This window comes from Halichoerus grypus, chromosome 6 (assembly GCF_964656455.1).
Source record: "Halichoerus grypus chromosome 6, mHalGry1.hap1.1, whole genome shotgun sequence".
NCBI classification, from domain to species: Eukaryota; Metazoa; Chordata; class Mammalia; order Carnivora; family Phocidae; genus Halichoerus; species Halichoerus grypus.
Window position 1 is genome coordinate 120,946,538 of NC_135717.1, and position 57,649 is coordinate 121,004,186.

Sequence of the window (57,649 nt, forward strand, 5' to 3'; positions counted from 1 at the left end):
AATGGTTGAAAGACCTCAATGTGAGACAGGAGTCTATCAAAATCCTAGAGGAGAACACAGGCACAACCTCTTCGCCCTCAGCCACTGCAACGTCTTCCTAGAAACATTGCCAAAGGCATGGGAAGCAAGGGCAAAAATGAACTATTGGGACTTCATCAAGATAAAAAGCTTTTGCACAGCAAAGGAAACAGGCAACAAAACCAAAAGACAACTGAAAGAATGGGAGAAGATATTTGCAAATGACATATGAGATAAAGGGCTAGTATCCAAAATCTATAGAGAATTTATCAAACTCAACACCCAAAGAACAAATAATTCAATCAAGAAATGGGCAGGTAACATGAACAGACAATTTTCCAAAGAAGACATCCAAATGGCTAACAGACACATGAAAAAGTGCTCAACATCACTCGGCATCAGGGAAATCCAAATCAAAACCTCAATGAGAGACCACCTCACACCAGTCAGAATGGCTAAAATTAACCAATCAGGAAACGACAGATGTTGGCGAGGTTGCGGAGAAAGGGGAACCCTCCTACACTGTTGGTAGGAATGCCAGCTGGTGCAGCCACTCTGGAAACAGTATGGAATTTCCTCAAAAAGTTGAAAATAGGGCCACTGTACAACCCAGGAATTGCACTATTGGGTATTACCCCAAAGATACAAATGTAGTGTTCTGAAGGAGTACATGCACCCCGATGTTTATAGCAGCAATGTCCACAATAGCCAAACTATGGAAAGAGCCAAGATGTCCATCGACAGATGAATGGATAAAGAATATGTGGTATATATATACCATGGAATATTATGCAACCAACAAAACAAACCTGAAATCTTGCCATTTGCAATGACGTGGATGGAACTAGAGGGTATTATGCTAAGCGTATAAGTCAATCAGAGAAGGACATGTATCATATGATCTCACTGATACGAGGAATTCTTAATCTCAGGAACCAAACTGAGGGTTCCTGGAGTGGTGGGGGCGGGGAGGGATGGGTACTTGGGTGATGGACATTGGGGAAAATATGTGCTACAGTGAGCGCTGTGAATTGTGTAAGACTGATGATTCACAGACCTGTACCTCTGAAACAAATAATACATTATATGTTAAAAAAAAAAAAGAAAAAAAAGATTGTAGGAAGGGAAAAATGAAGAGGGGGAAATCGGAGGGGGAGATGAACCATGAGAGACTATGGACTCTGAGAAACAAACTGAGGGTTCTAGAGGGGAGGGATTTGGGGGAATGGGTTAGCCTGGTGATGGGTATTAAAGGGGGCACATACATCATAGAGCACTGGGTGTTATATGCAAACAATGAATCAGGGAACACTACATCAAAAACTAATGATGTAATGTATGGTGATTAACATAACATAATAAAAAAAATAAAGAGGGCGCGTATTGAATGCATCACTGGGTGTTATATGGAAACAATGAATCATGGAACACTACCTCAAAAACTAATGATGTAATGTATGGTAATTAATATAACAATAAAATAAAATTTAATAAAAAGAAATAAAGTAGGCATTCATCTGGGCTTTTTCGTGTAAACTGTAACAAGGAATAAGCAAATGGTAAATGATAGATTAAGAACATAACCATTTTGCAGCACATAGTGAATTAAAGGACCCAGCCATTGATCAATAATGGTTGCTAAGAATAAAAATAGAAGACAACTAAACATGTATCGCCTGTTGAAAATTGCAAAATAATTCCCAAACTTAAATTTTTGCAAAAAAAAGTTCCCAAACATAAACGTGGATTAAGCCTCTAAATCTAAACAACAATTACAGGAAATCATGGGAATGAGCATGCAGTCAAGTGAGCATTACTGCACACGTGCCCTTCATGAATATAAGAGTTTCTTGTTGCCTATTAATTGGGTTTTTAGGGTAAAAACATGACACCATTTCATTCTTGCAACGAAACTGATCTACAAGATTACCATATTATATACTTAAAGTTGCTGAGAGGGTAAATCTTAAATGTTCTCACCACAAAAAAGAAAAGGTAAATATATAAGTGATAGATGTGTTAACTAACCCTATCATGGTAATCATTTCACAATACACAAGTATATAAAATCAACACATTGTACCCTTCAAACTTACACAATGTTATATGTCAATTATATCTCAAAAAGCTGTAAAAAATATAAATGAAGTGGACAAGAGTATCACTCCCTCTGAGATAAAGCCACATCTGCCAACATGCACCTTTACTGACTGCTCCTTTAACTGGGTTAAATAAATACAGCATGCATAGTCATAAATTTGAGTTATGCCTACCTTTTCCTTCCATTTTTCACCACACTCTGTTCTAATTCCCCTCTTCTAGTAAGTAATTTCCAAATTGCATCCTAGCTGTGATTTAGTTCTGAATTGGTGACTGAATTATTATTTGATTATATAAATTCATCATTGTGTATTTTATGTTAAATGCATGTTTTGTTATTTTATTTAACACTTATTTAATATTAAGTAGTTATTATATCATATCTATGTATAGCAGTGATGATAATCCTGACTCCATCTTTGGTCTGCCTTCTTGTTCATGCCAGAGCAATGAACTCCCTTAGGCTATGTGATCCAAGCCCCCTGAAGGTTAATGGATGCCCCGACCAGAATGCAGGAAGGCTCCTTCTGAGCCTCCCTAAATTAGCACACAAGAAGGCACCATTTGAGATAAAGATCAAGATGAAAAATAAGATGCGCAAATTGACACTCCAATTAAATATTGCTACTTGTAAAGAGGATTAAATTGGTTAACCAATGTAATAATATTTTTTAAAAATGTGAGTATTATATGTGCATTGTAATAGTTATTATTTAACTTAGAATTATGAAATGGCCTTGCTTTCTGATGCCTCAGCATTAATAAAGCCTAAGGATAAACAACAGCAAAAAGGGTGTATGTTGAAAACTTCATATTTTGAGAAGATTAAATATAAATTAGATTATGATTTTTATTTTTGTAAGAAATACTTCTCAAATGTTTTTGTTACTCAAGAAATATTAAGTAATTGTGATTAATGGAAGTAATTATTTTGGAGAAGTCAACATTATAGGTCTTCTGTGGGATACAAAGATGAACACAACCATTCTCAAGGGAGATTCACTATAGAGAAGAGTTAAAAAAGCTACTGAGAAATGCAAGGATGGCTTCCAGAAATCCCTCATGGTCTTTAAATATACAGTCTGGCCTTGACTTGGCCTTTTTCCCAGGAGATCAATGAACAACTTTCTTTTGAGGTCAAAACAAGTAGACTTGGAAAATTTGAGCTATAAGTCCAAGCGAAGGGAAGCCAATCTAGTTTAAGAATCTGTACTCTTACCCCAATGATGTTATATCCCTCTCAGTCCTCTCTTTAAATAGTGCTTTCCTAAGTTTTTAGATTAACATTACTGAAGAGGACTATTGTATTATTTCCACATTTTTTAAGGTTTCTGGCATTTCATTTATATTTCCTGAACTATTTTCTTTGAGCCATCATAAAATAGAGACAAAGTAAATCAAATTTGATTAGGGTGAACTTTCCTGGAGCTGGCAGAGAAGCAATGATTTGCAATCTATTCTTCACACACAAATTTGACAATCTAAAACAAAAGAGAGGACCGTCATAAATTTAACAATCAAAATCTACAGCACAGGATATCCAGCACAGCTGGGAATTAGCTGAGTAGGTTAGTAGAAATGGCAGACGTTTTCCTATGTTTCTGGAATATCTTTATGGATCAGTGTTCTCATGTAAAAGATAAGGCTAAGGCAGAATTACAAGAGACTCAAACATTTTTCATAAAGCTAATAACTAAGAAAGAATTTTCAAATAGAAAATCTGAGTGACAGCACTGCTAAGATCTGAGGCAAGTACTTTCTCAATTTGTGCTTCAGTGTCAAATAAAAAATAAATACTGTATGTCCCTTTACACTCAAATATAAAAATGTTTCTATATATACATTTTTAGCAAGTCACAAAGATGTCAGACATTAATGATTTCAATGGACTTACAAGACAAACTAGGAAGTAAGTGAATATGTTTTCTGTTAAATAAAATATTTAGGTTATTTATTCAATCATATGGTAAATACATATATATTACTACATAATATGTATAGAACGTTCTCATATAATATGGATAACTACACTTAAAACTATTAATATAAAAATAAAATTACTAATTAATTTAAATAATTTATAATTAATACCTAGCTTTATTTGTTAAGAATATTATTAATTGATTTCTCATATCATAAAACCTATAACTATAATGGTGTTACTTTAGTCTTCTAAATTTCACTTTTACCTTATGATGAAATTAAGATCATCCATTTCTGTTTTTTTAGGTCGGGTATCCTTTAATAAATACATGACAGAAAAGAAAGAAAAATGCATTATTTGTCTTAATTTTTCAACAAAAATGCAATGATATGTATAAATTGGACAAAGCAAGTACTGACTTTATTTACCATCTTTCGATGATGTGGGTTATTTATAAAGATTTCCAAACTTCTCCTGCTACATTTCAAATAAGAAAACTAATAAAGCAGAACTCAAAAATATGTATTACAACCAAATGCAAACAAGAGGATCAAAAGAAAATAAGATCAGCATGGACTATAGAATATATTTTAGAATCATATCAATGATGGTGATATTGATCATCATGAATTACACCTTTCATGTCCTCCCTTTAATTCTCTTGCCACCTAAATACCTTTAAAAGAAGAAAAGGAGAGAGAGAAATGAACCACACAGCGATCACAGAGTTTGTCCTGCTAGGCCTTTCTGATGATCCCGATCTTCAGATTGTGATTTTCCTCTTCTTATTTATCACATACTTATTAAGTGTCACTGGAAACATGACGATCATCATCCTAACCTTGGTGGACCCTCATCTACAGACACCAATGTATTTCTTCCTCCGAAACTTCTCTTTCTTAGAAATCTCATTTACAACTGTGTGTATTCCTAGATTTCTGGGGGCAATTATCACCAGGGATAAGACTATTGCCTATAACAACTGTGCAGCCCAACTCTTTTCCTTATTTTCCTGGGGGTGACAGAATTTTACATTCTAACTGCCATGTCTTATGACCGCTACGTTGCCATCTGCAAGCCCCTTCATTACACCACCATCATGAACAGGAAGCTCTGCACCCTGCTTGTGCTCTGCGCGTGGCTGGGTGGGTTCCTGACCATTTTCCCACCCCTTACGCTTCTGCTCCAGCTGGATTACTGTGCTTCCAATGTCATCGATCACTTTGCATGTGACTATTTTCCCCTTCTACAACTGTCGTGTTCAGATACATGGCTCCTAGAAGTAATTGGCTTTTACTTTGCTTTGGTTGCTTTGCTATTCACTTTGGCATTGGTGATTTTATCTTATATGTATATTATCAGAACGATTTTGAGAATCCCATCTGCCTGTCAGAGAAAAAAGGCTTTCTCCACATGTTCCTCTCATATGATTGTCATTTCCATTTCTTATGGAAGCTGTATATTTATGTATGCTAATCCCTCTGCAAAAGAAAGGGCATCATTGACAAAAGGAGTAGCTATTCTCAATACCTCTGTTGCCCCCATGCTCAACCCCTTCATTTACAGTCTGAGAAACCAGCAAGTAAAACAAGCCTTCAAAGATGTGGTCCATAAAGTAGTATTTTCTTCAAATAAATGAAATATTTCTTCTGGGGTGGGGGGGGGGATGAAGGACACTGTAAAGAGTAACTAGGTAAAATCCTGAAATTCCTAAATATCTATATCAGTATGCTTCTTCCTATAGTCTCTTATATGCCACATTATAGTTAATTAAATATTTTCCCAGCTCATTTCTTCCACTTCTATACCCAAGTTTCCCCAATGCATTGTTAATTGACTTATTTTAAAATATGGTAAACTTTATTTCTCCTACAAAATTTTGCGGCAATGAAATGTATTTCTATAAGACATACTTTATAGCACAATGTGGAAAATAGTTTTAATTTTGTTAATAAATTTCTTAAAAGGTACATATAATACCACATCATACTTCAAATGTAGTTTGAAAATTAGTGTGTGATTTCTTGTGATTTTCAAGGTGTTCACTGGTGATCTCTTAACATTTAAAAAATCTACACTTCCTATATTAATATAGGAATTATATTAAATTCAGTTCTTAGAAATAATAAGTAGTTGCAATTTGCACTCTAAATGTAGAGCTTTATATTTTGTGAAATTTAGTGCATATTACAAGGTAAATAGTGGTCATGATATTGAGCAGTACTATTTATAGAAGTTCCACATTCTCTATCATTTTTTTAAAAATATTTATACTTATTAAAGATTTGAAACAAAAACAATAAAACTAAAACACATGCCACTTTCCTAACTCATTGAGCATCTTATGACAGTTATTTTGAATAATTTGTCAGATGTGCCTATATTTCTCTAGAGTCTGCTAATGACAACTTTGTATTTTTGATTGGACCATTTTTCTCTGTTTCTTCATGTTCCTTGTACCTTTGTGTTGATACGTATGCATTTGAAAAAACAACCATCTCTCACAGTCTTGTAAACCTGGGTTTGTGCAGAGGAAGACCATCACCAATCAGTCCAACTTCAGTCCACAAAATTCTGGGGGTCTCTCAAACCTTTTCCAAGGATGTGTCTTCTCAGACTTCCATGGGGATATTCCCAATTAGAAGATTTTGCCCATTTTCTTATTTTGATGGAGTTTGTAATCTCTTGCTCACTCTGTTTCTTTCTGTGTTAACTCAGGTCTTGAAGTAACATCTTGCCATCCAGATCCTTTTTGTTCTCAGCAGCCTACAATCACCTAGAATATGTCAAGTGCCCTAAGTTAACAATTTTTTTTTTATTTTACCTGCACTATTCTTGATGCAATGCTCTTCCTTACTTTATGTAGATCTGACTTTGTGAACTACAATATTTTCCTTCTTTTTAAAGCATTTCTTTTAACAATTCCTTCAAGCCTTGACACTGACAACACATACATTTAATTTCTGTTTGTCCAAAGAATTCTTTATTTCCTCCAGGATTGTTTTTGTTGTTGGCGATGGTGGTGTTTGATTTTTTGTTTGTTTGCTTGGGGTTTTTTGGATTGTAACTGTGCTTATCTTTCCCTTCTGTTCTTGTATTCCATCTACTTAATCCACGAGAGCCCTTATCATATTAATCACAGTTGTTTCAAATTTCCGGTCTTATCATTCTAACACCTCTGCCATGTCTGGTTCTAAATCATTCTCTGCCTCTTCAAAAAAAATGTTTTGCCTTTGTTTTGCTTGTACTGTTTTCTTGACACCCAGACAGGATGCACTGGGTAAGAAGAACAGAGCAAGTAGACCTTTAGAAATGTGATGGTCAGGCATAGGGAGAGGGAAGCTTTCTATAGTCCTATGGTCAGGGCTCAGTCTCTTAGTGAGCCGAGGCCTCTGGGCTGTGAACTTCATATATGTTTCTCAGCTTTTTATCCCCACGTAAGTAGAACAGGAGGGTTAGAGTGGGCTGGAGTTGGGTATTTCCCTTCTCCCACATGGAAGGCTGGAGGACAGTCTAGCTGGGTATTGCCTTGTCCGGGGTCAGTTAAGCTCTATAGTGTCCCAGCAGATTAGGCTCTGGTCAGCTATATTTCTGTGAGGGCTGGCTCTCTTAAGAACACAGCACTCCCATGGATTTCAAAATGGTCCCTTTCCTCTTCCCCTGAAGCACGAGGTGATTTTTCTGACATTGCCCGTCTGAATCTGGTTGAGCTCTTGGAAGTAAATCTCACAATACGGTGGAGGTCTCATATATCTTGGTCCCCCCAGAGCTTTTAATTCTATGAGTTTCCTCACTGAGCCTCCACAAATAGTCAGTTATACTTCAGGTTTTCCTACTCTAGCACTGGACCCTATGGCAGTTTCTGCTCATGAGCCTCTGCTCCCTGAAACCTTCACTTCTTGGGTTTATCTGTCTGATTTTCAATCTTGAGGGCAGTGATTTGCCTGCTCTAAGGATCTAAAACAGTTGATTTTTCAGGCTGTTCATCTTTTTTCTTATTGTTAGACCCAAGTGGTGACTTGCGACCTCTTATATGAAGAACTGCAAACTGAAGGTGTCATATGTCTTAGAACACATTATTTTTCTGTTTAATCTCACATTTCTATATGTTCTTTGCATGAATTTTGATCTGTATCAAGCAAATTAAAGATATCTGTTAAAATAGCTCTTTTTATAGATATGCTGGTTATACTGATTAGCTGTGATATGAACAAGTAGATCATAACCCTCAAATTACTTTGATCACATAATTTATTAAATACTGTGGTTGAATCAGAATAATTTAGAGTATTTAAAAGATAAAAGTCACTATTTTTGGACTTTTTGTGAACATTTCACTCAACAGAATAATTATAAAATGTTGAAAGTAAACTTTTGTATTAATTCATATTCAAAAAACGACTAAAATAATGAGATCAGTATATATATTACTTAGTATAATGGAGTAAGTTTCCTCGTTAAAAATAGCTTGGTGTAGTATCAAAGTTCTGAACTGAGAGACAGGTTTCTTTATTTATAGATTTCAGAACAACGTCTGTTATTTGTTTTAAAGATTTTATTGATTTATTTAGAGAGGGAGAGAGAGAGAAAGCATGAGCACGGGGAAGGTCAAAGAAGAGGGAGAAAGAATCCCAAGCCAACTCTGCGCTGAGCTCAGACCCTGAGGTAGGAATCAATCTTAGGACCCTGAGATCATGACCTGAGCTGAAATTAAGAGTCAGACACTAACAACTGAGCCACTCAAGTGTCTCACAACTTTGCCCATTATTATGTGACATTGTTCAAGTCCTTTTCTCTCATTGGCTTGCCCTTGATCTTTGGTAACTGCATTACAGTGGGAATCATATCTATTTTGATTCCATTTTATCCAGTCTTTGCATACTATTTAAAGATAGCAGGTCCTCGAAAGATATTTGTTGAAGGAAAAAAAATTAGTGAATGAGTCAACAGACTTCTTTTTTTGTCATTTCTAAAATGAGACAGAAAGAAATCGGAACTGTAAAATCCTACCAAGTTCCTAGATTTTATGCTTCCACTAATTATGGGGTTAAACCCAGCACATCTTTCAAATGGAAAGGGACCTTCTGGGTAGTACATGTTTCTCAAGAATTAGCACCATTACTATGATGGGAGAATGATTTCAAGTGATTCTTGGAAAAGATTGAATAGTTCAATGAATATTTAATCCATAGTTTTTCGTGCCTTTCAATGGGAAATCACTGAGCACTGAACTCTATCCCATTCTTTTTATTGTTCTATATTCAGTGTTTTTGAATAATGTATTTGATACCTACCAGCTTGGAGAGCCACTTTTATGGAGACATTTTAGTACATAATAATAATGTAATGTTTTCATATAAGATTAAATTGTCCTAGTATTTTACTCAGCAAGAAAAGAAGTCGGGGCATCTATTCTTGAGAGAAATCCTGACTTAGGAAATTCAGGAAACCTGTCCCAAAAGCTTTGCACATTAGTTATTTTCTCATTTAGATCATATGCAAAATATTCCATATGCTTCTGGCTTACTTCTTATGCCCTTTCTATCTCTTTGAGCATTATTCCAAAAGTTTCTTGTTCCAATATTGGTGCAAATGTTAATAACATTTTTATAATCCTTAGTGTACTTTCCTCAAGGCCTTTCTTGGCACATTTGATTCACTGGAGTATTTGCTGTGAGACATGGGCATATATGGTAAATAAAATATGTGCCTTATGCAGGGGAAAATCCATATAGAATCTTTGTCCAGAAAGGCCCAAAGTAACTCCAAATCTAACTTCTCTTCACTATTTTTGCTCCCATAGCTGCAATGGAAAATGTGTAATAGAATATTAACTGTAGAAATAAAGTAATTCCAAATGTATTGAGAATGATTTTTAGGAATACTGAATCTCTTAACCTAAAAATGAAATAGTTGTCAATGTGCTTTTTGTATCATTTCAACCAGCTGATGCAGTACATTTGTATGACAAATAGAGGTAAGATTATAAAACTGAAACCAATGATAAATTTCCTTTTCTTAGCACTAATTCATTAATGCTTAACTCAACTTTTCATTAGGTCATGTAGAATAATTTGAGGTTTCTATTTCTTTCTATATGTATCTAGTGTTATGAAAAATGAACATGTTACATTTCCTGTTTGTCACAATAATTTATTCCTTTATTAATTTTCAAAAAATATTTTCTCTGAGTTTTAATTGAAGATTGTAAGTTTTAAGATTGGAACCACTGAGTATAGGTTAACTAAGTAGCCCATGCTCCATTTCCTGGCAGAAAGAGACTAGTATTTCAGGTCTAACATTTAGTAGCTGTCTGATCTTGTTTATGTCATTTAACCTCTCTCTTTGTCAGTTTCTTCAAATTAACATAGGGTTATCAAAAAGAGTAAATGAGATAAGATCATCAGCATTATTACTGTCTCTTAAATGAGTGAGGACGAAAATGGTTTTTGTGATTTTTGCAATGGGGCTGTATTCCTCAAATGTGATTGTTGATTTTATTTTTAGTAATAAGATAATAATAACTGATATCTAGGAATACATGCTATAATATTTTTGTACAACTTAATTTTACTTGTAATTAAATTAGCCCTAATTCTATGATATATTATTCTCATTTCAAAAAAAAAAAAAATACAAAAAAATAAAACCTAAAAGTCAGTGAGATTAAGAAACTTGTCCAAACTCACAATACTATAATGCAGCTAAATTGCAGTTTTTTAAAAAAGATTTACTTACATATTTTAGAGGGAGAGGGAGAGGGAGAGAATCTCAGACAGACTCCATGCTGAGTGCAGAGTCCAAGGCAGGGTTCAATCTCACATCCCTGAGATCACTCCCTGAGCCAAAACCAAGAGTCAGATTCAACAGACTGCGCCACCCAGCTGCCCCTAAATTGCATTTTTATTTATTTTTTATTTTTTTTAAAGATTTTTAATTTATTTATTTGACACAGAGAGAGAGAGACAGCGAGATAGGGAACAGAAGCGGGGGGAGTGGAAGAAGGAGAAGCAGGCTTCCCGCTGAGCAGGGAGCCCGACGCAGGACTGGAATCCAGGACCCTGAGATCATGACCTGAGCCGAAAGCAGACGCCTAACGACTGAGCCACCCAGGCTCCCCACTAAATTGCATTTTTAATCTATTTCTCTTTGAATGCAAAGCCCACAAGTTACCCCAATAATACCACACCTTATAAATTAAGTTCTGATGCCATACATTTTATAAGAATTCCTTTCCTTTTTTTTAAGTTGAAAATTATTTGCAAATGTAGATACTTAGTTAACAAACTGAGATAATCAGGATATAAGTAGAACATCTCTATGAAAACCGACAGTTTGCAAAGTGATTTAGGTGATTACTGTTTTTCCTTCATTATTCCTATTCATAATGGTTGGTGCCCTGATCTGACTTGGGATTCAAACTTCCCCTTTCCGTTAGATCAAAAAGCAAAGTCATTTCTTTTTTTCAGAAGATTCAGGTAAACTGCATTCCAAATTAATTTGGGTAATACTCTAAGGCATTGCTAAAGTAATAATCTGAAAAAAAAATCTACATTGGTTCTTAGGAGATTTTTTGCATTCAGTCACCATGAAGTTCTTACATGAGATTAACTGTCACTAAACATTTTTTCATCAAAAATGGAATGAATCATTCCACAAAAAAATTACTACTTGATATAAACCAAATAATTAATCAAGATATCAAATTAAACCACAATTTTGCTCTCTTCTCTGACAAATTAGCCTGGCATATAGACCTAACACCAAGAAAAAGAGTGTCAATAAGAGAAAAAGATAGATTAGAAGACTGTGTACTAATGGTATGGGTGCAAATCGCCTTGAGGATATATGTGTTCACAACTTTTTTAGGACTTTTAACTTAAGAAGAGAGATTTCAGCACACACAGAGAATGCAGAATAATAAAGTTAGTTTCCAATTATATTGTGAAATTTAGGGAGCTTCTTACCACTACTGCAATTATTGAATAAATAAGGAAAAGCAATTTCTTAATCCTTAATAGGTCTTTTTAAATTGTTGCATTTTTAAATTGGACAATTTAGGGGATAATACTGTTCTTTTCTCAGCAAGGCCATCCTTAAAATTGGCAGAACTGTCCTAAAAGTCATTTATTTAAATAAATAATTGGTTGGTGCTTATTATTTCATTCACATATTGGTTATTCCATTTAACACACTAGCAAGTATTTGTTCATTAAATAGGTTAAATTTCACTTTCAATGAGCCACACAGGTAATTCAACAATAAAATAAAACTAATGATGTAATGTATGGTGATTAACATAACATAATAAAATTTAATAAATAAATAAATAAATAAATAAATAAATAAATAAATAAAAATAAACTATCCAGGACGGGTTAGAATTCACTGAAACAAGAAGGAGCAGAGGGCATACTAAACTTGTGACCATAACTTGTATGTGACTGGGAAAAAGAAACATGGATGAGCAGTTAGGAAGGAAAGCCTAAAATTACATCTTCAAGTCTCAGGTATGTTTCATTTCTCTAGCAAAAACATCACAGAAATGGTTGAGAGACCAGAGTCTATACACAGCTGTTAATTACAGAGGATTGTTCATTGAGAACAATGACTTTTATGATTGAAATATCCATCATACACTTGAATTGCCATAAGTTTGTTTACAAAATATGTCATTGTGATGTCTGTTTCTCTTGTCAGTGCTCTTCAGCCTGTTTCCTCCAGTCTCTGAGAAATAGCAAAAGAAATGTATTTTTCTTGTGACTCTCACATGCTTTCCCAGTAGCATTGGCACTATCCATCTCAATTGGAATTTGCCTTAAATAATCAACAGCAATATTTTTTGCTAAACAGTGAAGTGACTGACAAGAGAACTCAGGCATATAAGGGAAAAAAAGACCAAGAAATTTCACAGGATTATGTCATTATATACCAATAATCAACAATTCTACATCTTGAAACTAAATATCCTATTGCAAAACTTCTCCCATGACTCTGAATTGAAAACTTCACTATTTAATGAGAATGCGCAGAATAAGGGATTAGATAATGGACTGGTTCAATTTATTGAGGAAACTTTTAGCTTCACTCTAAAATGCATTACTGTTATTGTTGTTGTTATTATTATTTTATTATTATTAATCAGGAAGAGAAAATAAAGGGATTTCATGCACTGATTCATTGATTACTCCAGGGTGTTGACAAAATAGAGCTTCTATAAATGAATGCTGATGTAAATAAAAGGAAAAATATAAAAATATAATATGGGCTAGAAAGTAGAATACATATATAGAGAGAATACACTAACATTTAGATGGAAAAAAAATTTTTTTAAGATTTTATTTATTTATTTGACCGACAGAGAGAGAGTACAAGCAGGGGGAGCGGCAGACAGAGGGAGAGGGAGAAGCAGGCTCACCAAGCAAGGAGCCCGATACGGGGCTCGATCCCAGAACCCTGGGATCATGACCTGAGCCAAAGGCAGCGCCTAAGGACTGAGCCACCCAAGCGCCCCTAGATGGAAAAAACTTTGAAGGAAAAACTGTTCTGTAGAAGACAATGTTTATTTTAGATATTCATACAATTTTGCTTCTTTATCCCATGAAATATGTAGATCCAACCTACTAAATTTCTGCTCTGGCTTTTCATATTCTATATTCTGTAGTATCTGAGGACATTGTCAATGAATTCATTGTCTGTGGCTTGAAATCAGGAATAGGTGGTTGAAAGGAGAATGTGAGCCAGAGTGAAAACACAGAAATCTGTCTTATTGTTAAAGATTTAACTTCAGTGAATTTCAAATTTTGCAGACATCTCCATTTGAGTGACCTTTTTCCTGACTTATCTCCCTTTTCTATATTACACTAGTACAGTAAGTAATAATACAGGAAATTAGGTGACGAAATGAGGAAATGAAACACTTTTATTGTGGTTGGAAAAAGGACAAATAATTTCCCATTAAGAAGGGGACCCTTGAAAGAAGTACATTTGTATCAACAGGCAGCATTTCTATTCCAGTTATCAAACATGCAAAAAAAAAAAAACTAATTAAAACCCCTGTTCTTCTCATTTGGGGTATATGATTTGGATAAGATTTTTAAAACTCTTTTTAGATTCAGTTTCCAATCTGTGAAATAGGGATTTTATGGAGAAACATTCTCTGTAAACCATAGAGTGCAGTATATGGTAAAAACTTACTTTAAAACATGTTCCCTACTTTTATTCAGTTGTCTTAAAGATCTACTAAATTAAATCAGTAGGGCATAATATGTTTATTTCCAGAGACAAATTCCAGAACGATCCATGGATAATCCTCTGTTCTACAATCTGCTTGTTTTTTTCTCCCCCTCTAGATTATACGAGAAGAAAAAAATGAAAAACCACACAGAAATAACAGAGTTTATCCTCCTGGGATTGTCAGATGATCCACAGCTTCAGGGGGTCATCTTTGTCTTTCTGCTCATCACTTACATGCTCAGCATCACTGGAAACCTGACCATTATCACCCTTACCCTGCTGGATTCCCACCTCCAGACCCCCATATATTTCTTCCTCAGAAACTTCTCCTTGCTAGAGGTTTCATTCACAACTGTCAGCATACCCAAGTTCCTGGGCACCTTGATTACAGGAGATAAAATCATTTCCTTTAATGACTGCATGGCTCAGTTCTTTTTTCTCATCCTCTTGGGAGTCACTGAATTTTGCCTCCTCGCTGCCATGTCCTATGACCGTTACATTGCCATCTGCAAACCTCTGCATTACATGACCATCATGAATCCCAGAGTCTGCACACTCCTTGTCTTTGCTTCTTGGTTGGCTTCATTCTTAATCATATTCCCATTACTCATGCTGTTCATACAGCTTGATTACTGTAAGTCCAATGTTATAGACCATTTCACGTGTGATTATTTTCCCCTGCTGCAACTTTCTTGCTCAGACACAAAATTCCTAGAGATAGTGGGCTTTTCCTGTGCTGTGTTTACTTTAATGTTCACTTTGGCATTAATAATCCTGTCCTACATATATATCATCAGAACAATTTTGAGGATTCCTTCTGCTAGTCGGAGGACAAAGGCCTTTTCCACCTGTTCATCCCACATGATTGTCATCTCCATCTCCTACGGCAGCTGCATTTTCATGTACATTAATCCAGCAGCAAAAGACAGAGTGTCTCTGAGCAAGGGAGTTGCTGTGCTAAACACCTCAGTAGCCCCCATGCTGAACCCCTTTATTTACAGCCTAAGGAACCAGCAAGTCAAGCGAGCCTTCATGGACAGGGCAAGGAAGATTGTATTTTTCTCAAGCAAATGAAAAAATAAAAGTGTTGTCATAAATTAGAGGCATAATGAAGAACAAGTAAACAAAAACCAGGGCCCCTCGAAAGTCTATGAATATCCACATAGTCTCACTAGAGTTTTATTTCATTGCTTATATTTCTATTGCCAGCAGTATACTGAGGATATTTGAATATATATATATTTCTTCCATTTAAATTCCAATCCCTTTCTCATGCATTTCCCTTCCTTTAGCTAGTCTTTCCACTCTGTAACTATGAGACTGACCTCATTTCCTTCTTTTAAATATTTTTAAATTCCAATTTTTCCACAATGATTCTTATAAAATTAAGAGACAGAAAAAGAACAAAAGCATAAGAGAGAAACTGTTTTATGACTTCATCAGGAAACACACTTTCTAGAAATTCAGAAAATATTAAGTCATGTTTAACATTTTTAATTTACTATACAAAGACCATAAATATAATCATGGCTAAGAGTGATAACATTCTCTTACTTTTTCCGGCAATTTTGATATAATAGCTTACACATACAATTCACTTCAGTGCAAATGATGCAAAACCTTATTTGTTTCATAATATACTTTGTTCATTGAAAAATCATTTTAACAAAAATCAGTTACAAGCTCGCCATCATTGCGTTTATTCACTACTATACTGGAGGTTCTATCCAGGGCACTAGCAGAACAAACACAAATACATTTAGGAGCATTGGAAAGGAAGAAACAAGTAAGTCTTTCTTTACAAATAACGTGATTTTCCTGCTAAGGCCTTAGTGCATTTACACTAGGTGGTTCTTAAACCAGATACACTCCTCTCCCAGATATCCACATGTCACCTCAATAAGGCCTCCCCCGATGACACTACATAAAATTATGGTAGCTCCACACTTCCAAGGTTTTTCAGTTTTCTCTTCCTTTACAAAATAGTTATTAATTTATAAAAGACCTTATAGTTTACAAATCAATCATGCTTATTGCTCATTGTCTGTATTCTCTAGCATCCCTCACCCCAGGAGAGCAGGGATCTCTGTCTCCTCTGCCCACAAATGCTGTGGTCCCAGCAGCAGGGTGCAGGGCCTGCCTATACACTTCCCAAGAGCCAGCTGTGCTTGTGTCTTCTCAATTCTGCATTCAGAAAGCCCACATCTGTAGCTTGCAACCTGCCATGGGAGGGACTTCCCATCTTAGAACAGGATCAACTCTACAGAGCAGCCCTCACCTCCACCCCGAGAGGCAGTTGTTAGACATTGACCAGAAGTCACTATCCTCCTCATTTAGAACCTGCATCTGCCATGTAGTGGGTATTCGATAAATATTTTTTGAATAAATAAATACGCTTGAATAATTTAGAATGGTTCCAGTGTCCTAGCAATCAGAGCACTGACTAAATATTTTACCCAACTTAAACACATATAATAAGGTACATAACACTGAGTTAGCTTTTAAAACAGTGTTCAGATAAAATGTGCATTTTATCATAACTAGACATTTTGTATGAAAAAGAAATAACTAATTGAATATTTTCTAAGGCATTTGGTGTTCATTTTCCTCTTTTATTTTACATTAGGCCTTTTGACAACTATGTAAAACTCAATTTATTTGATGTGTATTGATTTTCGTGAAGTTAATGAGAACACTTCTTGCTAAGGTTTGCATATGGAGCTTTCTAATGGTAGGAATTCCCATGATGCAAACCCTTATTTTTTTTTCACACAAAAAAATTCTTATAACTATTTGGGTTACACCTAGTAATATATGAAGTCCAACATCATTTGTCAGTCAATACACTTCTGAGATTAAAAATTCAACTAAGAGAAAAATAGCTCAATTGAATGATGGTAGTCAGTTAATGGGAAGCCAACTAGACATCTTGTGGAGGGGCTTACTTATAAAGGATGATAATATATCACTGAAAATAATTAGTAATACATACTGGAATTATTCGGTAATCTGATGCCAGTTCAGGTCTTAGAGAAAGTCTTAAAACATTTGGATCCCTTAACCATTTGATTTAACAACTTTTATTTTTTGATTTTGAACATGTTACAGCAAACCATTATTTGTAATTAAAATCCATCCTCCACTCTTTGAGGAGAGGGAAACCTGGTAGCTTGAACGATGTTTCATTGACCTAAAACATAGTCACTCATCAACCTCAGAATACATGGAGGTAATGGACACATTATTAAAAAGCAGATGTCCTACTAGCTTGTGGATAGGAAGGTAACAAGTGTAATCAGTGTTCATTAAAAGTAAATTATTAGGAGGCCTAAAGAAAAGCTAGAGAGCAATTTGGAACTAGGAATAAAACAGTAAAGGTAGAAAGTTAGAGAGTGAGAAAGTGCTCAAGGAGGAAAGAGAGAGACAATCCAGCATCTAGGAATTTGAGAAAAGATATGAAGAAGAAACATGTCTAATAGGATATTTCATGAAGTGCAGTGCTTTGTGAGATAGAAATGTGGAAATAAACAAATTCAAAATATCCAATGCCAGGTTTCCAGATATTTATTTTATTGATTCATAAATATTCTCAATATGAGAAGATGTCATATGCACAAATATAAACAACTGTTTAATGCAAGTAAATAACATGGTGAAGAAAATAGTCAAAAGGCAATAAAAGCCACATTAGGGAGGGGCTATCAGAAGGGTTTCCCTAAATTCAAAGGGCCAATGTAGGTATAAACCTTCTCATCAGTCTTTAATAGATTGCCCATTTCAGAAGACAGTCAAGTCATACTAGAAATCCATAGCAGTGTTTTCCACCATTTCATTCTGGTAAAGAATTCTTCTCTAAGTTGCCAAAATTCAAAGGATATAAGCATACTAATTCTACTGAAGGCAAGTCCAGTTTCTGGGAGAAAAATGTGAATGCCTTGTACAATCATAGAAGAGTGAAATTCTTTTTTTTTCTCTTTTATCTCTCTTTTTTATATTTTGGATTATCTTGGCTTTGATGGTGTATCTGTGGTAGTTTTCAACCACTTTGGATTTTTTCGTAGATGCATTTTGCTTGGGTCGTGGTGAAATTTTGGGTAATGGGTATTAAGGAGAAGAGTTAAATTCTAAATCAAGCATTCACACACTCAGTATCACGTTGTTTCTATATTTGCCTATTTACTTCAATCATTTTGCTTTACATATACTTTTTAATCAATATTTATAAAAATGATTCACCTGTATCTTAAATGATTCTTCTCCTTGGCACTCTATTTACTTAATGAATTCCCCTGGGCCACAAAAAGACACAGATAAAATAAGTCCAGTTCCATTTCTACAGTGTAGGTAGAGAAGAACATTCCGTATTTTCTATTTTTCAAAGCAGCGTTTGCAGGAAAATATAGCAGTCCCTGAACCTAAGGAAAATACTACTTACATTTTATAGATGTATAATCAAAGAATTACAAAATACTGATTTTAAATGATTGCATGAATGGAAAGAAAAATGATTTAATAAATAAGTGTTTTGTATTATATGAAAAGAGGCTAATGGAAGAGTACTAGTCAACCCAGGTGTAGCTGAATTTGTACATGGAGTTTGAGTGAGAGATGAAAAGCAAGAATGAGTTGTATTATAATAAAATGTTGTCAGCATTTTGTAGTATCAGGAATGAAGGGCATTGAGAGTCAAAGAGAATTATACTTCCTAAGAACCATGAAAAAGTTAAATCAACACACTTGTTTTGAAAGCACAGTAGAAACCAAATATTTTGCTAACTCGATTTACCAGCTCTGAAATTGTGTAAATGTTTAAGCAAATCAGATGATGAAATTTGAGACTAAATCATCAAGAAGAATCAGGAAGTAAGTAAATTTTTTATTCTTCAATATACGTATCTTCATTTTACTCAAATGTTTTAAGAAATCGTGTTTGTATATATGTTTAAGGATTTACAACTCTTTCAATACTAAAAATTAAATAATTGCTTACTACCAAGAGACTATTAATGAAATCCTAAAGCAGGAACACAGAAAACAATCTTGGATTGTTCATTTTTTTTCTAATTTGAAATTGTGTTCTGTTATAAAACAGAGTTATTTTGAAAATTCCCTATTGGAAAGAATATCTGCTTCCCAGTTAATATTATTTTGACCATCTACTTTTTCATTTTCCATAGCTGTATTGTAAAAAAAAAAAAAAAGGAAAAGAAAAGAAAAGGATTACGCATTATATGAATTAAACTATTTCTAGACAATTATTTAATTTAGTAATAGGTTACCTTCTTGTCCTTCTGCCTTTTTATTAGTAAAGCAAAAAATATATATATATATATGATAAGAGGGTGATAGCATCAACCAAACCTTGAAACAGTAATTTATGAGAGAATGCCAACAAAACATTCCCGTGGATAAACATGCATGTTCTACACCAAGATGATTACTGTGCTGACTAATTGTTTAATCTTGTGAAAGTTTCCTAAACTATGTGGGCCTCAAAATATAAAATGTGGAGGTAGGCCTAAATAACCCCTGTGAGATTTCAAACGCTCTATTTAGATTATCCATAATCCAGACTACTTTTTATAATACTAAGGAAAAGAAAAATATCAACTAGAATATTTTCATGTTTTTTATAAAAGGAGCTAAATATTTTAAAGAATAATTAGAATCTTATTTTAAAAAATCAGAATAAATAGCTTCTGCTTAAAGTCAGCGCAAGATTTTTTTTATCCATGGCCCGCGACAGTGTATTTTCAACAAAAAGAAATCAGGATTTAATTTCAAATAATATGTATTACTTGAATGTGAGGCCTAGTAGAAATTGGACAGAGTTGCTGAAAGAAAACATTTGTTTTTGGATTTCATAGATTATTCATCACCATGGATATTTTTAAGATTCTATACCCTAACCTCAATCCTGTTTTAACTTTTTTATGTCCTATAGGGGAACATACATTTTCCATTCTAAAGGGGGGAAGAAACGATCGGCAATGAAAAACCACACAGTACCCACAGAATTCATTCTTCTAGGGCTATCAGATGACCCAGAGCTTCAGATTCTGATTTTTCTCTTTTTAATCATCACATATATATTAAGTGTCACTGGTAATTTGACCATCATCACTCTCACCTTGGTTGACTCCCATCTACAGACCCCTATGTATTTCTTCCTCAGGAACTTCTCTGTATTAGAAATATCTTTTACAACTGTCGGTATTCCTAGATTTCTGGTCACAATTATCACCAGAGACAAAACGATTTCATACAATAATTGTACAGCTCAGTTGTTTTTCTTCATCTTCATGGGTATAACTGAATTTTATCTTCTAACTGCCATGTCCTATGACCGCTACGTGGCCATCTGTAAACCCTTGCATTATACAACCATCATGAACAAAAGAGTCTGCATTTTACTTGTCTTTTGTGCTTGGCTGGCAGGATTCTTAAATATCTTCCCACCAGTTATTCTTTTTCTCCAGTTAGATTACTGTGGCTCCAATGTCATTGATCACTTTACTTGTGACTATTTTCCCCTCTTGCAATTATCTTGCTCAGACACACGGCTCCTAGAAGTGATTGGTTTTTACTCTGCAATAGTGATTCTGCTTTTCACTTTGGCATTAATAATTCTGTCCTACATGTTCATCATTAGAACAATTCTGAAACTGCCCTCTGCCAGTCAGAGAAAAAAGGCATTTTCTACATGTTCCTCACACATGATTGTCATTTCCATCTCTTACGGAAGCTGCATATTCATGTATGCCAACCCGTCTGCAAAAGAAAAGGCATCATTGACCAAAGGAGTGGCTATTTTAAATACTTCTGTTGCTCCTATGATGAATCCATTTATATATACCCTGAGGAACCAGCAAGTAAAGCAAGCCTTTAAGAATACCATCCAAAAGCTTATATTTTTCTCCAGTAAATGAAAGTATGAGTAGCATTAAGAGAATGAAGTTCTTGTAAATACTATTATTCACACTTTCTTAAACCTCCCTTTCCTTTACTAGAGTTATATTTTCCCCTTTCTTTCCATTCCCGTATTAAAGTTTCCCAATCATTGAACTCAATAAATTTGATCAACTGAATATTGTTTCAGAATTTTCTGTAAATTCAAGTGTTTTATTCAAATGTATTTGGATGAAGTAATACAATTGGGTTAATGATTATGATTTTGAATGGTAGTGGTTTGCCTTTGAAGAGACACTGGGCATTTAGTTTGATGGAAAGAGTGTCAGGATAGGTGCGGATTTCTGAACTTTTCATTCTTACCCAGTAATAGAAATGAATGTTATTAGAAAATTTTGATTCTATTTGTCATTTCCATGAAATTAAATAATCACAATCACCAGAGGACTGGGAATAAAATACAAATATCTACTTAAATATATTAAAAGATTAGAAACTCATACATATTAAAAATATTTAACTATTCATAATAATTATGATGCTAATGAGGAGGAAGAGAAAGAAGGTAGAAGGGGGTAGAAGATAACATAAACTTTTTCAGCAATTCCTACATTCTAGATCTATTGTTTTCTTTGTATTGACTCATTTAATCCTGCCAGCAACTTTATGGGGTGCTATTTTTTTATGGGGTGATATTAATTACTAATCTCTCTTCGTCAGAGGTATTTTTCTTTAGGTAGATAAAATACCTCCAAAAATTAAAAAATAGAGAACAGACAATGTAAAATATATCAAATGTATAAAATGGATAAAACTATGATAAACCAGTGGAAGTTCACCTTTCTGGAGAACTGAGCTTTAAATTTGTGGCATCTGGAACTGACTTTAGGGTTTTAGGAAATATGAAAGAGAAATAACATCTATTGATAATATTCCGCACACTCTACTTTGTATTAAGCAAATCACATGCAGTATTTATTTTACAAAACCTCTTAGAAAGTGAACATTATTACTTCTAATTTATAGGTGAATGAACACAATGAAACTGAGGTTGAAAGTTCAATGTACAGAGATTGCAGCTTTCAGAACTGGGATTTTAATCACTTTCCTTTAACCTCAAAACCCAGACTAGTTGGGTTACTTTCATCTTCACACTGACTTTCATTTGTAACAATTTATGAATAAAAGCTCATGTTCAATATTAGAACTGTTACATTAAAGGACTTTCTAATGTGTAATGAACTCATTTAGGCTTTTCTTACTTATGGCAGGCTTTGGGGTTGTACTGATGAAAAAGGAGGATTCTTGCTCTAAGTTATCTCAGATTCTAGTGGGGAGAAAAACAACATGTAATTAAAATTTAATTTGATAAATGCAATGAATTAGGCATGAGTAGCCTATTGGCCCAGTATAATGTTATCATTGTCAAAGAAAATGTCAGTTTTCCTGCCTTTTCTCTTAGCACAATTATGGTCAGTCTCACAATAATTGCTAAAATTGGTTCTTTTAAACCCTAAAGTCACATGCATAAGACAAACCTTGTCTGCTTTGGCTGTCATCTTAGTTTTCACTTTTATTTTATTTCTTGGTCATTATCATATATGTTTTTTAAAAAGTTACATTATTTCCTCAGTAAAAAGGGTTTTTGGGAATAGGATTATGATATTCTCCAAGACTCTCCGGCAAGACTCCCTTTACCCTCAAACTGCCTTGTGAATCATGCATTCATCTTACACTCAGTTTAACCTGTTCCCACTCCATATCTATTACTCTCTCAGATCTATTTGAAAGAATTTATATCAATGACCACAGTCTAGATTTCTCAGGCATTTATCACTTTACATTAGGAAACTCTGAGATATATTTGTCAAATTAAATCCATGCACTAACAAGGCAAACTAAAAGAAAAGCCGATAACAATACTTAATACCTATATGTGGATATTAACTGCTTACTAGAAGCAGAATAGGAAACTCACAAATATAATTTCTTCCTAATTTTTATAGTGAAAATCATTCAAATGTTATTTCTAAAAAAACTTTCAAAGCATCTACATTGCAGGCATGTGCTAGCCATTTGAATAATAGAATAGACCATCTCCACCTTATAAGATTTCGAGCAACAGATTAAAAAGGTAGTCATTTAGATATGGAATTAATCTTTTATAAAAACATATACCCAGGGCCATATGAATATAAAATCTGGGATTGCTCACAACATTTGCAGTAATGCAGTAAGAATCCCACGTAAAAAGAAGAAATATAATCAAATGGATATTCTGGGCAAAGAGAATAATGATTGCAAATAACACAGTTGTAAAAGTGAGAGAAGTGGGCGCCTGGGTGGCTCAGTCGTTAAGCGTCTGCCTTCAGCTCAGGTCATGATCCCAGGGTCCTGGGATCGAGTCCCACATCAGGCTCCCTATTCGGCAGGAAGCCTGCTTCTCCCTCTCCCACTCCCCCTGCTTGTGTTCCTGCTCTCGCTATTTCTCTCTCTGTCAAATAAATAAATAAAATCTTTAAAAAATAAAAATAAAAAATAAAAGTGAGAGAAGTGAATGGTGAAACCTGTGGCTAGAAACGGAAAACAAGTAGCCATTACTTCTCTTTCATGCTTTCCATGAAAAGCTAATTTTATTGATTCTAGTTATTATGCACAGAAAAATTATGCTATAAAACCAATACCCATGTTCCTCAAGTGAATATTATATATATTTTTTAATGGTAGCCCTAGGGTTTATTAAGGTGTGCCTTAATACAGGTGCTGGGGCTTGCCCTCGAGGCTTTTGATGTATAAAGCCCAGACCTCCTGCCAATTCTCCTTGAACAACACCACCTGGAAATTGACAGCTAAGAGGATGTTGTACACAAGCTCATCATCTGCCACCTTCATCTGGCCAACGGCCACTGCCAGACATAGCACTTTCTTCATTTGCAATTGGATCGTGGACTTCACTTCATCCACTTTGGCCCCCATGTCCTCATTGTGGGTCAGCACGGAAAGGAATTTGCCAGCCTTATTCAGGCCTGGACCCAAAACTTGTGGGATCTGCTTGATCAGAGATTCTGAAGCCAAAAAGGCACCACACTTCTTGGCCAGCTTCTTTTTTTTTTTTTTTTTAATTTTTTTATTGTTATGTTAATCCCCATACATTACATCATTAGTTTTAGATATAGTGTTCCATGATTCATTGTTTGTGCATAACACCCAGTGCTCCATGCAGAACGTGCCCTCCTCAATACCCATCACCAGGCTAACCCATCCTCCCACCCCCCTCCCCTCTAGAACCCTCAGTTTGTTTTTCAGAGTCCATCGTCTCTCATGGTTCTTCTCCCCCTCCGATTTCCCCCCCTTCATTCTTCCCCTCCTGCTACATTCTTCTTCTTCTTTTTTTCTTTCTTAACATATATTGCATTATTTGTTTCAGAGGTACAGATCTGAGATTCAACAGTCTTGCACAATTCACAGCGCTTACCAGAACACATACCCTCCCCAGTGTCCATCACCCAGTCACCCCATCCCTCCCACCCCACCCCCCACTCCAGCAACCCTCAGTTTGTTTCCTGAGATTAAGAATTCCTCATATCAGTGAGGTCATATGATACATGTCTTTCTCTGTTTGACTTATTTCGCTCAGCATAATACCCTCCAGTTCCATCCACGTCGTTGCAAATGTTCTTGGCCAGCTTCTTGACTAATTTTTTATTCTTGTTGAGTTTCTTCAGTGTGTCAGTGTCCATGTGGGGAATATCCACAATCTTGGCCTCATCACAGTGCTGCTGGTCCCCCAAAACTTGGAGCAGGGAGTGGACTTAAGCCTGATGGTGCCTGAGAAGCATTTGTCCTTCTAAGGGTCATAGTTCTTCAAGCTGATCTGCAGCTGCACCGTCTCCAAAAACTTCTGACACTGGCGCTGGTTCCCGACCAGGACCTCCCACGCTACCAGGACAGGGTGTCACTTGAAGATTTTGCTGCTCATGGTGCCTCATGCTCAATAACCAGATAAAAGAGCAATGCCTCAATAACCAGATAAAAGAGCAATATTATATGATTTAAACTGTGTTAAACATTATTTTGGTGTGATTTTGTGTGTGTGTGTGTTTTTTGTGTGTGTGTTAAACATTTTAATTATGCCCCTAAGATATTAACAATCCGTTTAAGTGGGTATGCTTTTCTCCTCCTTTCAAAGAATGAGACAAATATTCATAGGAAACAAATAATGTATATATGGCCAATATACATTGGAACAGTGATTCAGATCAAAACTATGCCCCCCAAAGAAGCCACTGTACCAATTACTGGGGGAGGTGAGAAATGTTGCAATATAAGCATATATAAGGAAATCTTAGCATTTCAGAATAGGATGTTATTTCTTTCAAAAAAGTACTTTTTTCACAAGAGTATGAAATAAGCCCATCTAAAATGCCAGGCTTGGCTTATGGGGATTTCTCTCCAAAATAACATATCTCAGAAAATTAAAAATTCAGAAGACAACTATTCCTTTGGAATTAAACTTAAATCCCTAAACTTAAATGCAGAAAATTACTTTCACTAAAGAAACTCAGAATCCCAAACTCTTCCACTGGTTATCTCAGATATAACATATAGCTGTATGATAATATCATCTCTCATTGGCAAGAGTCTCTGTCATTTCTGGATTGAGCACTGAGTTATCCACAGCAACAATAACCACAGCCATAACCATAGAATATGGGATTGACAATTGATTCTCTCACTGATAGATAATATTTAGTCATTTCTGATTTGAGTCACAGTAAGCCTTTGTATTCTTAAACGGAGCTCTTTGGTGTTCATCAGGCCCTACCTCTGTCTCTGATAGTAGATCTCCAATGCTAAAGTCCTCAAACTCACATTGCCCTTTTTTGCTCCATCTATGTAATTGGATGTGTATTGCTATAATTTACAGTCATATAGGATCACATGAGCCTCATGGTACAGTATGCTTATCAATGTGATTAGAAGTTATCACAATATACTGGAATGTCATCTTTCTTGACTATATTAACAGATTATGAGCATTTTGCTAGCAAAGGGAATGCTTTGTTCATTATTGTCTACCAAAGGGCTTATTATAGTGCAGTCATTTACAAAAATATTTGTTAAATTAATCAACAAAAGGATGGAGGTCTCAAAAAGCCTATTCCTATCTAAACTATTAATATCTCCTGCCTTGAAATTATCATTGCTCTGCTCTGATATCTTGTTTGAATAATTTTCTATGACTGGGTTTTCTAGGACGCTTTGTTTTTCAGAACCATGGACAGAAATCGCTATACCCACCCCCACCCCCCCACCCCCCGCCTTCAACAATAGCAGCACCTCTCAAACTCCTTACTCAACAGACAGAAACTCTCTTTTCTTTTTAGGTCTACCTCCCAGGATCTCCACTGTGGACACATATAGGGCAAAATTCTATCTTTTAATCAGTAAGGTACCAGATGGAACCCTACGATTAGACTCCCATGGGTATCACACTTTTAATGTTTTCTTAACTAGAGATGTTTTCATATAGACAATAGTAAAAAATCACAATGGTGCTCAACAGTATTATTTGCTTAACACATATTAATGGCTTTCTTGGCACGGATCCCTTCAGGTCTCTGTAGCAGCTCATATACTCCATCGTTCACTCTACTAAATCCCCATTTGTGCAACCTTGGAAAAATTAGCTAAACTCTCAATGAGTCATTTCCTGACATAAAAATTAAGGACAATAATAGGAATTTCCTCAGAGGGTATTTGTAAATATTATTTAGACAAGGCTAACAAACATGCCTGGTACCTTCCAGGGCTTAATAAATTAAAACTATTACTATTATCTTAAATAATGTCATTTTTAATTAAATATCATACAGCCAGCCACATGCAATTTACTCAAAAATAATTTGGCTTTATGCACCACAACAGTGTCTATAGGACAACTGTCTTTGTAGAGTACATTATGTGGTACTCCCTCATCTGTAAATTGGGGATGACAATAATGTTCATTTGATTTATTGATGTGAGTAATTTAGACTTCTTTTGCATATCATTACTGGTGTTTTATTATGAACTTACACATTTTGCATCTTCCAAGTTCCATCAAATATGTCTATCTATATGCAAGGGCTTCACAGGCTACATTTTCAGTTGTCCTTGAAGCTAGGATTCTAAACGTAATTTCAGTTCTGCCAATCAGATACATTCAATTAAAAGATACAAACTTTAAACACTGTTATAGTTAAGCATCTTTATTGCTGGTGTAAATCATAGCAGATTCAAATGACCCTAAATTTTGTAGCAATAGCACTAGATTCCTGAGGAGGAGTTCTATGGGGATTTAATTTTGTGAAGCAGCTTTGAGATCATTCCAGGAAGCTCATCCTAAAATCTGCCTTCAGGGATGCCTGGGTGGCTCAGTCAGTTAAAAATCTGCTTTTGGCTCAGGTCATTATCCCATGGTCCTGGGATCAAGTCCTCCATCATGCTCCTTGCTCAGTGGGGAACCTGCTTCCCCCTCTGCCTGCTGCTTCCCCTGCTTGAGCACTCTCTCTTTCTCTCTCAGACAAATAAATAAATAAAATCTTTAAAAAAAATCTCCCTTCAGCTCTCTTGATAATTCCTTAAACCAACAATTACTTAATACTAAATAGATTTTTTTTTATTAGCTACCCTAAATCCTGCTCTCTGCAACTGCAGTTGATATGTAGAGCATATCCTGGTAACAAACTCTCAAAGGAGTAAGAATCTGGAACCAATTCATTAACCTGGTTTGGTCTGAAATCAGCAACGATTCCATTAGACAATGAAACACTGGTAGTCTACATGGACACATTTATAAGGCAGAGTTCATCTAGAATTAAATGCCTACTAAAAGCAAGGCTGAATAAAACTGAACAATGAATACAAGGCTTATGTAGGAGCTGGCTGCTTCCAAATGCATTAGACAGCTTAAAAAAAGAAAATGTAACTTTAAAGTTTCAATTATGTCATAACTGAAGAGATGAAATAGCCAATATTAGATCCTTATCCTACAGGTTCCTTAATTATCAAGCTGATTTAATTCACAACCTCTTCACATGTCTTATGTGAATGCTAAGACACTGATTGGGAAAAAATGGAAACTGATCATAAGAATGGAGGCATCCCTGTAGATTCAGAAGACTCAGAGTACCTGAATGTGAAAGCACCACCTAGACTCCCTTGTCAACAGAAGGAACCATCTTTATCTTGCTCTGATTCATGAAACTGACCATGTATCATTTAGAACCTCTATAGTTACCATGCATGAAGGAATTAGCTTTAAATTTTTCCTTATTTGTACGGTCACCATTCCTAGACTATTTCCTGACCTGTATTCTGTATCAGAATCTAGCCTTACCAGGAGATGGTAAGCAAGTACAAACTCAGGAAAAGGCATGATTACATTGAAAAATTTTACCTGTTTTTGATAATTTATCTTAACATAAATATGGGAACCTATGTTTGGATGGATTCTTATGGCACACGTCCAAGAGAGAAGAAACAATTTTACATTATGCTGAATTTATTGAATTGAGTGCATCTCTCAGAAATTCCGGGTTTGAAATAATACATTATATGTTAAAAAAAAAAAAAAAGAAGAAGATAGCAGGAAGGGGAAAATGAAGAGGGAGAAATCAGAGGGGGAGACGAACCATGAGAGACTATGGACTCTGAGAAACAAACTGAGGGTTCTAGAGAGGAGGAGCGTGGGGGGATGCGTTAGCTTGGTGGTGGGTATTAAAGAGGGCACATACTGCATGGAGCACTGGGTGTTATATGCAAACAATGAATCAGGGAACACTACATCAAAAACTAATGATGTAATGTATGCTGATTAACTTAACATAACATAATAAAAAATAAATAAATAAAAATAATAAAAAACAAATAAATAAAATAAAAATTAAAAAAAAAATTCTGGGTTTGCTAAGCCACCTTGAATAGATAGAAGTTCCAATGGATTCTCAGGTGATTACTGAACTGATGATTCCAAGTTAACTTATAACAAAGAAGTTGAAATACCATAAATTCCTTAATATAAAGTTTACAAACAATAGACTGATGATATAGATAGTTTGGAAAACATTCAGCATGTTTAAGCTATTCATTGGCCTCCAAACTCTATTCCCTAAGACACCAAGAGTTGAAACAAATACAATGACTTTTTCTTTTTTAAAAAACTGAGGAAAGGAACACCTGGGTGGCTCAGTCAGTTGAGCATTTGAATCTTGATTTCAGCTCTGGTCATGATCTCAGGGTTGTGAGATCAAGCCCCCTGTCGGGCTCCACACTCAGCGGGGAATCTGCTTGAGAATTCTTTTCCTCTCCCTCTACCCCTCCCCTGCTCGTGCTCTCTCTTTCTTCCTCTCTAAAATAAATAAGATCTTTTAAAAAAACAAAGAAAAATGGAAGAGGGGATAATGACTAAAGTGGGAGGTACTGTTAATGAAAGATCCATTGAGCATCCCCACTAATGTCTCCTTTAAGTCTTCAAATGATGAAAGCAAGTTATTATACAACATCCAAGCATGTCTAGATTGGTAATAAAAATGATAATTGACAAAAATTGATCTTGCTATAGGAGATTCATCATGAAAGTCTAGGACAGAAATAAATGGCCAGCCCACTGAGGTAATTCTTATTCAATAACAACAAGAGCAGCAACCACAATAATCATAATGTCTTATTATGAAAGCCTGACTTGAATTATCATGATTAATCATGAACTTTCATCCAATGCAGATTTGAATGAATTTCCAGAAAGCATCTTCTGTGAAGTAGAAAGTGTTCTGTTACAATTTAAGAAAGACCCTGCAGGTTCACAACATACATGCAATGAAATTCATGGTCAATTTACAATGGCTAGTTATCAGAGGAAGAAAAAAACTGAACTTGGTTGACAGATAATTCTGCATCATATAATATAATTGCAATAAATAATCTACTGAGTCCCATTCAGGAATGGCCCTAAATCATAGTTAGGATAGAATGTTTTTTCCAGTAGAATCGTTTCCAAGAAGCTTACAGCTAGTCAGATGTAAGATTTTATACTGTTTCATGAACATTAGTTACTGATATGTTGGGTAGCAAGAGGTTTAGAAAGAAATATTGGAGTATCAATAACAAAGAGAGTTAAGAAATTGGTACTTGAATGAGACTCTCATAATGGAACCAGAATATTTAGGTGTTTGTGTGCCATGTGACAGTTCAACAAATATTCATCTGAAAAGGAAATTTATAATAATCAAGAGGATAAGATGATCCATTTTATGAAAGCCATTCACTTTTCCTGAACCATTTACTTCAATATTTGATTACTAAGTTAATGAAAAATATGGCCATGAAGGCAATGATTAAATTTATATATAAGTTACCTGGATGTCAAACCTGCTAGTACCCAAGATCATGTTGCGCTTTTGATATTGCTCATATGCTAGAGGAAACAACCAGCTACCTGACAGAAAATTGATAAGTTTACATCCCTTTCTTCATTGAGGGGGCTACAATTTGTACGCACTGGAAGAAAAACTTTTTCTGAATACGTATTTGCCTTTGCTTCCCACAAGGCTTCTTCCCACAATACCATCTGCAGGGTACTAATTATTTTACCCTGAGTCACAATGACCTAAATAAAATTGGTTCTGAAATGGAACTCATTCGAAAGTTAAAGAAGTGAGGCGGCAACACTGATATATCTTACTAGGTCCTGTCTCATCCAGAAATGAGAAACACAAAATAGCTATGATGATAAATTTTGATCACTCATGAGAAATATAAGTATTAACCCAGTAACTGGGGTTTGTGGAAAATGTCTAGGTGCCAAGTATCCCCAGGGATCTGACTAGCATCACCATTTAAGTGGTAAATTAAAATGGAACATATGTGAGAGATACAGCAAGCATTCATGTAGGCAAACATTTTGATTTCTCAGGAATGAGGTTTAGGTCACCATACCGATAGCCAATAGTGCTGACTGAAGAAAAATATATATATATATGTATGCAGAATATGTAATAGATAAAGGATATGTATTGAGAGTATATAAAGAAGTCCCAAAATACAATAAGAAAACAAAATTTAAACGTTGGATAAATACCTGAACACAAATGTTATCAAAGTTAATATACAAATGTCAAGTAAGCATAGTCAAGGATGCTTAATATCACTGGTCATCAGAAAAATTAATTAAAAACCCAATGGACACCTGCCTGGCTCAGTTTGTACAGCATCAGACTTTTGATCACAGGGTCTAAGTTTGATCCCCACATTGGGTGTAGAGATGACTAAAATAAATAAATGAATGAGTGAATGAATGAATGAATGAATAAATAAAACCCCAATGGGATACTGTTGTATATCTATCAGAATGAATAAAATAATTTTTTTAAAAGACAATATCAAGTACTTGAGGCAAAACTACAGAAACTTTCACAAATTCCTAATGTGATACAAAATGCTGCAGCCACTTTAGAAAGCAGTTTAGTAGTCACTTATGTAAAACATACCATTTTTTGAAAATCTATCCCTCTTCTAATTATTTTACTCAAGTGAAATGAAATCTCTCCACACAAAACATCTTTATTCATGATCATCATAAATTGGAGACCACCCACATGTTCTTCAGTATGTGAATGAATACATTAACTGTGGTGTAGGCACCTAAAGGAACACTACTTGGACTAGACAGGAACCACATACTCATTTACCAATCAACATGGGTGAAACATAACTTCATTTTACTAAGTGAAAGAATCCCAATCCAAAAGTTGCACATTATATGGTTCTATTTGTGTGATGTTCTGGAATGGCAAATATATCAGGACAGAAAATACATCAGTCATTGCCAGGGTTGAGAGAGACAAAGGGTTGACAAGCAAGGGGCAACATGAGGGGTTTTGTGAGATGATGTACCCTTACTATGTATTTCTATGGGGTGGACACAAGACTCCATGCAATATAAACACCCATATAACAGTAAACAACCCATAGTATGTGAGTTTTCTAAATGCAAATTACAAATAATCATCCAGGATGTTGGTGGAACTCAAAAGGAACACATTCTGTGACAAATCAATCTCACCATTTTACAAAAATGAACTCTGGACTGGAGGACTGAAATTGAAAGTGTGAACTAATGTTCATTTTATATAAAGTTATTCTTCATTATTCATGGAGTCCTTATTTGCACATTTGCCTACTCTCTAGCATGTATTTTTAACCCCGAAATCAATCCAGGGGGCACTTTTGCAGCCAGTCTACGACATGGGCAGAGCAGCAAAGAGTTTGAGTTGAACAAGGTGATGCTCTGCCTGCTTGTTTCAGCTCTCATACCTTAATCAAAGTCCTTTTCATGGCCTATATAATGCCGCATTTTTTTGTTTTAATTAGTAATTTCACTGCTTCTAATGGCCCCCCAAGCACAGTACTAAAGCACTAAGTGTCCTGAGAGCAAGAATGCTGTGATGTGACTTATAGAGAAAATACCTGTTGGGTGAGTTTGGGCCACGCATGAGTTATAGGCTGTTGGCTTGATATTAACAAATCAACAACATAGTACATTAAGAAAAAGGAAGAAAAAGTCTGTTGCTCTGTTTGTGAGGCCTCTCCTGAAAGTGCTAAAGTAGCATCTTTACTGCATGATGGAGCTATGGAAAAGATGGAAAGCAGATACATTTGTAGATTCATGAGATGAAATAGATTAAAAAAAAAAAAGGCATAATGACAGTATTGTTGGAAGGCTGACAGCCAAAGAAATTTATGGTCATGTTACCCATTGTTAGGAAATGTTAAACTCTACAGAGCTAATGCTGTTGGCTCATGTTTTTCATGATTTTCAAAGATTGACCTGATGCATATTCTTGAGTTATCTTTGCAGGATTTAAACCCCTTTGAGCACTCAGATACCAGACCAACTAAAGCCAGAGAAGCAACGATGCTGACCATTGCCAGCCCTTGGGATTTCAATCAACAAAGTCACTTTAAGATGACTTTTGCCCCAATTCCATGCTGAATTTCCCATTGTGCAAGCCCCTGGATAAATACGTATACACCCTTAGTTTAAAACTTCCCCAGTTTGTTGTTGAAGGAGTCACTGCTTTAGGAAATACCCCAGGTGTTCCCTTTACTGATTTCAAGTAAAGCCCTTTCTTTCATATTCTTTAACTTGCTTGTGTTTTTTTGGCTCAACATCCACCAAGAAGTAAACCCAGTTTCGAGTAACAAAACCACAATAATAATTCTGTAGCAAGATCACTATATAATGTAAAATTAGGAAAATATCATTTAAGATATCCTTTTTTTTCTGATTTATGGAGAAACCCTTAGGATGTGCTAAGAAGCATTGCTTTGTTTACAACAGAAGATAAAATGAACTAGGTGAGCCACACAAGCAGAAAGGAGTTTATTAATATGCCATCTATAAATTTGACTCACCTTTTTTCATCTGTCTTTTGCTTATTTATAATTTTATATATATTCATTTTATTCATTTTCATTTATTCATTTTTTTATTTCATTTTCTCAACTTTATAAAATGAAAGCAAATACTAGATAGTCATATTTTTTTAACTGTGCATACCAGATAACTAACTGATGAATAGTACCACTAAAAGCACTGGGGGGAAAATATGGTCTCAGGTGTGAATTTAAAAGTAAACTAAAGCTAAAATACAAACAAGTCTTAACATGAGTAAACTGATATGGCGTACCATAGGTTTAACACAATGTTCAATATTTGATGGATTTTTCTTTAATGCATAAAAGATTATTTCTTTATTTATATGGTTATTCTTAATTTAACAGATTTATTACTTATATTCTGTCAATCTTTACACATGTTCCTATAATCTATTATTGAAACTATTGATATAAAAGCAGATTCTGCTAAAAAGTTTGAAAGTAAATAAGTCGCTATGCTCACTGGAGATATGTTATTGTTTAAAATTGTTATTAGAAGTATCTGTTTGGGGGCACCTGGGTGGCTCAGTTGGCTAAGCCTCTGCCTTCAGCTCAGGTCGTGATCTCAGGGTCATGGGATTGAGCCCTGCACTGGGATCCTTGCTCAGCGGGGAGCCTACTTCCCTCTCTCCCTCTGCCCCTACCCCCAGCTTGTACTCTCCCTTTCTCTGAAATAAAAAAATAAAATCTTAAAAAAAAAAAAAGAAGTATCTGGGTACTGTACTGCTTTGCGCTATGCAAAGTGCATAGTGCCCTTCAAAATGCATGTCTACCTGGAACCTATAGATATGACCTTATTTGGAAATAGGGTCTTTGCAGAGGTAACTGAAGAGGAGCAGAATAACACCCCAAAATATGCCTTTTGGGCACAGGGTTATTTTGAGCTGGTTATTCTTTAAAAATAACAAAGGAAAAGCTCTGAAAACTGAGAAGTTCCTTTTTTTAGACAATTTATATAAGGAAGCTCCATTTGTAAGGGTGTCTCACTCTCTGCACTGGGAAGTGGAGGATGATCAAATTTCAGAAACTCTTGGGGCGCCTGGGTGGCTCAGTTGGTTAAGCGACTGCCTTCGGCTCAGGTCATGATCCTGGAGTCCCTGGATCGAGTCCCACATCGGGCTCCCTGCTCAGCAAGGAGCCTGCTTCTCCCTCTGACCCTCTCCCCTCTCATGTGCTCTCTCTCTCTCATTCTCTCTGTCTCAAATAAATAAATAAATAAATCTTTAAAAAAAAAAAAAAAAATTTCAGAAACTCTTAAAGGAGAAGGTGGGGACTCAAATCTGCATAACAACCATACCCTCATTCACTGTGCTTCCTCTGATAACTTCCTATAACTAGCCATCTCACCCTACAACATCTTCCTTTGGCTTTAGCTGAAGATATCATTTAAGGTGGTGGCCTTGGGCCATTTTGGGGGGTTACTCAGTTTTCCTGGAGCTCTCCCATGTGTGCAGGAGGTATACAGCTATTAAACTTCTGTTCATTTTTCTCCTGTCAATCTGTCTTTTATTACCGCGTGGTCTCAGCCAAGAATCTAAAAGAGTAGGGGGAAAATTATCTTTCCACCCCTACATAATCAAATGAAGATGAGGTCATATACATTAAAGCAATTTTCCAGGTCTCTGGATGTAACAACAGTTTCCCCATAATGTATAATTTTAAATAATATTTTGGCCCACACATAAACATCATATAAATGTTATTGCAACAATGTTTGTTATGAAACATGAGCATATTTATGACACATTATTCAAGTTCTTGACTTTTATCATGAATAGGTTAATATACTTTGAGTTTAAAATAGCTGCCCTGCTTAAACAGTCACCTTCTTCAGTGTGCACTCAGTATTCCTTAGTCATATATCTTGAATAACTTCATATCTCAAAAAAAACAACAATATCTTAAAATCTTTCTTCAGAAAGTGCCTCGCATTTTAAGATCATCAAACAATCCCAATTTCCACTGAATTTAAACTATTTATATGACTTATGGAACTCTGGGATTAAATAGCAACTAAATATAGGTCTCAAATGATGAATGTAAAGGGTATATTATAGATGTATTTCCAGATCAATACAGGGAGGAATAAAATGATGCATGGGATGAGGGAAATATTGCTTGCATTGGACATGAGAAAAGGAATCTGAGATATCTAAAATAACGTAGAATTGTCACCCTTTGCTGTAAGAAGTGAAAATTAGGCACACAGCTGTCTTTAGCATCTGTGTGCTCAGAACCTAAGCTTGAGCCCAACACATAATAAGCATCTAAAAAATAATTATTGAATGAATAAATGGTAATGATTCTAATCGTGGTCAAGTTTTCTATGTCATCATTCAGTGGAAAGATATAAAACCTTAAAGACAAGCCTGACATTTCTTATGGTATAGAATGACAGAGACCTCAGTCCCAATCTAAATCATCACAGTGAATTCTTAATATTTTCCCTAAGATTGGAGAAAAACCCACTGTTCACAACTTAAATCTATTGCCATTGAGAAATTGCTAATCTCTTACTCCATTAAGTTTCTTCTCCTTGTAAAGTTATGGATTATTATAAAAATTTAAACCCTCACATGTATTTTTCTGCTCTGATTTCAGGTCACTATCACCAAAACATTCTATTCTAAATGGTATACTAATTTGGACTATAGTTTAATGCTGGTGTCTTGAGAACACCAATCTCCATGGTACATTTTGTTTATTCATTCAACTAATCCCCCTGAGTCCATTGTGAATGGAGCAGATAATATTATGGCTAGGCTGAATAACATTACTAAGATCATATCATCTTGCCCACCAAACTTGGGAAGATATTACATTTGCCTTCATTTCAACTATAACATTTCATTTCAAATATCAAGTAGGAATAGGTAGGATATCTTGGGACTTCAGATCCTTAGAGAAATTTGGGTTGATGTATGCCCTTTATGACAAATTGTAGAGGAGTTCCTGGAATTATTCTTTATTATCAATATTTTGAGTATTTGGTTACAAATATAAGATGGCAGAGAAGAAAGATTGCAAAGACTTTTGAAAAATCTCAAAGCACTTGTGTTTAAACAAATTAAAGAAGCCATTAGAAATGACATTGTCTAAACCAGTCATATATACCATAAAAGTAAGTATGTCTTTAATAGTCTCAGGAATATAATTTTGCTTTAATAGAGTAAATTTATGCTTCATGCAAGTAATCTCAATTATGCACAATACTATATGTGAATAAAATTAAGCCACACAATTTATATGAAATATATAAATGAAGACATTTTTTAAACTGCTACAATTTAGTAAGAGTTTCATGCAACATTTTTGTTCATTATAACATAAATATTTGGTGATTGTTAGGACCGCATGATGGTTTTGTATTCTTATCTAAATATCTTTTAATAATTATTTTTAATATAGTCAATATTAGGACACATGTAATCATTTTTGCGTAAGACTTAAAATAATTTATTTCATGTGTCTTAACACTGAGCAGATCTACTTTATGCTTCAATTTTGCCCAATGTGAATTTCAGAGAGTGAAGGTTAGTATCCATCATGTAAAGGCAGAAGCCAAAAAGAATGCATATCTTATGACCACAAAGAGAACAGATGATGGAAAGAAGGAATAATTCCCTTCCAGCAATTTTGTAGGTAAAGAATTTAATAAGTTCATTAATATATTAAGTTAATTAGCTAATTGTGAGTAAATATTATTCCTTTTGAAAGCTCTGAAACCTCTGAAAGATGTAGAAAACAAGTGAGACATTACAGGCTTAGCCAGGCTGTCTGGACAGTTAAGCATTTCTTAAAATGATCTTAGATGACAGCACTTCTAAAGCTTTTATGGAAAGTAAGAACTTCAAACAGGAAAAAAATTAAACAAATCCTATAAAGCATCAAGAGTTGCATTAAAGCCAAAAATTAAAAAGAAGAGTAATAAGAAATACTCTTTGCCTCCCAAAAGCTTACCTTGAATGTTGAACTATTCCTTTTGTCTCCCTCAAGAAAAGAATAGGCAATATTAAGGAAAAGTGCTAAATCATTTTAGAACTAAGTAAGAACACTTACAGTTTACAAAAATAAAATTAGGACTCAAGAAAAAGTATTGCTTTATGTATCAGAGAGCAGACTCATGATAGGTAGATAGTAAATATAAATATATTTAAGAAGAATACATATATATATAAAGATTTGTTCATTTATTTTAGAGAGAGAGAGAGCATGGGGGAGGGGAAGGTCAGAGGGAGAGGAAGAGAGTCTTAAACAGACACCTCACTGAGCGTTCTTCACAACCCTGAGACCACGACCTGAGCCAAAACCAAGAGTCAGACACTCAACTACTGGGCCACTCAGGTGCCCCAAGAAGAATGTATTCACAATCTTAGAAAAGACCATTATGACAGATTCATAATTAAAATTAAAATTATGGAAGAGACATTGGAATTAAGTAAATAAATAAATATGTCTGCATACTATTATCAGGTACACATTACTCTACCAGATAGGCAAATGGTCTCTGTAGATTGTAAAAGGTTGAATGGGAGAAGGAAACAGAAATGTTTATTCAAAATAGAAATGTTAAAAAATATATGAAGAAGAAAGCAACAAAAAAATACCTTCAAAATTTTGCAATATGCTGGGAGTAAGCTCGGAGTTTTAGATTTTCATCTCAGAGGTTTTAATCTCTTTTTTTTCTTGTTTTCAGGAACATATCAAAACATTCAGAAGACAGAGATTTATACTGAGATATGTGAGAATACAATGAAAGAAATATAGGAATAATTAATTAATATATTACATAATAAATGTCAGCTTTAATAAGTATTTTGTTTCTACATACCACAAAATCATTTTTCTCTAAAAACATAAGGCAGCAATGATATTTTTTTAAAAGTGTATCTATGTGTGTGTGTGTGTTTTTCTTTCTGGTGTCATAACTTTCTTATTTTTTCATCTATTTTTCAGCTAAAACAAAGAATACCATCATAAAGAAGGAAAATAATGAGAAATCACACAGCAGTAAGAGAGTTTATTCTTCTTGGATTGACAAATGACCCACAGTGGCAGGTTGTACTTTTCATATTTCTTCTTGTTACCTACACGCTCAGTGTGACTGGGAACCTGATCATTATCACCCTCACCCTTTCAGATCCCCACCTGCAGACTCCAATGTATTTCTTCCTTCGAAACTTCTCATTCCTAGAAATATCATTCACGTCTGTCTGCATTCCCAGATTCCTTGTCACTATCATGACGAGGGACAGAACCATTACCTACAACGGTTGTGTGACTCAGCTATTTTTCTTCATCTTCTTGGGGGTGACAGAATTTTACCTTCTGGCTGCCATGTCCTATGACCGCTACGTGGCCATCTGCAAACCTTTGCATTACATGACCATCATGAGCAGCAGAGTCTGCATCCTTCTTGTCTTTAGCTCATGGCTTGCAGGATTCCTGGTCATCTTTCCACCAATAATCCTGCTGCTGCAGTTGGATTTCTGTGCCTCCAATATAATCGATCATTTTATCTGTGACTCTTCTCCAATTCTACAGCTTTCTTGCACAAACACTCGCTTCCTAGAACTCATGGCATTTTTCTTAGCAGTGGTAACACTTATGGTCACCTTAACACTAGTTATTCTCTCTTACACATACATCATCCAGACAATTCTGAGAATTTCTTCCATGAGTCAAAGGAAAAAAGCCTTTTCCACTTGTTCCTCCCACATGATAGTGGTCTCCCTCTCTTATGGCAGCTGCATTTTCATGTACATTAAGCCTTCTGCAAGGGAAAGGGTGACTTTAAACAAAGGAGTAGCTGTGCTCAATACCTCAGTGGCTCCTCTCTTGAATCCTTTCATATATACACTAAGAAACCAGCAGGTGAAGCAAGCCTTCAGAAACATGGTCCAGAGAATGGCCTTTTCTTCAAATAAATGAATGTGATTATGAAAAAAGTAAACCCCTAAAAGCAAAGTTGAATGAAGAACTCTTTATGTAAATTCTTCAAATACCTCAATTCATTCTTTCAGATAGACATATATATATCATCAATGCCTCTTTTCTGTATTAGCCTAAAAACCAGGTCCTAACTGGTTTTCTATATAGGAAACAGTCAATCTTATCCTGTGTAACTAAATCTCAGATGTCAATAATCTCCACTGTTTCTCACATCAAAGCAAAGCAGCTTATACATTCATAGAAAAGATGCAGGTTGTTATACTGTAAGAAGCTACTAAAAACCACATGCAAATATGGAATGTATTTTATGTGAAATAAAAATAAGTATCAATTAATATTTCTCAAATTTCTTCTTCTGTGTCACCAAGAAAATATGTTTACAGATTTTATTTATTTATTTGTCAGAGAGAGAGAACACAAGCAGGGGGAGTGGCAGGCAGAGGGAGAAGCAGGCTCCCCGCTGAGCAAGGAGCCCAATGCGGGACTCTATCCCAGGACCCTGGAATCATGACCTGAGCTGAAGGCAGACCCTTAACCGACTGAGCCACACAGGCGTTCCAAGAAAACATGTTTAAAATTAAAAGCATTATTAAAATGTCTCCATGAATTTATCAATAAAATGTAATTAAAACGTTGAAAAATTAAATAGAAATTTAAGACAAAATCTGATGTCAGACTTATCTTTGCCATTTGAATGAGGTTGTATCCATTTTGTATTAGGTTTTTTAGAAAAAATAGTTTCAGTGCAAGAGAAAAGATGAAATTTACCTTTTTCTTCCATTGATAATATGTTCTAAAAAAATTAGGTTAACTGAAGATTTCCCTATTTCTGATAAGCATATTTGAGAGGGATGAGAATGGTCTATAAAAGTAAATTAAACTATCTTGATAGATTTCATATTTATATTCAGACTCTTTCAACTAATTCTAAGATGGTCTTTCCTACTGACATGAAAACAACAAATTCGGAATCTAGAATGGTGTAAGAGGCAGACTCCAGAGAGTATCTTGGAAATGATGATACATGAGTATCTTATGCCTCAGTTTTCCTTTATTAGCAAATCTACATACAGTCTTTATCTTTCCAGTGCCTCTTTCACAGCAGGTTCTACCTCCCTCACCCAAATCCAAGAAAACGACTCTTGCAGGTATCTGAGAATGTAAAAAATGTGCCCAAGCCTGGTTCCTATAGTTAATGAGCCCCTTGACGCCAACGTATCACTAAGAAAATTGGTGGTCTTGCGACAGTAGTTATGAATCTAACTCAATACCAGGTAAGTGGATTTGACTTTGGTTTCTTGATTTCCAGCTTGGCCTGACACATAGGTTAATGTAAAGAGTTCTACATAGTTTGTAAGTCCAAAATAGAAAACCTTTTCTTATTTCTCATAGACAGACAAGAGTGTCCATGAGCACTCCTTCTTACCTTTGTCCTTTCGTGGAATGAGTTACATTTTTTTAAACAGATTTAACATAATACTACCACAAAATGAAAATTAAATGATAATTTATTCAATTTAAATTCTTTTTTTTAAAGATTTTATTTATTTATTTGAGAGAGAGAATGAGACAGAGAGAGCATGAGAGGGGGGAGGGTCAGAGGGAGAAACAGACTCCCCGCTGAGCAGGGAGCCCAATGCAGGACTTGATCCCAGGACTCCAGGATCATGACCTGAGCCAAAGGCAGTTGCTTAACCAACTGAGCCACCCAGGCACCCAGCAATTTAAATTCTTAATTGGGCAATTTGTAAAGAAATGAAATTACATAAGTTTGCTTTTGTAAGAATGTAACAAGTAAGCAGAAACACAAAAGTAAAAATTAGGAGGGTATACCAAAAAAATGTTAAGTAAATGAATATATACTATATATATGGCATATATAATAGATAGGTATATAGGTAGACAGAGAGAGAGGTAAAGAGAGAAAGGAAGGAAAATAAGAGCGTAAGGGAAGGTTGATTTTCTTGATTGACAGAAACTTCTCTGAAGATGTGGTTTCTAATATTCACCTTGTTAGTAAGTATAAGTTGAAATACTATTGTAAAGTATTGTGATATAATGAAATTTTTATTGCAAATGTGATGGTTGGTGAGAAATGTATCAGATATATGTTGGAGGTCATGTTTTTAGAGGCTTTCAAAAGTATTTAAATTCATATTATTGTTCATACTAATATTTCTAAAATGCTTTTCCTTTAACAATAGGGAAAATTACATGTATGTAATGACCACACAGAGCACACCTGTGCCATAATCCTTTTAAAAATCAAATGGTGGGGGAGGAGCAAAATGGCGGAGGAGTAGGAGACCTGGATTTCGTCTGATCCCAGGAATTCAGCTAGATAGGGATCAAACCATTTTGAACACCTACGAACTCAACAGGAGATCAAAGAAAAGAATAGCAGCAACTCTCTGAACAGAAAAGAGACCACTTTCTGGAAGGTAAGACATGCGGAGAAGTGAATCCGAGGTGATATTCGGGAAGATAGACGGCGGGGGAGGAGGCCTCCGTCAGCCGCTACTGGTAAGTAATAGAGCAGCGGAACACAAAATCGGAACTTTTAGAAGTCCGCTCCGCTGACGGACGTCGCTCCAGTGGTTAAGCAGGGGGTGGAACCCTCGCTGGGACAGTGTGGTCTCAGGACCTTTGGGGTGACAGAAAGACTGGGGGCGCCTGAGTGCAGCTGAGCTCCCAGGTATCAGAGCAGGGAAGCCAGCTGCAGAGACAGAGCTGAGGAGCGGGCTCTCAGCTCGGGGTTGCCATAAACCATGATCCGCGGCACAGTCAGGCCACTGCTCAACCAGCAGGGACCCAACAAGCGGCAGATCCGGGGAGACACCCCTTCCTCCCCCGGGAGGAGCAGCGCAGGAGCATACCGCAGGGATCTGCTGGGTTTGGAGACTCCACACGGGGTCGTGTACCAGAGATAGAAATGCTCAGTCACAGGCCGGGTGAGCACAGAGTGCAGCCGGGAGACGAGAGTGATTGACTGCTTTTCTCTGGGGGCTCACTGAGGAGCAGGGCCCTGAGTTCTCAGCTCCTCCGGGGTTGGAGATTGGGAGGCCGCCATTTTCACTCTCATCCTCCAAAGGTGTAGGGAAAGCTTGCAGGAAACAAAAGCTCCCGAGAGCAAACCCGAGCAGATTACTTGGCCCGGACCAGCAAGGGTGGGGCAATTCCACCTCTGGCAAAGACATTTGGGAACCACGGCAAAGGGCCCCTCCCCCAGAAGATCAGCAAGAACAGCCATCCAAGACCAAGTTTACCGATCAATGAGAACAGCAGAACTCCATCGCTAGGGGAATACTGCACATAGAATTCATGGCTTTTTTCCCATGATTCTTTAGTCTTTCAAAGTTAATTATTTTTTAACTTTCTTTTTCATTTTTTTCCCTTTTTAAATCAACATCTTATCAATCCCTTTTCTAAAAAATCTTTTTTATTTTTCATTTTAGAGTCATATTCTATCCCTTCATAGTAGTTAACCTTATTTTTGGTATAGATATATATAAGTTGTTCTGTCTTTAAAATTTTGGGATACACTTTCTTCTAACAGACCAAAATATACCCTAAATCTCTAGTGTATGGTTTTGTTCTAGTATCCTGCTATCACATTCTCTCCCTTTTTTTTTTTAAATCCTCTTTCTTTTTCCAACCAACTTCTTATCAATTCCTTTTGTAAAATCTTTTATAATTTTCATCTTTACACTCATATTCCATCCCTTCATTGTATTTACCCTTACTTCTGAACATATATAAGTTTTTCTTTCTTTAAAATTTTGGGAGGCACTTTCTTCTAACAGACCAGAATACACCCAAAATCTAGTGTGTGGCACTGATCTATGCACCAGCCTGATCATATTTGATCATACTCTGTTTTTTTTGTTTTGTTCTGTTTTTGTTTTTATCTTTTTCTTTTCTTTTTTTTTTTCTTTTTCTTTTTTCTTTCTTTCCCTTTCCTTTCCCCTGGTTTCAGGTCTCTTCTGATTTGTTTAGTGTATATCTTTCTGGGGACGTTGTTACCCTGTTAGCATTTTGTTCTTTCATTCATCTATTCTCCTCTGGACAAAATGACAAGAAGGAAAAAATCACCTCAAAAAAAAGAACAAGAGGCAGTACCGACTGCCAGGGACCTAATCAATATGGACATTAGTAAGAGGTCAGACCTAGAGTTCAGAGTGACGATTTTAAAGATACTACCTGGGCTTTAAAAAACCATGGAATATATTAGAGAAACCCTTTCTGGAGAAATAAAAGAACTAAAATCTAACCAAGTTGAAATCAAAAAGGCTATTAATGAGGTGCAATAAAAAATGGAGGCGCTAACTGCTAGGATAAATGAGGCAGAAGAGAGAATGAGTGATATAGAAGACCAAATGATGGAAAATAAACAAGTTGAGAAAAAGAGAGATAAGCAACTACTGGATCACGAGGGCAGAATTCAAAAGATAAGTGATACCATAAGATGAAACAATATTAGAATAATTGGGACACCAGAAGAAGGAGAAAGAGAGAGAGGGGCAGAAGGTATATTGGAGCAAATTATAGCAGAGAACTTCCCTAATTTGGGGAAGGAAACAGGCATCAAACTCCAGGAGGCACAGAGAACCCCCCTCAAAATCAATAAAAATAGGTCAACAGCCCGACATCTAATAATAAAACTTATGAGTCTCAGAGACAAAGAGAAAATCCTGAAAGGAGCTCAGGACAAGAGATCTCTAACCTACAATGGTAGAAACATTAGATTGACAACAGACCTATCCACAGAGACCTGGCAGGCCAGAAAGGACTGGCATGATATATTCAGAGCACTAAATGACAAAAATTTGCAGCCAAGGATACTATATCAAGCTAGGTTGTCACTGAAAATAGAAGGAGAGATAAAAAGCTTCCAGGACAAACAAAAACTAAAAGAATTTGCAAACACAAAACCAGCCCTACAAGGAATATTGAAAGGGGTCCTCTAAGCAAGGAGAGAGCCTAAAAGTAACATAGACCAGAAAGGAACACAGACAATATACAGTAACAGTCACCTTACAGGCAATACAAAGGCACTAAAGTCATATCTTTCAATAGTTACCCTGAATGTAAATGGACTAAATGCCCCAATCAAAAGACACAGGCTATCGGATTGGATAAAAAAACAAGACCCATCGATATGCTGTCTGCAAGAGACTCATTTTAGACCCAAAGACACCCCAGATTGAAAGTGAGGGGGTGGAAAACCATTTACCATGCTAATGGACACCAAAAGAAAGCTGGGGTGGCAATCCTTATATCAGACAAATTAGATTTTAAACCAAAGACTATAATTAGACATGAGGAAGGACACTATATCCTACTTAAAGGGTCTATCCACCAAGAAGATCTAACAATTGTAAATATCTATGCCCCTCACATAGGAACAGCCAATTAGATAAGGCAATTAATAACAAAAGCAAAGAAACATATCAACAACAATACCAATAATAGTGCGGGACTTTAACACCCCACTCACTGCAATGGACAGGTCATCTAAGCAAAAGATCAACAAGGAAATAAAGACTTGAAGTGACACAGTGGACCAAATGGACTTCACAGATACATTCAGAACATTCCGTCCCAAAGCAACAGAATACACATTCTTCTCTAGCGCCCATGGAACATTCTCCAGAATAGATCACATCCTAGGTCACAAATCAGGTCTCAACCAGTACCAAAAGATTGGGATCATTCCCTGCATATTTTCAGACCACAGTGCTTTGAAACTAGAACTCAATCACAAGAGGAAAGTCAGAAAGAACTCAAATACATGGAGGCCAGAGTGCATCCTACTAAAGAATGAATGGGTTAACCAGGAAATTAAAGAAGAATTTAAAAAATTCATGGAAACCAATGAAAATGAAAACACAACTGTTCAAAATCTTTGGGATGCAGCAAAGACAGTCCTAAGAGGAAAGTATATAGCAATACAAGCCTTTCTCAAGAAACAAGAAAGGTCTCAAATACACAACCTAACCCTACACCTAAAGGAGCTGGAGAAAGAACAGCAAAGAAAGCCTAAATCTAGCAGGGGAAGAGAAATAATAAAGATCAGAGCAAAATCAATGAAATAGAAACCAAAAGAATAGTAGAACAGATCAACGAAACTAGGAGCTGGTTCTTTGAAAGAATTAATAAGATTGATAACCCCTGGCCAGACTTATCAAAAAGAAAAGAGAAAAGACCCAAATAAATAAAATCATGAATGGAAGAGGAGAGATCACAACCAACACCAAAGAAATACAAACAATTATAAGAACATATTATGAGCAACTATATGCCAGCAAATTAGATAACCTGGAAGAAATGGATGCATTCCTAGAGATGTATAAACTACCAAAACTGAACCAGGAAGAAATAGAAAACCTGAACAGACCTATAACCACCAAAATCTATAAAGAACTAATCAAACTCAATACCCAAAAAACAAATGATCCAATCAAGAAATGGGCAGAAGACATGAACAGACATTTTTCCAAAGAAGACATCTAAATGGCCAACAGACACATGAAAATGTGCTCAACATCACTCGGCATCAGGAAAATCCAAATCAAAACCTCAAAGAGATATCACCTCACACCAGTCAGAATGGCTAAAATTAACAAGTCAGGAAACGGCAGATGTTGGTGAGGATGCAGAGAAAGGGGGAACCCTCCTACACTGTTGGTGGGAATGCAAGCTGGTGCAGCCACTCTGGAAAACAGTATGGAAGTTCCTCAAAAAGTTGAAAATAGAGCTACCCTACGACCCAGCAATTGCACTACTGGGTATTTACCACAAAGATACAAATGTAGTGATCTGAAGGGGCACATGCACCCCAGTGTTTATAGCAGTAATGTCCACAAGAGCCAAACTATGGAAAGAGCCATGATGTCCATCAACAGATGAATGGATAAAGAAGATGTGGTATATATAAACAATGGAATATTATGCAGCCATCAAAAAAATGAAATTTTGCCATTTGCAACGACATGGATGGAACTAGAGGGTATTATGCTAAGCGAAATAAGTCAATCAGAGAAAGACAAGTATCATATGATCTCACTAATATGAGGAATTCTTAATCTCAGTAAACAAACTGAGGGTTGCTGGAGTGGTGGGGAGTGGGAGGGTTGGGGTGGCTGGGTGATAGACATTGGGGAGGGTATGTGCTATGGTGAGTGCTGTGAATTGTGTAAGACTGATGAATCACAGACCTGTACCTCTGAAACAAATAATACATTATATGTTAAAAAAAAGAAGATAGTAGGAAGGGAAAAATGAAGGGGGGAATCGGAGGGGGAGATGAACCATGATAGACTATGGACTCTGAGAAACAAACTGAGGATTCTAGCGAGGGGGGAGGTGGGGGGATGGGTTAGCCTGGTGGTGGGTATTAAAGAGGGCACATACTGAATGGATCACTGGGTGTTATACACAAACAATGAATCATGGAACACTACATCAAAAACCAATGATGTAATGTATGGTGATTAACATAACATAATACAATAAAATAAAAAAGAAACCTTATTCTACCTACACAAAGTAAAGATGAACACTGAAGAAGAAATCATTGAAGGTAAAATACAATACACTCACTATAAAGATGATTTAATGAAGACAGCATGGTATTGACAATAGAATATACATAAAGATCAATGAAACAGAATAGAAATCCCATATGTAGAACAACATACATACAGTTAGTTGATCTTTGACAAAGGAGCAAATGCAATTCAACAGAGAAAATCTTTTCCACAAATGTAGAATTGGACATCCATACAAAAAATAAATCTAGACACAGACCTTTCACAAAAATTAACTCAAAATGAATCATAGACCTGGGGCGCCTGGGTGGCTCAGTTGGTTAGGCGACTGCCTTCGGCTCAGGTCATGATCCTGGAGTCCCAGGATCGAGTCCCACATCGGGCTCCCTGCTCAGCAGGGAGTCTGCTTCTCCCTCTGACCCTCCCCCCTCTCATGTGCTCTCTCTCTCTCTCTCTCTCTCTCATTCTCTCTCTCAAATAAATAAATAAAAAATCTTTAAAAAAAAAAAATGAATCATAGACCTACTATAAAATTTCAACAATAAGTAAATGGATGGTGGTCGGTGGGGCCAGGATTCTCACTTTTGGAGTGGGTGGTTACAGAGAAGAAGGCGAGGAAGGTTGCATATAGTAATACTTATGTATTTATATATTATTAGGATCACATATATTTCCTGGCTCTGTCCTGTTATAGGGTCTAGAAGCAATGACACCATGGTAGCAATGAACACACCTAGAGCCACAGATCTTGGTTTCTAATACCATTCTCCAATAAAAGTAACCAGGTATTATTGCAAGAATGTCTGATTAGAGGGTTCTGGTAAGGAATATATAAGATGATCCTGAAGCATCTTATAGTACCAGAAAATAAGGAAGTGATTTTTAAAAAACACACTATGATGGTTGGATGTCAAATGGAAGAGTAGCCAACTGAAAGGCTTCCCAATGGCCAAAGCTAGAAAAATTTAGCAACAAAATAAATTAGTATTGGATATAAGTCAGCAGTATCAATAAATGTGTCAGTTCATTAAGTGCAATGAAGCTACCATATTAACATGTTAATAATAGGAGAAACTATGTTGGGGACATATAGTAACTCTACCTTCACATTTTTTCCATAGTTCTAAAACTGTCCTAAATAAAAAATTTTTTCAAAAAAGAACCTTGATGATATATTGATTAGAATTTTGTTGAATCTATCAATACATTTGTTAAATATTGAAACCTTAAAAATATTGAGCCTTCTAAAATATGAGGATTTCATAACTTTCTGTTTATTATATGCTGATTTTTTAAATTCTCCATCACAAAGAATTGGTTTACTTATTTTTTTTATTGAAACATAATTAACATACAATATTACATTAGTTTCAGGTGTACAACATATTGATCCAAGAATTCTATACATTACTCAGTGTTCACCACAATAAGTACTATACTATATATTATCACAATATTATTGACTATATTCCCTATGCTGTACTTTTCATCTCCATGACTCATTTATTTTATAACTGGAAATTTGGGTCTCTTAATCCCCTTTACCTATTTCACCCATCCTCCACCCATCTCCCCCCGTGGCAACCACTAGTTTGTTCCCTGTAGTTAAAAGTCTGTTTTTTTATTTGTTTATTCCTTTGTTTTGTTTTTTAGATTGCACATGTAAGTGGTATTTGTCTTTCTCTGACTTATTTCACCTAGCATAATACCCTCTAGGTCCATCTATGTTGTTGCAGATGGCAAGATCTCATTTTTTTCTTTTTCTTTCCTTTTTTTTTTTTTTTTTTGGCTGAGTAGTATTCCATTGTATACATATCACATCTTCTTTACCCATGCATCTATCAGTGGACACTGGGTTGCTTCCATATCTTAGCTATTGTGAATAATGCTGCAGTAAGTGTAGAGATGCATATATCTTTCTGAATTAGTGTTTCTGTTTTCTTTGGGTAAACACCCAGTAGTTAGGCTACTGAATCAAATGGTATTTTTATTTTTAATTCTTTGAGGAACCCCCATGCTTTTTTCCACAGTGGCTGCCACAATTTACATTCCCACCAAAGAGCATGAGAGGGTTCTCTTTTCCTCCACATTCTTACCAACTCTTATTTTTTCTTGCCTTGTTGATTCTAGCCATTCTGACAGTTGTAAGGTGATATCTCATGGTGGTTTTGATTTGTATTTTCCTGATGATTAATGATGTTGAGCACATTTCATGTGTCTGTTGGCCATTTGTAAATCTTCTTTGGGAAAATCACTTATTCAGATTCTCTGCCCAGTTTTTATTCAGGTTATTTGGTTTTTTTGGATTTGAGTTGTATAATTTCTTTATATATTTGGATATTAACTCCTTATTGGATATATCATTTGTAAATATCTTCTCCCATTCAGTTGCCTTTTCATTTTGTTAATGGTTTCCCTCACTGTGGAAAAAGGTTTTTATTTTGGTGTAGTCCCAATAGATTGTTTGTTTATTGTCAACATATTTTTATTAACAAAATATTTGAATAGCACACTTTATATCCTTGTGTCCTTTCTTCTTGCTGTTTTCTGCTTCACAAGTTTACATGTAATTTGATTATAGTGCCTCGGCAGATATTTATCTCAGGTAAAAATAATATAACATTGACAATATGAAAATTCTAAGACTGCTTTTTCCTCACTGCTATCCTCTGCACTTATACACCTTTCTGACCTTTAATATTTTTTTAAAAAATCATTTTCCAAGGCTACCTAATTAAAATTATCCAACTAAACTTTAGAATATACTCCTCAGAAACATCTCTCTCTAGAGACATTTTAATTGTTTTCCTGCAAGAATCTCCTGTGACTATCTTGGGGGGGAAAAAAAAAAACAGATAAAACCCGTCTGTTTGTTTTGGTAACAATAGTTAGAAAACCAACTTTTCCCACTGGAAGGTAAGAAAAAGTTTTTTTCTTAAAAAATTACAACCCATCTTTATCTTACAAAATTTACTGGGAGCCAGGTAAAATGTTATATTAGCAGGTCTTCCTAGCATCTAGGGTTAGGATATTGTTATTTTTATGGAAATTTTGGAAAATGAGAAATACTAAATGCCTGCTCTTTGTGCAACTTGGAATGGTTCCTTACATTTCAAGGATTTTCTCTCTCACAAATTTTTATTCATTCCTATGCAGCTCACCTCTTTCCTATAGCTGTTATTTCTTGATTCTCACTCATGGCTTGAGCCTCTCCTTTTGAACTAAGAACTTCACTTAATTAACCAGCAAAATACACAACTTTGTCACCTCTATTTGCCTATTTCGCTGTAACTACTGCCCCGATCCCACATTTTTCTCTTTCTTTTACTTTTTATTTATTTTGAGAGTCTTACCCACATTCCAGGAGAGTTCAGTCTCTAGTTCTGCCGTCTTACCGGGTAAAAATTTAGGGCAGAAGTCCATTTTGCTTCTGGCCTCCCCTCTCCACACTTCTAGTTTTATTCCTAAACAACGGGCTAGTGCCAGAGATACTGTTACCCAATGAAAAATTTTTGCAAGACCACTTGAGTCTCAGCCTTTCAGACTAAACATGGAATGACTACATGGAACAGTCCACAAACCTGTTTCCACTGTGTCACCAACTCTTTCCTGGATCACCAGTTACAGAACCTCTTGGATACTTTGCTGCCACTTTCTATGAGCAACTGGGGCTGTGTCAACTTTCTATCAGGGTCTCCCCAACTTCTGGAATAAACTTTCTCCTAAACTTATTCTTCAGCATATTTCATCTTTCTCTATGTGACCAGGATCATCCTGCCAAATTCCACCTACACACTACAGAAATATGTTCTTGCATGAAATTAAAAGCAGAAACAAATTGTGAAGTCTATAAAATGCTCCAAAAGTAAAGTAAAGCCTCAAACACTGACACTCATTTAAAGTAAGGCAACAGAACATTTGGATTTGAGAAGTCAAATTGTTACCACATAGGATTATATATAACTGTAAGTATATTTTTAAATTTCTTACCTTATATATTTTTTTCCATTTTCTAATCAATTTGTAACTTAAATCACTTAAATTTGTCTGTTTGAATATCTTCCAAAAAGTAATAGATTATTATTTGATTCAGAAAGGAAAAGTTTTAATTCTTAGTTTGTTTAGGATTATATAAATTTCAGATTTTATAGCTCTGATTCTTTTTTTAAGTTATTAATTCTCTATTTAGGCAAGACTGACATGAAACATCTTGAAAAATTGTAGAAACTATTTTAAAAAGCAAACTTCAAATGTTTTATTTTAAGAAAACTCATTAGAACATGTGGTCATTAGTAAAATATTTAAATAGAAATAAAATAATATCTTACATTTTATAATTTTCATACACATATGATCAATTTTAAAAGAAAGTAAAACACATTTGATAAGTATATTTTTCATATACAGATGTGTTTATCAGACCTATCAAGTGACTCACTCAATGTTAAATGGCTAGTGGTCTACAAGGAAGATACTGGGTATAAGTTTCTTTGTCCTGGCTCATACATATTTTCAGAATTCACTACAATTTGGTGGCTAATTTATTGGTCCATTATATGTCTTATATATTTTTTAAACCAGCAGAAGTGATAAAAAAATAATCCTGGACTCACAAAATCATTGTTTCTTGTTTGCATTTATAGACCTGGAAGAAGTCAACGATAAGAAATGAAAAATCAAACATCTGTGAAAGAGTTCATTCTTCTGGGATTAACAAATGACCCAGAACTAAATATTTTGATTTTTCTATTTCTATTTTTCACATATATACTGAGTATAACTGGAAACCTGACAATTATTACCCTCACTGTGATAGATCCTCACCTTAAAACTCCCATGTATTTCTTCCTTAGGAATTCTCTTTTCTAGAAATCTCATTCACAACAGTTTGTATTCCTAGATTTCTGGTCAGCATTATAACAGGAGATATGACCATTTCCTATAATTCTTGCATTGCGCAGGTGTTTTTCTTCATACTCCTTGGTTCAACAGAATTTTTTCTTTTGACTGCTATGTCTTTTTTTTTTTTTTTAAGATTTTATTTATTTATTTGACAGAGAGAGACACAGCGAGAGAGGGAACACAAGCAGAGGGAGTGGGAGAGGGAGAAGCAGGCTTCCCGCCGAGCAGGGAGCCCGATGCGGGGCTCGATCCCAGGACCCTGGGACCATGACCTGAGCCGAAGGCAGACGCTTAACGACTGAGCCACCCAGGCGCCCCTTGACTGCTATGTCTTATGATCCGTACATAGCTATCTGTAAGCCATTGCATTACACAACAATAATGAACAGCAGAGTCTGCAACCAGCTTGTAATTAGCTCTGGGCTGGCTGGATTTCTCATTATCTTTCCACCTGTGATCATGGGACTTCAACTGGATTTCTGTGACTCCAACATCATTGACCACTTCACTTGTGACTCTTCTCCTATGCTACTGATCTCCTGCACAGACACAGCATTCCTAGAGCTCATGGGATGCTTCCTGGCAGTATTCACGCTCATGGTAACCTTAATGTTAGTGGTTCTTTCTTATGTATTCATCCTTAAAACAATTCTGAGAATCCTCTCTGCTGAGCAAAAGAAAAAGGCCTTTTCCACTTGTTCCTCACACATGATTGTTGTCTCTATTTCTTATGGAAGTTGCATTTTCATGTATGTCAAAACTTCAGCAAAAGAAGGTGTGGCTTTGACCAAGGGTATAGCTGTGCTCAATACCTCTGTTGCCCCAATGCTAAATCCTTTTATTTACTCCCTAAGGAACCAGCAGGTAAAGCAGTCCTTTAAGAACTTAGCCAACAAATGCTTCTCAAATAAATTGTAATCATAAAGAAATTCATGACCTCAATTTTAAATGGAACCTATGTCTAAAACAATGTTAACATTGTTATATTTCTCCAGCCACTATGATACTCAACTTCCTTTCCTTCAGCTCTTAGTCTCCATTTATTCTATTTTGGCCTCACTTAGTTCAACTATCTTTTTACATTTATATGCTCTGAAAATTTTCTAAGCATGAGTGATGTGATGTCATGTAAACGAGGAGAACACTTAACAAGAATGCCAGAATTTAGTTTTAACAATCACTGAAAGAACTTTCTCTTCGCACACTAATCAAAAGCTAGATAAAATTCTAAGCAATTCTAAAAAGTTATTTCTCCCGGTGCATAAGCATTGAGTATTAAAGTAATTTCATCTGTGAGGTAAAGTCTCCTACCTCTAGTGTGCTTTTATTTGTCCTTGTATCTCCTAGGGTTTTTATACATAAATGTTGATCTATGCTATTTGGGACATAGACATTATATCTTCATTGTGAATTTTATCCTTTAATATTATAACTTATCTTGTTTAATGTCTTTTTTTGGACTAAATTCCAAAGTTACTACAAGTATGGCATTGCCATTTCTGTGAAATCTCAATATTTTCACCACAAACATTTTGAGTGAACTACACTGATGATTATTCCATAGCCCATTATTTTCTTTTAATTTGCTGATGCTGAGCCTGGAGCTTATCTGATCCTCCCCTGGAAAGAACCTGGTTTCCTATGATCCAATTCCCTCTTTTTTTATTTAATTTATTTTATTTTGGAAATTAAAACCACATGCTTTCTATCTCCCAGATAGTTTTTAAAATTTCTGGCACATTGGGCGCCTGGGTGGCTCAGATGGTTAAGCATCTGCCTTCGGCTCAGGTCATGATCCCAGGGTCCTGGGATCGAGCCCCGCATCTGGCTCCCTGCTCTGCAGGAAGCCTGCTTCTCCCTCTCCCACTCCCCCTGCTTGTGTTCCCTCTCTCGCTGTGTCTCTCTCTGTTAAATAAATAAATAAAATCTTTAAAAAAAAATTTCTGGCACATTGATGGTACCCTAAAATGTTTTCCAGTGTTCATATGGTTTCATTATCTTAAAAATGAAAAATATGTCTTTCAGAATTTTTATGGACATTGGAGGGTGTGGATTTAAGCATGTTTGCACTATCCAAAACTTGACATAAATCTTTCCTATAACAAGTTCTTAATTATTGCTTTACACTTACAAGAATAAAACTTAATTTAGTATTTGTCTATTTGCTTCTTTCCTGTCTTCTCCCACAAGCAATGCATGAACACATGAAATCATTTAACTTACCATCAGAACATTTTTCCTTAATATTTATTTGAATTCTCAGTGCTTTGGTTTTCTTTTCTCACCATAAAAAGAATGAGTTCTTCTAATAAGTGTTTACAGAAACAGGGTAACACATAATCAAAAACAGGTGAAAATTAAATTCTGAGAGCATGAATGTCTAAAACATCTGTGATATTTACAATTGTGTCTCAGCAAAAATATTTACTACATCTGCTTATAAAAAATGCTTTAGTCAATTTGATAGTAACTTTAGTTAGAATTGGGAAGTACAGTGAACACTCTTCTTAGGCATCATAGATGTGAATTTTCCACCTACTGAGAATTAGGTTCTTATTTCTTTCTTTGCTTTTACAAAGATTTTCTTTTATCCAGTTGGTGCTTTGGAGATTCTATGTAAATCTAAATACTTGCTTTGCATCTATTGATGCATGTACAGCTCAAACAGTGTGGTGTTCAATAAAGTCCTGATGCTTCAAAGTACATGGGCAGACAGAACTAGTGTGCTAGTGTTTAAAACCAATTATCAGAAAACAATACACAGACATAAATTTTACTAATATAATTTACAAATAATAATAAAACATTCAACAAACTTAATTGGAAATTCTATGTACCAAATTGATTTTCACAGAATGATTTCACTGATTTTTTTTTAATTTTATTTTATTATGTTATGTTAATCACTATACATTACATCATTAGTTTTTTTTTCCTTTTTTTTATTATGTTATGTTAACCATCATGCATTACATCACTAGTTTTTGATGTAGTGTTCCATGATTCATTGTTTGCATATAACACCCAGTGCTCCATGCAGAACGTGCCCTCTTTAATACCCATCACCAGGCTAACCCATCCCCCTACCCACCTCCCCTCTAGAACCCTCAGTTTGTTTTTCAGATTCCATCGTCTCTCATGGTTCATCTCCCGCTCTGATTTCCCCCCCTTCATTCTTCCCCTCCTGCTATCTTCTTCTTCTTCTTTTTTTTTTAACATATAATGTATTATTTGTTTCAGAGGTACAGATCTGTGATTCAACAGTCTTGCACAATTCACAGCAATCATTAGTTTTTGATGTAGTGTTCCATGATTCATTGTTCACTGATTTTTACCAAACTCATCTCCATAACTAATCTGTTTGCATATCAACCACAATTTGAGAAATGCAGTTGAATTTAACACTGCAGCACTCAAATGCACAATTATAGTCAGAAGTTTCAATGCACTCAATAATTAATATAAAGGTTGAAAAAAAAAAACCAGTAAGGATGTGGAAGACTTGAACAATCTTATCAACCAAATTGACCTAATTGAGATTTTCAGAACATTCCATCCAACAGCAACAAAATACTCATTCTTTCCAGTATTACACAAAACATTATCATACTAGATCATAACCTGAGTGACAAAAGAGTCTCAATAAGTTTACAACATTCAAGTCATGCCTAATATGTTTACTGAGCACTATGTAATTAGAAATCAATTATGGAAAGATATCTGGAAAATCCACTAACATTTGGAAACTAACATATATATAATCCCTGGGTTGAAAGGAAATCAAAGAAAAATTAAAATGCCATGTGAACAAAATAAACATAAAATTACAACATAACAAAATTTGTGGGATGCAGCTAAAGCATTACTTAAAAAGAAATTTAAGATACTCTAAAATTAAAAAAGAAGCAAATCCTCAGATCAATGACCTCAGCTTCCACCTCAATCAACTATCAAAATAGTAAAGCAAATTTAACTCAGAGTAACCAGATGAAAGGGAATAATGAAGACCAATGTGGAAATCAGTGAAATAGAAAACAGAAAAATAAGAAAATATCAATAAAACCAAATCTGATTTCTTGAAAATATCAAAATTGATAAATTTATAGCCAGATTGATGAGGAAAAATACAGAGAAGATACAAATTACCATTATTAGAGAAGATCAAAGTCATATGACTGATATTCTACAGTTATTGAACAAATAATATGGAGATTTTTGAACAACTTTATGTCAATTAATTTAAAAATGTAATGAAATGGAAAAACAACAAAATCTCATTCAAAAAAAAAAAACAATAAAATCCCATTCAAGAAAAGAATAGATGATAGGTCTATATCTAGTGTAGAAATTGAACTTATAATTAAGAAATACCTCACAAAGGAAATTCTACATTCACCAGTGATTGCTACAAAATATTTAAGGAAGCAATACTAACAATTGTACATAACTGTCCCAGAATATATTAGAGTAGGGAATACTTTCCAACCTACCCTATGAGAGTAGAATTATCCTGAGAGCAAAATCAGGAAATAGACATTATTAGGAAAATACGGTAACAAATCTCACTCATGAATAAGCTGCAAATATTTAAAATAAATGGCAAATAAATCTAGAAATATATAAAAAGTTTAATTAGTTTTGGTCAAGTGGAGTTTTTCTTAATAGTTGCAGAAAAATGTACAACGTGCATATCTAATAAAAACTCTCAGAGTGCACTTGTGATGAGCACTGGGTGTTGTATATAAGTGTTGGATCACTAAATTGTACACCTGAAACTAATATGACACTGTAAAAGAAACAAAAACAAAAAACTCTCAGTGAGTAGATCTAATAAATGGCAAATACCAAAGGACATCCAAAATATAGTTTAAAAAAAAAGAAAAAGAAAGAAAGAAAAAATAAAAAATAATTAAACTACAGCCTACATCTTACTTCATTGTGAAAGTCTGAACAATCTGATCCTAAGGAAAAGACTAAGGCCAGGATGGTCACTCTTGCTACATCTACTTAATATCGTACAGTAGATTCTAGCGTGCCTGGGTGGCTCAGTCAGTTAAGCATCAGACTCTTCGTTTTGGCTCAGGTCATGATCTCAAGGTCATGAGATCAAGCCTTGCATCAGGCTCCACACTCAGCCGGGGGTCTCCCTGAGATTCTCTCACTCTCTCCCTCTGCCCCTCCACCCCATGCTCTCTCTCTAAAATAAGTAAGTAAATCTTTAAAAAATATATATTGTATGGTAGATTCTAATTTATATAATAAAGTAAAAAAAGGGAAAAAGCATTCATACTAAAAAGAAGCAAAACTGATTTTATTTAGGCAGACAACATAAGCACCTTTATAGAAAATCCTATTGACTTCCTGTTTCAGCTCCATCTTTTAGCTCCATCTTTTAGAGTTTGAAAGTCATCACTTCTGCCTTATACAGGTCAATAACTTTACTTGAACCCATGGTAGAAGTGAAATTGAAGAGAAATGGCACCCTGAAATCTAGAGACACAGGAAAATCCAGAGTCCTAGTTGATATTTAATTTCACAGAGCATAAGTCACAGGAACTATATATAGGTGGGAACACTA

General features: G+C 35.3%; 5 protein-coding genes and 1 pseudogene across 5 annotated transcripts; 5 read left to right on the plus strand and 1 right to left on the minus strand.

Moving 5' to 3' along the window:
* The first annotated feature begins 4,746 nt into the window (after positions 1-4,746).
* LOC118540676 (olfactory receptor 6C3-like) lies at positions 4,747-5,681 on the plus strand. Its single transcript, XM_036099949.2, is given in 2 exon segments — positions 4,747-5,038; positions 5,041-5,681. Coding segments are annotated over 2 exon segments (933 nt in total).
* Positions 5,682-14,413: 8,732 nt separating this feature from the next.
* On the plus strand, positions 14,414-15,352 carry LOC118540675 (olfactory receptor 6C1-like). Its single transcript, XM_036099948.1, has one exon. It carries the CDS (start codon positions 14,414-14,416, stop codon positions 15,350-15,352), a length of 939 nt encoding a protein of 312 aa, XP_035955841.1.
* Positions 15,353-20,268: 4,916 nt separating this feature from the next.
* LOC118540673 (olfactory receptor 6C3-like) lies at positions 20,269-21,207 on the plus strand. The gene has a single exon (XM_036099947.1). It carries the CDS (start codon positions 20,269-20,271, stop codon positions 21,205-21,207), a length of 939 nt encoding a protein of 312 aa, XP_035955840.1.
* Positions 21,208-23,938: 2,731 nt separating this feature from the next.
* LOC118540682 (large ribosomal subunit protein uL1-like) lies at positions 23,939-30,618 on the minus strand (annotated as a pseudogene).
* An 8,041-nt stretch (positions 30,619-38,659) lies between these two features.
* On the plus strand, positions 38,660-39,598 carry LOC118540672 (olfactory receptor 6C75). Its single transcript, XM_036099946.1, has one exon. It carries the CDS (start codon positions 38,660-38,662, stop codon positions 39,596-39,598), a length of 939 nt encoding a protein of 312 aa, XP_035955839.1.
* A 12,239-nt stretch (positions 39,599-51,837) lies between these two features.
* On the plus strand, positions 51,838-52,989 carry LOC118540671 (olfactory receptor 6C76-like). The gene is given in 3 exon segments (XM_036099945.2): positions 51,838-52,021; positions 52,024-52,183; positions 52,383-52,989. Coding segments are annotated over 3 exon segments (951 nt in total).
* The last annotated feature ends 4,660 nt before the right edge of the window (positions 52,990-57,649 follow it).

Coding starts and splice junctions, on each gene's coding strand:
- LOC118540675 (XM_036099948.1), top strand. CDS start 14,414: ATGAAAAACCACACAGAAATAACAGAGTTTATCCTCCTGGGATTGTCA.
- LOC118540673 (XM_036099947.1), top strand. CDS start 20,269: ATGAAAAACCACACAGTACCCACAGAATTCATTCTTCTAGGGCTATCA.
- LOC118540672 (XM_036099946.1), top strand. CDS start 38,660: ATGAGAAATCACACAGCAGTAAGAGAGTTTATTCTTCTTGGATTGACA.